The following is a 56,705-nucleotide window of genomic DNA, read 5'->3' as shown; positions in this document are numbered from 1 at the left end:
CCAACGGTATTCTTCGTATCACAACAATAATTTTCAGGACAATGATGATCTTCATGATGAGACAGTTGGGGATAATGTTTGTGCAAAACTTGAGTTTGGTATGAAGGGCACTCATTTCAATAATGATGGTGATGATGGAGGAGCCGGTCCTTCGAATATTCCGTCGTTTCAGCATGAAAATGAGTGTGAAGACAATACTCCTGTGAATAACAGAGACAATAGACCTATTCCTCCTATGGTTCGATCGAGAAGGAGAATTGATCCCCTTACAAGTCTTGCTCCAACTTTGCCTTCGAACATGGTTGCTCTAAGCTTTGTTAGCAGTTGTGACTCAGATGATATCAGTATGGGTAAGCTATTTGCTGATAAGAATGGGTTTATATTACAACTACGCAAGGTTGCCTTTAGGGATAAGTTTGATTTCAAGATTGCACGGTCTACAACGACACGTTTTGAGGCGCACTGTTGTTCGGAATCATGTAAATGGCGTATTCGAGCAACTAGAAGTTCGAACGAGCAAAATATTCCTTGGGTGGTATGGAGAATTGATAATGTACACACTTGTCATAATGAGGTATTGGTTGATGGACGTCATCAAGTAAGGAGCCGGGTTGTCGGTCATATTATCGCAGAAAAATATATTCAAGACAAGAGAATTTATACTCCGAATGACATAAGAGCAGATATGCAACAGGAATACGGTGTTCAGTTAACATACCAGCAGGCATATCGAGCGAGAGAAGTTGGTCTTGAAATAGTTCGAGGCAACCCTGCGGAGTCATACAACTTGCTCCTTAAATACTCTCACGTACCAACTATAGCGAATGAGGGTACAGTCACTCACCTCAAGCAGGATGGAGATGGTAATTTCTTGTACTATTTTGTAGCACTCAGATCTTCCATCAAGGGTTTTATGCAGTATATTCGGCCTGTCATTGCTGTAGATGGTACTTATCTCAAGGGGCTATATCGTGGAAGCATGTTCGTGGCAACATGTTCGTGGCAACATGTCTTGATGGTAACAATCAATTGTATCCGTTAACCATTGGGATCATGGATTCATAAAACAATGATGCTTGGGAATGGTTTATGATGAAGTTACACGGAGTGATTGGCGATAAACCTGAGTTGGTAATTATCTCTGATCGATGCACTACCATTAGGAGAGCCGTTCGTAAAGTATTTCACAATGCAACTCATGGCGTTTGTTTTTACCACGTGAAAGGTAACATTAAGTCACAGTTTAGAATGTCCAAAGCTCTTTGGGATGAATTTGAGCCTGCCTTTATTAATGCAGCAAAAGCATATGGTCACGAGGAATTTAAGAGACAACTTGAAGGATTGTGGATGATTCACTCGGGTGCGGCTGATTACTTAGAAAATAATGTCGGTACGTGTAATTGGGCAAGGTCCCAGTTTGAAGGTAGGAGGTACAGCATACTTACCACCAATATCGCAGAGAGTGTTAATTCTTTCATGAGAGAACCGAGAAAATTTCATGTTACTCATCTTGTTGATCACTTTATATAAAATTTTATTTTATTTTATTTAAAATATTAAAATGTGAGCATTCAAATTATATAAAATTAAGTGCGCAAATTAGAATAAAAATTCAAATTTCAATATTCAAATTACTACAACGGTTTACAATACAATATCGTCATTAAATATGTCAACCGCAATTTTCTTTCTAAAGTACTCGACATGACTAGCGTTAAACTCTAATCTAAGTCCGAACATTAAATACATCGTAACTATCAATACAAAAACACCGCAATCGCCAGTTCCGGGCTCTTGTTGTGGCGCGCTCTTAACTGCGATAACTTTCCAAGGCTCGGCACTCCGCAACTCAGGTCGGATGTTGTAGAACCCAACATATTCCAATCATCGAGGGAAGATAACTTCAAGTGGCTTGAATTTCAACTTGTATCTTTTGTCGTCGCGAAATGTGAGTAATGAGTCATAAATCCAGACTTTATTTTTACGAAAGTCTACTCGTGATAGTACCCAATACTCGTCGTCCAAGTTAACATTGATGAGTAACTGTATATAAAAATTGAAAAACATGTTCGTTATATATGAAATTAAAAAACAAAAAACAAAATGCGACAACTTGTATATTAAATGCAATAAAATACATACCATATCGACATCCGTCATTGATTTAGGCATTGTGTGCTATCGCCCACAAAGATAGCAATTCAAGAGGTCGTCGCATACTAATGAATCGACCGCACAATCCCCATTGTTTCATAACTGATTCAAGAGCACCTAATACATAGATAACCAAGAAAACTTAAAGGGGCGATAATTAAAAAAAACAGAAATGGTATTTATAAGTTTTGTCGGCACGTTATCCAAAAAAATGTGTCAGTATGTGTGACACATTGAACTAAGGCATTCGAATACTGTCGTTGTTTCTCGCTAATCAAGCGAAAATACTCATGGATATGTTGTAGAGGAACAGAAACATTACGATTTAAAAGAAAAATTTTATACACAAATCCACAATACTCAAAGAACTTCGAAAATATAATTACATCATCGCCTAGCCATCCCATCGAAGTTAAACCCAAAAGTATTTAAAAGAATAACCCCGGGTGTTGGACTCTCCGATCCACTGTCATATCACCAGCGAACTATCGATCAAACTCAGCAAACACACTAGAATCCTCCAATCCTCTTAGTGGATTTATATTCACACTCGTACTCATGTAAATCGCATGGCCCATGATTTGGGGTCGAGGTAAAGGCCGGACATTCTTTCCTCGCCTGATTGGAGGAATCATGTAAAGATTGTTATAAACATACGACGGTACGTACGCGCGGCCGAACTTACTAATGCCCGGAGGCACCTCAGTGAACACCTGCATGCTCTCTTCACTAACATTCTCGTAGAAATTATACAATGACGTGAGCGTAGATAAATTTTGATTGCCCACGTCAGTATACACTCCATAGTCATCTGGGGCCTGTCCATTCGCCAAGATAAACATATTAAACAACTATCAAATTAAAAGTTAAACGAACATAATTATTAAATTTAAATTTGCTCACCGCATATGAGCGTCCAGTGGGAGAATCCTTATTTGGACGTTTAGAAAATGTGTCGATAAAGCAAACCACAGTTTCTTTAAAATCTTTTAATCCTGACTTCAATTCATACACGTTGCGATCAATCTAATCCAGCCGTCGTCGCATGTAATCATTAAACTGCTTTGTCCTCGACTATTACAAAAGAAAATAACTAAAACTTTAGAATAACAGTAAAACAATAATGATTTATAAAGGAAGAATATTGTATATTATTTATAACTTCAGAATCATGTGCGTCATCAGAGTTGTCTGTCTACTCCTGGTGGTCATCAACAGCCACCTCATCCTCAGAAGTGTCATGACACTGCTCTGGTGTTGGGTTTGGTATGTCGTCATGCTCGTCATGTTCGTCTGATTGCCTTGAAACCAACGGCATTGCGTTGATTGAGGGTTGGTGTTGTATAAAGTATCATTTAAAATTAGTAATTAAAAAGTCAAAAATTTCGATTAAAAAATTTATAGTACTTAGAGGAAACCGACCTTATGAATCTAGTCTGGAATGCTTGACATGTAATCCTTCACACTGAGCCAATATTTTCTGCTACTCTCCTTTGAATTTGGCTCAAGGGTTTGTAAAACGTCCCCCTGCCATAAATTCAATTGAAAATTTTAAGTAAGTATACATAACTTAAATTTAGTAAAGTTAAAAAAATAACTAATACATATTACTTACAAGACGAGACCCGTCGTTGAAGAACGAATAAACCTCAGCAAAGTTGATTCTCGAAGACGCCATGGGCTTCCATTGCACGATGCGGGGAATCTTGTTCTTCGTTTTCACAACTCATGTTGACGACAAACCTCCGATCGCTTCGTAAATCCAAGCCTGCAACAACCAAAGTGAAAAACCTATTAAAACTTCTATCAAATATTTAATACTATAAAACTTATTAATAAATAAAAAAATAACACACCTGAACCCCGGACGTAAAGCCGTAAAGATTGTACTTTTCAATGTTATGATCTGGGTTTTTCAACCGAGTTGTTTTAAATTTCTCGTCTTTCTCGATCAATGCATCGTCAAGACTCTCGTATATCATTTCCTACGACACAAGACCCCATGGACGGTTTCGAAAGTACTGTATATCATCAACTTCGTTAAGCCAATCGAAATTAATTTGACAGTGATTTTTTCTTGCATTTAGTACTATGTCCGCAAAATAAAAGAGCACAATCTTTAATGCATCCATATCGTCCATTTCCTTGAATTTCAACTTCTTAAATAATGCATCGAATTCCTTAACATTGATCCTGCGATGCACACCACCAAAATACGTATTCCGTAGCCTATGCATTGTTTTGTTATTTCTTAGTTCGGTATCAACACCATATGAAAGTTCAGTAACCAGACACCATTCTACAATTGACAAGTGAATCAAATACTCACCAATTTGAAACTATAACTGATCCTCACGGCTATCTTCTTCATGGGCCACTTGCCTCAGTGAAAGATTGTGCAAAATTACCCCACTAAATGGAAAACTTCGACACTCCTAAAAATGCCCAAATATATCCTTCTTGAACAAATTCAACTGCCGCTTTGTTAATTTTTCCTCGATGGCTTTTACGACCGAAGATAACTTACACATGCTCGAAATTTGACCAGAAAAGTGATCGGCATAACGAAAATACATCCTGCCTACTTCGATATCCGATGATTCTGATTTCGCCATGTATCTGTAATATTTATAACATTATTACATTGCATTTACAAAAAATAAATAAATTGACTTGACGAAAAAAAAATAAGCATTGTAATTTGGTGCGACAGGCTGCCTGTCGCACCCATTTGGTGTGACAGCAGGGCATGCGCTGCTGCCCAAACCAAATCCACAAATCATTTCCCAAAAGCAATACTCCCAAATCAACATACTCCCAAAACAACCACCACCACCACCACCACCGTTATTCTCAAACTACAACCATTATTATTCTAAAATTTCATTTTAAATTAATGAAAATAAGTAAAATGGCTAACCTAGGTTTTGTTGAAGGCTGTAGAAGGTAGATCGGACGCCGATGAGGGATGGAGCCGCCGCCGACGAGGGCTGATGTTGCCGTCGATCATGGGAGTTTGTTCGGTTTGGGAGAGATGGGTGAAAGAGAGTGTTGGGGGAGAGATGAGATAGAGGGGTAGTTTGGTCTCAAAGGTTCTTTTATGGCTAATGTTGATAGAAATTTGTTTGGGGGGTTAAGATGAAAAAAACCAAAACTTTTATGGTTATTGGTGTAAATTTTCCATTTATGTTTGATTTTTAGACATTTGAATCTGAATAACAAAAAAATGAATTTATGTGACTTTAATTGAATAAAAAAAGGTATGAATAAGAAGTAAATATTATATTTAAAAAAATTCTATAAAATGTATTTATTTCTTAAACTATAAAATGTGATCTCTTTTTTTTTATTTATAAGTATATAAATACCAAATAACTATGCTTAAGATATTTTTTATTTATAAAAATAAACAATATACCACTTATATTTAAATATTAAAAAAAATGAATACGTTATTCAGATAGTCCATTGAGACTTCAAAAAAATTCAAACCCATTCAAATTTTTGACAAAAAAACAAACACTAGTTTAATCTCCCCTTTTACCCTCGTGATTAGGTTCCATTCTAGTTTGCTTATATGGTAATATAATTAATGATGATAACATTTACTACAGACAATAATTTCTGAATTGAAAATATAATTTGCTACCAATAAAAAAAAAAACTACCCTCTTTACGGGTCACTTTAGTGAAATCATTCATGCATTAATTCTAATTCGGTCCCAATGATTTCATCTCCCAAAACACAATCGCAATATATTAATGTGAAAAAATCCTTTTCATCCCTAAGATTTCATACAATAAATTTTTTCATCCATTCTTTTTAAACAATAGTTCAAAACATCCTTCCGCTAACTCACTATTGGTTTAATACCGTTAACTAGCAATTCATTGAGGGCAAAATATGATTTTTCATTAAAGTGATACAAATTATATTAAAATAATGATTTTACACAATTAAATAACATTACAAAATATGCAAAATTCACTAATTTTTTCTTAAATGAAATCAACGATTAAATAATTTGATGTAGCCACTGAATAATCATCATAAGCAACAAACCGTAATTAATACAATATCTTTAAATCATTGGAAGAAAAACTCAAAAATACAACCAATTTTTATATATTTGCATGTGTTGAATATTTTCTTGATCTTTAACTAGTTTTTATTTTGACCTTTACCACCACTATTCTTTGACTGTTATTGTCTCCCCAAGTCCGCTCATAGTGCAATTAAAGAATAACTTATATAAATATGAAAATTGTAAATATTTTTTGTACTTAGATATGGGTTTATAGGGATTTCATGCCACCAAAATAGAGAGAAGTGCAAAACAATTATTTAAAAATAAATTTTTTTTATCTTTTCATTATTTTCTGTTTAGTGGGATTAGATAAAAATCACTTTTAGTTATATGTCAACTTTTTTTTTGTAATTTTCTCTTTATTAAAAAATTCTTTTTTGCCCTCAATGAATTATTAACAAACAACATTTAAGTAATAGTGAGTTAATGAAAATGATATTTTAGAGTTTAAAAAGTGCAGATAAAATGAGCTATTACATGGAAACCTATGGATAAGAAGAGTTTTTTTCCATATATTAATTGCCATTAAGCACGTAAGCTGCTTTTGAACCGCGTATATAAATTAAGTAATCTACAAACTAGCAATTGAAATTTTGTTTGAACCCCCTTTAAAAGAAACAATTTTGAAACTACTGAATGCTTTTTACTTTATTTGTTTCTTTGAGCTTAATAGCCCTTTCTAATCATTTTCTCAACGAACTATCAAAAACAAAAGCTCTCTTTAGTTTTTATTACTTTAAGGGAAATCAAATCAACTTTGATTATCATTTTTCATATAGAACATACATATATATCAGCTAAAAATAATCTATCTAATTAATTTAGATATAAAAAGTATGATAATAGATAATAGAAATTAAAAGTACGTCAACTTAATTACTTGAATAATTAACGTGCGTTATACCCATGCAACTTTTAAAGTAACCTTATAGTTAAAAACTAAATCAATTCAATTTCAGGCAGCAGACATGGGGTCCCCTCTCCCTGAAGGTTGGTTCAAAGTTAATGTTGATGCGTCTATAAAAATCAAAGATCAAGTTGCAGGTTTGGGTGTAGTTGTTGCAGACTCAAATGGCAATATGGTTCCGGCCATGGGCGGACCCAATTAAGGTCTAGGAGGGGCTTCATTTTTTATATATTAAAAGACTTATAGTTCAATAGTAAGAGTGTTATTTAATGGTTTCAAAACTTTGGTTCAAATCCCATTAGCCACATTATATTTTTTTTTAAATATTTTGTGGAAATTACTTCGAAAAATGATATTTTCACGCATTTAAAAAAATAACTTATTACTATTATTATTTAGAATTTTTTAAAAAAGTAATAAAATTTGAGTTTATAAGACTTAAAATGTATTCAAGTGAACATTAAAAAAATCTAAGTTAAATAAAATTTTTTTAAACTAAGCCCCCCCTCATTTTAGTTTCTGGGTCCGCCACTGGTTCCGACCGCAGTTCAGAAAGAAGTATTTCAACACAGTGTTGCATTCATGGACGCTGAAGCTGTAAAATTGGGAATTCATATTGCTCAAAGTGCAGGCTGTTCTCCATTAATTTTGGAATCTGACTCACAGGAAGTGGTTGGACTAATTCAGAACAAGAAAGGCAGTAAGACAGAAATTTTCTGGACTGTCTCAACAATTCAAGACAATTTAGCTGGGATGAGTCAGTCAAGAATACAGCATGTCCGAAGAGAATGTAATACTATAGCTCATGCGTTGGCCGTTGGCAAAAGAAGCTCTTGTATATTTGATCATCAAGTTCTCTGGCAGGGATCTTTCCCGCCCCATATCATGTCACTCTTTTCACTTTAATCCTATGAAAGCTATATTTTCTCATAAAAAAAAAATCAACTCAATTTCAAAGCTAGGCCTATAAATAAAGAAACATTATTTAAGATTGGCTCTAGTTATCTTACATGATGACGTAAGAAACATGACTCTTTCACAGCCGTTTGATGAAAATCCAACGGTTGTGGAAATAATATAATTTAATTACATTATATTCCCACGACCGTTGGCTTTTCATCAAACGGCTGTGTAAAAATCATGTTTCTTACATTATCATGTAAGATAACAAGTTCCTTTAAGATTTCGTAGAAACTTTATAAAATTTCATTGATGTACACATACATGTATTGCGCAATAATGTAAATAATTAATAAGGTTTTTATATGTAATAACTTTAGTTAATTTGTTTGAGGTTCCTTTTTATAAGGGTTGAAGCAATATGTATATGTGGTCAAAAAAAGTTCCCATATGTTTAGGTCAAGTGAGCCACTAGGCATGCAACTCTTTCTTCGACTCAACCACCTCTACTTAACGGCCATGCGAGCCCATATATTCGAGGAACTTTAATCAAATGGTGAGATAGTTTTCTATTAAAGCAAGCTTCCAATTAACGTTATTGTTAGGTCATTATTATTTTATGAACTTAATTAATCAGCGTTAGTTCCAATCATTGATATAACTTCAATAAGACAAATCACTTTTTAATTCACAATAACTTCAATATGATATCTTATTCAGATTCATCATTGTTATTATGTCATTAATTATCACTGGCTCATACAACTCGCATTTAATAAATTAAACACCAATATTTTCAGCTTTATTATTCTAAATTTAATGTTAACACATATATTGTCCCCTACTATTTGCTAATTAATTTATTACTAGCTAGGGTTGTAAGTTGTAACTGCTCCTCTGCTCAACACGTACAAGAAAATAAAAACTCAGTGACGACTGACGAGTGAAGACTGCTATTAAATAAAATAAATAAATAAATTTAGTACACAGCATATAAAAAAGCTTTATTTCTTCATTAAAATTTGGAACCAAGACAGATTAAACACTTGATGATAATATGAAGCAATATGGTAATTACAAACTTATTTAGAAGAGCAATAACTTTAATATTTTTTTGGTAAACAACGATATTTAGCTTAATGATAATATAATATGGTCTTCAAGGCAATCCACCTCCAAATCCACCACCAGCTCCGCCACCAAAACCACCACCGGCACCGCCACCTAGTCCACCACCACCTCCAAATCCTCCTCCTCCACCACCTCCAGCTCCACCACCACCACCAGCACCACCTCCAAATCCAGCTCCACCACCGAAGCCAGCTCCTCCACCTGCTCCTCCTCCGGCACCACCGCCGCCGCCAAAGCCTCCACCACCTCCTCCTCCAAGTCCAGCACCCCCACCAAGCCCACCTCCAGCACCAGCTCCACCACCTAGCCCACCTCCAGCACCTCCACCTAAGCCACCTCCACCTCCTAGTCCGCCGCCTCCGCCTCCACCAAGGCCACCGCCAAAATGATGGTGAATGAAGTTCTTTTGATCATCAAAAGAACCCTTTTCGTTCAGAAGCTTCCTAGCATTGATGGAGCACACAAGAGCACCGAGAAGCAGCACAACAAGAAACTTATTACTCATCGTCGTCATGATAATGCAGTAGCTGTAACTGATTAACTTGAAAGATGAGTTTGATGAGAAGTGGGAGCTCAAAGCAGGGATTATATAGGGATTTGAAGCATGAGAATGTACGGTTGAGCTCTTAAATTTGTTCATCTTCTCATCTAAAAACCGTGTTGAGGCAGTTAATGCGCACAACTGTCACTTTTGACAAGAAAAAGGGAAACCCTAGGCCCTAGCTAGCCATGCCCCACCCCTGACCAATACAAAATCAATTTTTTCCGTTATCATTTATGATTAAAGAGTAGACTTTTGGATCTGGATTTTGCATGGATTTTGCCCTTTCTTTTGCATGGATTTGTGCCGATTCAGTGGAATTAGCTAGCGTTATTTGCTTATTATAACATGCACGCTCTTGCAATAATTATCTAAATTGCATGGATTTTCTTATAAAATAAATAAAGCTGGTTTAATTGTGAACTTTAAAATTTAAAATTCAATCTTGACCATTTATTTTACTAGGAGAGACTAGGAGAGAAAAAATACTAGGAGAGAATCATTATCCATATTTGACAAGTACTTGGCGTGAGGCCAGCAAGTTTGGTTAATGATTAAAATCCCTTGAGTTGAAACAATAAGATTTAAGACTTGAAAATGAAACTCCACTCATATATAGGAGTGATGAAAGAGATTTAATTACCAATCGCGATAGGCTTAAAAAAATATATTGAGAAATTGGAGATATATGGTGTAGTGGGAATTCCCCATTATATGAAATTATAATAAAATATCACTCCAGCTGGGTTTGACGAAAGCGATCGAGATCAAGATTATCAAGTTGGACTTCACCTTTCTCAGTTATTATTAAAAGTCCACCTTTCCATTAATGCACCGACGACTACTTCGACATTTATTTTTTTTCGTTCAAAACTTCACATTTAATCAACTTCTCCATTACCAATCAAACAATCAATTGTTGATACCTTTTGTGCTTAGATATGATTTTATTTATGGATTATTAATTAAGTTATAAATTTAAACATTTCAGGGCGATACTCGTGCCCTTGAAACTGAAGCACAGGACGAGAGTAGTCTCTCAAACCAGAGCCAAGCTAGAAAATTGATATTATTTTTAATTTGTCATTTGTTTCATTTTATTTAATTCCCGCACCAATTCTACCTCTTTCTAATGTCCAATATATGCGAGTATTTAATGTGGTGTCGGCATGGTGTTGGCCATTGTTGCTAATATTAGGTAAACACGTACCATTAAAGGTAGAATGATCAGTAGAATTTCTTTGAACGTTGAATAATTATGAACAAGGTAGTTCAAGTTACCAGAACTAGGGCCACTTCATAAAGTTCATGGTCTCAGTTCCACATTATTTTTTGCTTCTAGGTAGAATAATTAATATGGGAGGACGACGACGTAAAAAGGGGCCGGGGGATTTTAGGAAAAAATAGGATAAAATGATTATTTTGAGGCCAATTTTGAGTAAGATGAATATTATTGGACAAATATACTTATATATATGATTCGGAATCTCTTCCGTGATGTCTTCACAATAAATTATAAAACGCTCAAATTGGTGTTCAAATGAATGAGAAATTGGATCTCAAAAGCACACATTTGTTTTAAAAAAAATGAATGAAAAAAAATGGCAGATTGGACATTGGAAAAATAACTAAAGGTTTTATATGTACTAACACATCTGATCGATGGTAAGTATTGTAAAGACAAAGACTTTCTCTACACGAATATTATCCAAATTTGAACCAATAAGTCCTAGTTTGGTTTTGCCATTTTCATTTTATAATGCATTGCTGAATTAATTAGAAGGTGTAACAACTGCTGTTACAGTTGGGTTTGCCATTTTCTTTTTATAATGCACTGTGGAATAAATATGAGAGTGTATCAGCTTTGCCAATTGAAGTTGTAATTTTCATTTTATAATGCATTGCTGAATTAATTAGAAGGTGCAACGATTGCTGTTACAGTTGGCTTTGCCATTTTCTTTTTATGATGCACTGTGAAATTAAATCTGAGAGTGTAAGACCTGAATCAATTAAAAGTTGTAATAGCTGCTGTTATGGAAATTGAACAAGCATAACAATAAGAATTAAAAAGTTGTTATGAGAATGAACATGGCTGGTTTTCAAGGGGAAATACAACTTAAAGAGCTGTTACAAATGATTAAATGTTGCAAATTGCAGCCGTTACATATTTAAATTTAAAAAAATTAAATTACAATTTTAAATTCTTGAATTAGTGCATATTTTCCAATTTCATTTGGAAAACACATCAAAACCGAAGTGATTTTATAATCTTCCCTCTCAAGCAAATACTCTTTAGTTTTAAGTTTCAATGTGATAGAATTCAAACATTTGTTTGAAGTTCCCTTAAATACAAGGTTGTGCTGCCAATACTATTCGGATCCGTTGAATCCAGGGAGACAAATGCTAATATAATTCAAGCATTATTGTAAAGGTAGCGAATATGTTTTAAACACACTATATCTTTATAGACCTTGATTTTTTGTTGAGTTATTTGTTATATATCTTCACTATTTCAATTTATAAAGGGAAAATATCTACCGTACACCTGTTTTTTTTAACTTTTTTAAAAATACACAATTCTTTTTTTTTTTGCTGGAATCCACCTAAAGTTATATTTTGTTTCACTTTTCCACTTCCGTTTGGAATCCGTTAAGAAAACTAACGGAAACTTAAAAAAATTATAATTTCACCCTAAAAATGCCAAAAATAATCAAATTTAATGATGAATATCATTATTGGTACGTTAATGAAGTACAAAAAAAAATCTTAACTACTAGAGATTATAACTCAATGAATAATAAAACTCTACTTATCTTAAATTCAATTGATGGTTTGCGAGATTTGACTATTTTTAATACTACTGTTATAATTTAGCATTTTAATTATAGATATATTTAAAAAAAAACCCTGATGGTTGTGGAATTAATTTCTTTATTGACCGATGGGAAAAATAATTAGATTTACTCTGATTATTTTTGGCACATTTTAAGGTGAAATTGTAATTTTTGTTTTGGAGGGTAAAATGGTCATTTTTTAAAGTTTCCGTTAGTTTTCTTAATGGATTCTAAACGGAAGTGGAAAAGTGAAACAAAATGTAATTTTATATGGATTCCAGCAAAAAAAAAAAAAGAATTGTGTATTTTTGAAAAAGTTAAAAAAAATACGTGAACAGTGGATATTTTCCCATTTATAAACTTGTGATAAGTGTATAAGAAACTCACTAGTAAACTTGTGTGTTGTAGAAAGGTTCTGTCAAAAAGACTATATACATTGCATATGGAGTTTAGATTTTAAGTGGGAGCATTTTTTACTATTCTTTTTTTTTTTTTTTGAGAATCTAATTAGTACTATTAAGCATACAGAGTGTGATGTTTTATATCACTTACTAACTGTGATAATTTTTCAACAAAAAATAAATAAATCAAGATATGAAAAGGGAGAAAGAGAGTACTACGATTATGAAAATTAATAAGCATTCTCTTATTGAAAGTTTGTGAAGAATGTTTTTAGTACATTACATGATTATTTATGTAAAAATCTCAAAGGATAAGCTATTCAGTGATGTTTGTAAGTTGTAACGTTATGTAAATGTAAAATTGACTATTTTATTTAGATTAGGAAAAAAAAAGGAAAGAAAATGTGTGTGGACATATATGGCGACTTCGATGCATGCTGTCAAACATAATCTCTACATTCTCCATATTAATCACCCATAAAGAAGTACTTAATGGCTGAACGAATTATAAACTTAAATGTTAATTTAATTGACATTTAAAAAAAAAGACCAAACTTCATCGATGTATGTACCCCAAATGAATTTCTTACACTATGGAAGGAGAAATGGAAGCGGCAGCCGCAGGCTGATTGCTATATGTATGTGTACAAGTCTTAAGGTCAAAAAACAATATAGTAGTAAATCTGGATTCTCTAACATAAAAATTAAACATGATTCATATATATGGTAGTATATATCAAATAATAAGTTAAAAAGAAAAAAAAAGGTTCGAATAGTAATATTGAACTATAGTATTAAATATATCGTACGCGTAACGTTGGAAGCCAGCAAAAGATTAAGTGCTCAATCTCCATCACACTAACATTAGAGAAAAAATATATATAAAAAAAAAGGACTGATTATACATGATTAATTATGTTTAGGATATAAAAATGAATTTTTTTTAAAAAAAATTAAGTAATAATTTGAAGAAGAATGCGTGATAAGGATTACAAATATTTTGTTTAAAAAACATAAGCACATGCGACTTTTAAGGACGGTTCAAAAATGCTACCCCACACTCAGAAGTCCCCATCGAACAATCAGGCCGTTGAAGTGTAGAATCACTCAGTCAGTCAGTCGCAGTCACAGTGACTGCACACCATATGCCCCTGCTTGAAAAATTGCTAACTATATCTTTATTATTTATGATTTCAACAAACCTAAGGGACCCAGATGTTAATACTCCATTTCCCATTTGAGTAAAAAAAAAAAAAGGTCAATCGCTCAGCTACAAACACTATCCTCAATCGTAAGCTGAACTCTGCTTCTACGTGGTTGGACCCTGTAACTTTTCAAAGTATGAGTCTCTCAACAAGCTACTCCTCTTTATTATCCATAAATTCACAACTCGAACACAACCAGAAATTGAAGACAAATCATAAGTTGCGTTGGCGCCGAAGCACTAGCAGTCAACATACTACGACAATTTTTCTGAATAATCAACGATGCGCCTCGTTAAAAACCAATGCCATCGCGGATTCACTGATTCTTGGCGCCACCTCTCCAGCAAAGTCGGGTGACATAAGGGAGTTTCTCATAACGAGGTTGGTTTCTTTCTTTCTGTTTTCAAAATTCTAGAAAGCATTTTAATCTTAGAAAACGTTTTGATAAAAATATTTTGGTGCAATTATACAGTGCGGGACTTTTCTTTTTGTACTGGATATCAAATTTTGTCGTCCCAAATCTTCTCACCAAGTATTTCCAATTCGATAAGGTAAATGAAGACCAAGAGCAAAAGCCAGGTGATAAACGATCGTGAGGAATTGAGGCTGTTGTAGCGCCTCTAGAAGAACCAACATCTAACCGAGGCAAGGGCAGCCCACGCGCTCTCTTATCGACTTTTTATCATTATTATTGTTTATTGGCCAATTTTGGCATTTAATTTGTGCACGTTGTATTATTACACAACCATGTTATTTTCACTGAGAATGTTGCTTGTAGTTCGTGACATATAAAGGCTATCAATTTTTCTCCATTCCTTCTGATTTCCAAAAAAAGATAAAATAAAGGCAACAATAATAAAAAATAAAATAAAATAAAATACAAGATTCCCTTTTCTAGTCATTTCATAAATAATTTACAGTTGTATGCAAAGCCACTCTCCTTCCTTAACCCAAAGGAGACAAAGATAAAATAATTATTCTTTGAAAAATGGGGATACAATTAAACAATCGTCCAATCATTTTCTTCATGAGAAGAAGGTTTTGCAGATGGGGATGATCTATCGGACTCCGGAGATAACTTGGAAAATTGTGAGGACTTGCCATCACTTTCATTATGACGATAAGGTTTCTCTTTCTCAGCTGGGGATGACCTATCTGGCTTCGGAGATAACTTAGAAAATAGTGACGACTTGCCATCAAAGAAACTGGAAAAAGGTTGGCGAGTTGAATTCACTTCTATATTCTTTGGGTCTCTAGGAGTAGGAGGTGGTTTTCTCAATTTATCCTTACTACCAAAGTTGAGACTAAGCCTCCTAAACCGACTTTTCAGATCATCTCCTGTGGTAGTGTTTGTGTCGTCAGCATGATTATTCAGGACTTCCTCCGGATGAGATAGCATGGTCTCCACCGTTTCATATACCTAGAACAGAATTTAACATGGAACTTAATGATAACATTTTTCATGTCTTTCCGGTTAAAAGTTAGCAATGATCTATACAAACATCAGGGAACAATCCATTGAAGACAAGAATGAAATTTAAGTAACAGAATTAACCAAATTGGACATTCTATATTCGCAAATCCATTTCCAAAAAATATTAGAAGAAAGAGATGAATGTCTGCTGGTATAATTCATTCTACTGATCCGGGGAAACTTTGGATGTGTCAAGCCTTAAATTATTCCACTGTAATAAATGAATTTTAGATAAAATCATAATTATCACAATAGTCAACATAGAGTTTACAATTCTGGTTAATTCTATGCTAGTGAAGCTTCATGTATAGCAAAATATAAATATGCAATCAACTAAAGTGTAACAGAACAAACCTGGAAAATATCATCAACCTTCTCAGTCCAGGTGCTTCCTTGACAAGTGGCAACAATGTAGTCTTTGCACTCATAAAAAAGCTTGGACAAACCATCATTAGATGAGAGTCTGTCCTCAGCTAACACAAATCCCAAACCAAGCTGAAAAGTCAAAACATAGGACATCATTAGCTGCGTAAAAGAATGATTGCTGATTGATTCATAGTTGGCAATCTGTACATAAATCAGTGACCATGGAATAAAACTTCTTGTTATACTATAAGGTTACTTACTAAAGACAGGAACAATTGTTTAAAAAGATCAGAAGGTGAGATATCCTGTAAGGCATTCAGGATACCCTCCCTGCAAAATCAACGGACTAGATATTCATATCATAGACATAGTCAAACATATAATTTGACAGTCACAGTGTCAATGAAAACAATTTATTCTTACACTGCCAAGTCCTCATCAAAGAGAGGGGCTTGTTTAACAGCTGGTACTGGTTTGGATGTTTCCCACAGTTCACGCCACAAATTACCTAACATCAATGCATCATAATTTATTAGAACATATACAATATTTTTATCAAAAATGGATAATCAGTTATAACATATCATTCTACAATTACTTGCAATTGTGTTTCATGTTAGTGTACCAAATGAATCACAAATACAGTTAAAAGCACTGTTGGCATGTGTTGATATTATTACTAGCTAAACAAAAAGTACAAAAAATATTAACTATAAAAATCTCTTCCCAAGATCTGCCACCTCTATTTAACATTTTCCTTCAGCAAACAAGAAGAGTAACGACATTTACTTAGCAGTGGAAAATGGGACAAACTGACAAAGGGGATACCTTCCTTTTGCATTCGACGACTTAGTTGCCCTTTCATTGATGAAGAGTCACTTCCATCAGAGGACTCTTTTGCCTCATCACTCTGATCAGTTTCAGTCCAATCAGGCGGCGAATGCCATCTCACAAAATCTTCTAAACTACAACCAGGATTTGCAGCCTAATACAATCATAGAAAACCTGGTTACACTACGTGTAAGGAACCCCCCCTGATAGTATCAATTTTTACTTGACAATCCAAAAAATAGACACCTTCAAATTACATTATTACCTTGAAAGCCTGCATGTCAGACAGGAGTTGAGAACACCCAGCACCAACACTGCCCATTAAAAATTAATAAAATAATAACATGATCCTACAGTAGTCAAGTAAAAACATTTAATAAATCCTAGTTTTTAATTCATTCAGGAAAGCCTAAGACTTGTGGAGGGGGATAAAATCTTAGCATAATTGACAAGGTCAAACTGAATCAATGTATATACTAACCTCCCCGTTCGAAGCACTAACTCCTCTGTTTCTTTGATTAGATCTTCTGTGAGCAAAGGCCCTTCCTACTTACATACACAGGCACATAGATCAAAACAATAGAACTTGGTTTTGAAGAGAGAGTAAATTTAGTCCATGTTATTAGCCAAACCTGAGAAATGGGGGAGTATACAGGTTCACCAGTCTCCAACATTATTAAATCAGTTGGCTGGTAAGCTCCTAGTCGGATAACAAGTTCTCCAGTGCAAACTCTAGCGTACAAGACAGGGGTTTCAGGCATTGTATCCATACAAGGAGATGAATCCTCAACATTCGAACTGCACTGCCTCATAACAGATTCCAAGGATTCAGTAGCAATAGTATGGCGCCTTTTCCTTGAAAGACAGCAATTGATAACCTGCAATTGTTGGTATAAGAGACAGGAGTTCAGATCTGGAGTCTCATCTAGAGGAATGCCAGGAATATGTTGCTCTTCGGACCAAAGTCTTCTTAGCTGCATGTATACAAATTCCACAGATTATTTGTCAGCAAAAGTTTAAAAATAAAACGCAACATTATATCCACATTCAATGTGTAAATTTGGTGAGTTTGCAGAATATTGTACGCATGATAAAATTAACTCAAAAATAATTGCAGACCAATAACTTATTTTAAAACTTTTGCCAATTCTAACACCAAAGGATCTCTGCTTTCTAATCTTATGCAAAAGAAATATCATGCAGTTAAACAAAAAGCAACTTTTTAAAAAACAGATTTCATGTGATTTCAAAGGAAGTATAAAGTTTGAAACAATAAAAGGTATCACGCCATTGAACAAGCAATAAGATTGTAGTATGACTGATGCTTTCCTTCCATTCATCTAGTTCAAGAATTGGAACTCTGTCAAGCACTTACCTCAGCAACAACTTTGCACCAGAACAATGCCATTTTTCGCAGGTTTTTAAAGCTTCCAATAACTTCAGATAACTTAACAATAAAGCTTTCAGGAGGCGCACCATGAATTTCTCTAGGCAAATTTGTCATGTTAGCAACTGCCTCTGAGTCCATGCAAATCTTCCTTCTGAGAAAGTTTCCCTCTGAGAACATCTTGCAGATATTACAATGGAAATGAAAAATCACCCCAGGATAATGCAAAAGATTATAGATGAAGTTTTTATCTCTTTTTTTTTTCCCAACACAATGATACTATCGAGGTCACCTAATGTACTGATCTACCTGCATCGAACAGTGAATGCATCAAAGACAGCACTTTCTCATTATCCCCCAATTCAGAAGCAAGTTTATCTTCTTTGTCACGAAGAACCAATGACTTCACTGCAGAAAGGCTCAAGCTTGCCCTCTCCATTATAGGTGAAGAACTTCCAGATGATGCCAAAATATCTTTTATTGACTTAAGCTTTTTTCCAGTCCTGTACAAGTAATTCCAACATGTATTCAGGAGGTTAAGATCACCAGGCGGGTGGTGAAAAATGATAACTTACCAGTGATTCAGACGTTAGAATACCTATTATTCTAGAAGATTACACTTCATTAGCATATTCAAGAAGATACTTCAGACTTAAAGTGGAACAGCATGCATTATAACGAAAAAAATAAAAAATAAAAAAATAATCTACTAAGACGAAATCAGAATACGGCAACTCCAGAAAAGAAATAAAGAATCGACAAAAAATACAAAAAATCATACACAAGACTAAAGTATTAGCATAAAAAATTAACAAATTTCAACAGCAAGAACTCACTCAACAGCTACAGCTAGTTGCTTCAATACCGATGCCGAAGGAATGCTATTTACATCAGTGGCTTTTAAACGTTCTAGCAAGAAACCCACATCTGACACCTATAAAACAACAATAGCCTCACCCATCAAAATGAAAAGGGGAAAAAAAGAGTAATAGGACACTTCCATGTAGTATCAAATAATTTCCACCCAAGTAATGGGGTGTCATTCATGAATTGGATAGTCAATTTTGTAACTTATAAAATTAATTAGTAGTCTACTGCACCATCAAATGTATGGATGCTACTTCACTTGAGATGGACAAGGTTTGGACACTACTTGCAAAGTGTACTACTATTCCAAAAACAGAAAGAAAAAGGCACAATGAATTGAACATTGTGAAAGTTTCTTGCCTTTGCTTCAAGATCATTTTTCATGTTCAGTATGTACATATTATCATCATAAAATGGAGCCGCCATGGTTGAATTTTCAACTTTCTCGGTTTCTTCTACCCCTTTCCTTCCTATTCTTATGTTCTTAAATCTATCTTGCCAATCTTGTTTTGTTCCTATACACGCAGGTCTCCACTTTGGCAGCGGATGCCTCACTTCCTGTTGATCCTGTACCATAAGGTTTAAACACAATCCAATAACAACAAAATCAAGAAAAAAATAATAATTTCACCTTTATAAAGTTCGAGTTAACATTTTTTTACCATCTACAAATAAATAATAAATAAACTTATCCATACAAACAGATGTAGCATGATATGATTGGAAGAACAACAACCGGCCACCAAAAAACAAAAAAAAGAGAGAGAATTCAACATTTCCAATCTTATTTAAATACAATGAGTTTTTTCTCCTTTCAACTTCCAATCTCTTTCATTTTCCAATCATATCAAGCCGCAATGAAAATTTATTGCATGTGAATTATAAATTTATATCTCGTTTTCTATACAAAATTAATAATAAAATTTTAACATATGATCAATGCCAGCTGCTTCATCTTCATAATAATAATAATAATAATCCCATTTTCTTTTCTCAACAACCAAACAGAAAACAATCACAGCTAAGTTCCAAATTTTATTCACAACAGAAATTTAAATTAAATCAACAAGCTATCAAATATGCATACCGTTGAATCTTCGTCATTTTCTAAACTCGACGATTGCTTATCAGAATCTTCTCGATCAAGCCAAAGACGCACAAGAAAAAAAATCAAGTAAAAGCAAATTTTTAATGATATAAATAAGCAATAATATAAACTAAAGAAAAAAGGAAATTGAGTAGCGGAGGGTGAAATTGTAAATAAGAAGAAAAATTGGGGGCACCTCGGTCAGATTTGAAATCGGTGAAGACGCGCTCCGCTTTTGCCGCAGCAGAATTGAAGGCAGTTCTGGCTTTGGAGACAAAGGAGGGGGGCTCCATAACGTGCGCCGGGAAGGCGTAGGTTAATCAATGAGCGGATTTTGGCGTGGGATGCGCAACGAAAATGATGGCATTTTTGCGGGAATAATATAGTTTGGTTTGTGATTATTAGGGAGGATGATGTCGACGACTGGGAGCAGGAAAACAAATATAATGTTAATTTTAATACAAATTGAATTATATTATTTTTAACCTCCAATAAAATAAATCCAATAAGATATTATTTGTATTTTTTTAAGGTATCTGTATAATATAGCGTAAATACACCGTCGTTTGACGGTCAGCTTTTTCAAACTACATATTTTCCCGGCCCAAGTTGCTAATATTTAAATGTTACAAATTAATAAAACCTTTCGTAATTGATTTGATGGACCTTTCAACATTAAATCAATTCTTTTAATATAGTAGCATCGATTTGATCTTTTCAAAATTTAATTAAATTAATAAACTCTTTCAGTAAAATAGCATTCGTTATATATTTACCATCTAATAAATGAGTTATCTAATTTTAATAGTAATTATAATAATAATTTCAATTATAATTAAAAATAATTATAATTATAACAAATAACAAGATAATAAACATTGACCAAAGAAATACACATTGTACCACAAATATATTAGACTTAAAATTCACAAACCTCATTTTTTTTCTTCATATTTGTCATATATGAAATTGAAATAGGCTATATTTCCATTGATGTGGTTATTTTGTTTACGATCCGAATATACTGTTATGAGTTATCAAAATGTTATTGGTAAATTATTTTCCTTAGTAACATTATCGTCTATTACAATAATAATAATAATAGCAGCAGTAGTAGTAACAACAACAATAATATTATTTTAATCGACAAACAAGTATCATATGATTTGTCGTTTATCGTTTTGTATCCAAATGATGTGTCATTCATGAAAATATAAGGATGAAGTTGTTGAGTGTTAGAAAATGCATATTTATAAAGGAGAAAACCGTCATTTTACATTTCAAGTCTTACTAACAACCCTTACTTTTATGTATTTAACCTTCTTGTGATTTAATTACATGTGTTTTATTTTAATTAAGTATTTTATGTATTTTAGGGGCATTATAGTCATTTCACAATAAAGGAGAAATCAGACGGCAAAACGGACATCACTTTTGAACTCAGGACGGTCAAAAACCTTAGGAGGAGCATAAAAGGAAAAATGGCACTATTCACATGTACGGTACTATTCACGCGTACGGTACTGTCTACGTTACTGTTCACGACACTGTTCACATAGACGGATGATGACGTGGCATTGACCGATGATGTGGCATTGACTGATGAGGTGTCACGATCCTGTTGGACTAAAATTCTTATGTACTGTTGATGGTGACGTGGCAGCATATTAGTGGACGAAAAATCTCGCGTACGGTGCATGCATCATACAGGATTATTTTCAACCAAACCGCGTTACTGTTCAAAGTCGGGTCAAACCGTGTTACTGTTCATCCGCGTGGTCAAACCGTGGACTGTTGACTGATGACGTGGCGCAATCCTGAGCGTCCAAACTGTTTTTAATCCGATGGCCATGATTTACTCCATGTATCTATAAAAAGGGGGCCTCCCCCCCTAATTTGATATCTCTAAATCCATTTTTGGGATCCATTTTCTGTAATTCCTTCTCCATCTTGTATTTTCTTCGTATTTTAATAAATTTCCATTTTGCCCCTAGTTCAATTATGAGTGGCTAATTTTCTTTCAAGCTTGGGTTGAAGGTGAAGTCTCAACATGTGTCATGGGCTTAATTTGGTAAATTTACTTTCTCTTCCCCTCTAATTTTTGTGGATGTTTTGACTTCTCGTCGACAAATAATACTAATCTTGTCTAGATACCGCCTTGGTTACACCGGCTCTCTAGTATAAGGTTATTATTATTTGGCACGATAAGCCCTTAGCACCATATTGATTAGAGCGTGGTTCATGAGGTGTGGATTCCCCCCTCATGATTTAATTGGCATTAATACGGATTATTTAGCCCATGATGCATGTTGATACGGATCCAGATACCCAAGTACGTCAATTTAATAGATTTTCTCTTCAATTTATTCTCGTCATTTCAATTCCAATTTCAGAATTTATTATCGCCATTTTAATTTAAGTTTTAGCATATTCCAAATCATTTCCACCAAAAAATCCAACCACTCATTTACAAAATTAATTCTATATACAATTAAAATCCACCTCCTCGTGGGATCGACACTCGTCACCATTAGTCTATACTACAATAGATTCGTGCGCTTGCGAGTACATTAAAATTTGCACAACAAGTTTTTGGCGCCGTTGCCGGGGAGGTAAGTAATTTTAATTCATAGAATTAATTTTTGTGAATAATTTCTTTTATTTGTTTTCTTGTATTTTTTTTATTATTAAAAAAAAAGAAAAAAAAAAAGTGAATCTACATTTAAAGGTTAGTATTTCTTTTCTTTTTCTCTTCTTTAAAATTTTGTAATTTAATTTTTCATTTATTTTTCTTTGTAATTTTTTTTTGTTTATCTTATTAATTTAATTTTTAGTTAATTTCTTTCACGTATTTATTTTTGTGTATTTTTATAGAAAGGTTGTAATAGCGCAATAAGGTTAGTATCGTAATTTCTCCCTCTTCTTTATTTTTATTTGTTTTGTTCCCATCTTTATTTTTTGTTTTGTTTGCATCTTTATTTTTATTTTATTTATTTTGCATGCATGGTCGTAGGTCATTATTACCTAATCTTGAACCTATAGACCTTGAATTAGAAAAAACACTTCGCACACACAAACACGTTAAAAATAAAATGGATTTACAAGCACCACAGGAGAGGCCATTTAAGGACTATTTTAGTCCCTTAGCTAATTTGAGCACGTCATGCATAAGATACCCAAATGTAGCTGCTAGGAGTTTTGAATTAAAACCTAGTGTGTTAAATTGTCTCCCTACATTTTATGGCCTAGAAAATGAGGATCCATATAATCATTTGAATGATTTTCATGCCATTTGTCAAACATTCAAATATGAGAATTTTTCAGATGATGATGTTAAACTTAGACTATTCCCATTTTCTTTAAAGGATAGAGCTCGTTCATGGTTAAATACGTTGCCTGCTAATAGCATTTCATCATGGGAACAAATGGTAACTAAATTTTTGAATAAATATTTCCCAGTGCATAAAACCAATGCTATTCGCAGGGAAATCTCAGAGTTTACTCAGAGAGAGGACGAGCAGTTTTTCGAGACATGGGAGCGATTCAATGGGCTACTCTTGAAGTGTCCACATCATGGGTATGAGAAATGGCACCAATGCCAATACTTTTTGGAGGGATTACTACCAAATGTGCAAGAATGGCTAATGGCAACAAGTGGAGGAGAGCTAATGTCAAAAAGTGCGTCAGAAATTTGGGAATTCTTCCAACGACAAGCAGATAATTCCCAACAACGGAGTCGATCACTCAGGACTACTAGAAGAATTAAAGGAGTGAATGAGGTTCAAATTGGCGAATCAAGTTCAGAAATTAAAGAAGTCAAAGCGATAATTGAAGGTCTCTCTCGACAAATAGCATCACTATCGACTGCTAAATCAACAGAGCCACATGACCATGACTCATACTCAGATCAAGCCAATGCCATAGGTGTAATGAGAAAGCCATCAAATTACAACCCATACTCCAACACATATAACCCTGGATGGAGAGACCACCCCAATTTTTCATGGTCTCAAGGATTCCAACAGAATGGACCAATAGCTCCAGCTCCACCAATTCCACAAAATCCTCAAGCCTCTCAGCCACCATTTAGACCATACAATCAGAACCAGAACCACTCTCAACCTAGACCATGGGAGGATGCATTCCAGAATTTTAGGAATGTTACTCACTCCACGATTGAGCAACAGAACCGCACCATTGATGGACTACGAAATGAGTTGAGAGCAGGCTTCAACTCACAAGCTCAATCTGTTTCAAGCCTCGAGAAGATGGTGGGACAACTTGCTTCTTCAGTTCAAACCTTGGCAATGACCGTTGAGAAAGGTAAGTTTCCAAGTCAACCAGTGCCTAATCCTAAAGGAGTACATGAAGCAAGTACCAGTTCACCACAACAGCATGGAGAGGTCAAAGCAGTAATGACCTTGCGAAAAGGAAAAGAAGTCGACAACAAGGTGGAGATGCCAGTGACAAAAGAAAATCAAATTGTACCTGTGAATGTTGATGACTCATCACCGGAGGAGAAAGAAGAAACCAACCCACGAGAATACGTTCCGAAAGCTCCATTTCCTCAAAGGTTAGCGAAAGGAAAAAAAGGAAAATCCACAGGTGAGATTCTTGAAATCTTCAAACAGGTAAGTGTTAACATCCCTTTGCTAGATGCTATAAAACAAGTTCCATCTTATGCCAAGTTTCTTAAAGACCTTTGTACTAAAAAGAGAAATATGCATGTTCAAAAGAAGGCATTTTTAACAGAAAACGTTAGTTCTATACTCCAACATAAAATTCCTTTAAAATGCAAAGACCCAGGCTCCCCCACTATCTCATGTAGTATAGGGAACCACACAATTGAGAATGCTTTGTTGGATTTAGGAGCTAGTGTAAATCTTCTGCCTTACTCTGTATTCATGAAACTTGGACTGGGAGAATTACACCCAACTCCAGTGGTGTTACAACTTGCAGATCGGTCCACAAAAATACCTCGTGGTATTGTGGAGGACGTGCTTATCCAGGTAGACAAGTTTTATTTTCCTGTTGATTTCATTGTAATTGACACTCAACCAATACAGGATTCAAGGAAGCACATCCCCATTATTCTAGGCCGACCTTTCTTGGCAACTGCGGATGCTCACATTCAATGCAGGACTGGAAATATGCAATTGTCTTTCGGCAACATGACTATGGAACTGAACATCTTCAACATTGCCAAACAACCTCACAGTGCAGATGATGGAATTGTTGATGTGGATTTAATAGAAACAATAGTTGATAATACTTTTCTTTCAAACCTTAGTGATGATCCTTTACAGACATGCTTAACTCACTTTGGTTTGGATTTTGATATTGACAGATCGGTTGATGAGGTCAACGCCCTGCTTGACTCAACACCATCCATGGACACTAATAAATGGAAATCAAGAGTTGAGCAACTAGCACCATCAGAGAAGCAACTCATTCCATCATCAGAATCACCACCGAAACTCGAGCTCAAACCATTGCCCAACACTTTGGAATATGCGTTTTTGGGAGAAGAAAGTACTCTACCGGTAATCATCTCAGCATCCCTCAATGACGAACAAAAAGGTAAGTTGTTGGATGTTTTGAAAGAGCACAAAGGGGCATTAGGATGGACCATAGCAGACATTAAAGGTATAAACCCAGTAGACTGCATGCATTACATTCACCTTGATGAAAATGCGAAAACTACTAGGGAGATGCAACGTCGGTTAAATCCTAACATGAAAGAAGTTGTTAGAACTGAGGTCCTTAAGCTATTAGATGCAGGTATCATTTACCCAATTTCTGATAGTTCATGGGTCAGTCCTGTACAAGTTGTCCCTAAAAAGTCAGGAGTCACAGTAGTTACCAATGCTGATAATGAATTGATACCCACTAGAGTGACTACAGGATGGCGTGTATGTATTGATTATAGGAAGTTGAATTCTGTCACACGTAAAGACCATTTTCCCTTACCATTTATTGATCAAATGCTTGATAGATTAGCAGGCCATGAATTTTATTGCTTTCTAGATGGCTACTCAGGATATAATCAGATTCCCATAGCACCAAAAGATCAGGAGAAAACTACTTTCACTTGCCCTTTTGGCACATTTGCATATAGGAGAATGCCATTTGGATTATGTAATGCACCTGCTACATTTCAACGATGCATGTTGAGCATTTTTTCTGATATGGTTGAACGATTCCTTGAAGTCTTTATGGATGACTTTTCTGTCTTTGGTGACTCGTTTGATCAATGTTTACATCATCTAACACTAGTTCTGCAGAGATGTATCGAGAAGAACTTGGTCTTAAATTGGGAGAAATGCCATTTTATGGTAAAACAAGGTATTGTTCTCGGTCACATCATTTCGAGCAAAGGTATTGAGGTTGACAAAGCCAAGGTGGATCTCATTTCTAATCTTCCTCCACCCAAAACAGTCAGAGAAGTAAGATCTTTCCTTGGGCATGCTGGTTTCTATAGACGTTTCATTAAAGATTTTAGCAAAGTTTCTAGACCCTTATGCAATTTACTTGCTAAGGATGTACCTTTTATCTTTAATGATTCATGTCTTATGGCGTTTGAAAAATTAAAACAGTTGTTGACATCATCACCCATCATTCAGGCCCCAAACTGGAACTTACCATTTGAGCTCATGTGTGATGCATCTGATTATGCAGTAGGAGCAGTATTAGGACAAAGAGTTGATCGAATTCCCCATGTTATTTACTATGCTAGTATGACATTAAATGATGCACAGTTGAACTATTCAACTACTGAAAAAGAAATGCTAGCAGTAGTGTTTGCATTAGAAAAATTTCGATCTTATCTCATTGGTTGTAAAATAATTGTGTTCACAGATCATGCTGCTCTTAAATATCTTCTCACAAAGAAAGATGCAAAAGCTAGACTAATTCGTTGGGTGTTACTTTTGCAGGAATTTGACTTGGAATTCAAAGATAAGAAAGGGTCAGAAAATGTTGTGGCGGACCACCTCTCTCGTCTCCATTTTGACACAATTACAGAATCATTACCATTGAATGAGTCATTTCCAGATGAACAATTAATGAATGTGGAAGTATTACCTTGGTATGCTGATATAGTTAATTATCTTGTTACAGGTAAACTTCCAGAGCATTGGACCAAGCAAGACAAGATCAAATTCTTTGCGGAAATAAAGAATTTCTTTTGGGATGACCCATATTTGTTCAAGTATTGTGCAGACCAAATTGTTAGACGATGTGTCCCAGAAAGTGAAATTCAGAATATCCTTTCATTCTGCCATGAACAAGCTTGTGGAGGCCATTTCAGTGCTAAGAAAACAGCGACTAAAGTTTTACAATGTGGTTTCTATTGGCCATCTATATTTCGAGACGCTTACACTTTCTGTTCTTCATGTGATAGGTGTCAACGAATGGGAAGCATTACACGAAGGAACATGATGCCACTAAATCCAATTTTAGTGGTTGAGATTTTTGATGTATGGGGTATCGACTTCATGGGACCCTTTCCCCCGTCTTTTGGCCATCAATACATATTGGTTGCTGTTGACTACGTATCAAAATGGGTAGAAGCAATTCCATGTAGGACCAATGATCACAAGGTGGTGATAGCATTTTTGAAGAGCAACATTGTTTCACGCTTTGGATTCCCTCGAGCAATAATCAGTGATGGTGGTGCCCACTTTTGTAACAAAGCATTCAAAGCACTTTTGACAAAGTATTCAATCACACACAAAGTGGCGACCCCGTATCATCCGCAAACCAGTGGCCAAGTTGAGATCTCCAATCGAGAAATAAAGCACATATTAGAAAAGACGGTGAGGCCGGACAGAAAAGATTGGTCATTAAGACTTGATGATGCCTTATGGGCATATAGAACGGCTTTCAAGACCCCGATTGGGATGTCACCCTACAGGCTAGTGTATGGAAAAGCTTGCCACCTACCTGTGGAACTCGAGCATCGTGCGTATTGGGCCATCAAGAAATTCAATTTTGACATGCAGCAAGCCAACTCAGAAAGAAGATTACAACTGGCAGAACTTGAAGAAATTCGCAATGATGCATACGAAAATGCCAAGATTTACAAGCAACGAATGAAAGTCTTCCATGACAAGCACGTTATGAGAAAATCGTTCACTCCAGGTCAGAAAGTGCTTTTATTCAATTCTCGCTTGCACCTATTCCCAGGTAAGTTACGCTCTCGTTGGTCTGGCCCATTTATTGTTCATACTGTTTTTCCACATGGGGCAATTGAAATTAAAGACCCAAAGAACGGTGTCACGTTTAAAGTTAATGGTCAAAGATTAAAGCCATATCTAGAGTACCAACCACATGAAGAAGACACCGAAATAAATTTGAGTGACCCACCAAATTTGAATTGATTTTTATTCTTTTCGTTGATTTGATTTTTCTTTCTTTCTTTTTATTATTATTCTTTTGCTAATTGAAATTGTTTTTGCATAAGTGTGTTTATTTTACCATTAAGTTTTCTCTTATCATTGTTAATCATGAGTCTCATACTTAGACCGTTCCTCCTGAACATTCTTAAACCACTTCAACGTGTCAAAACTCATCTCAAAAGGCAGATTCAATTTTGTAAAACACAACGCATTTGGGCTCTACAACCACCAGAATTAGTAGCCTATGTTGAGGGTTTAGAAAGCCAACTCAGAGACATTGAGAGAAGTGTTTACGACATCCAGTTGGAGCTTGAGGTAAATTCAATAAGAGGACGATTTTAATCTTCTTTGTGTGTTTTAATTTGTTTTTCTGTTTATGTGCTTTAGTTTGTTACCCCGGTGAAGTGGCGGATAACGGTACTCCGTGACAATCAAGTCGGTTACTTCAGTTTCCCATAATAACTGATATTCTGAGGCGAAGGTATGGACAGAAACGAGATTCTAGCGAAGCTTCACAAGCGATTCCCTTCACTTCCTCAGAATGCCCTCCTTACGATCTATAAAGCTCGGTCCGAACGCATGCGATTACTCATGAGGAATAACATACCTGCTGACATCTGTTGGTTAATCGAGGCTAAAGTACGATCGGCAGGTGAGTTACCTCTAAAATTTATTGCATACATGCCTGGTTGTGGTAAAGGAAATTATGCAAGAAAACAACGAGCTCGAAGAATTTCTGTTGCTTGTCATAAGTGTGCCAGAATGAGTTGCAATAAAAACCCATGTTCTTTAGGAATGGTGTCTGATAACAGGGAAGATAAGATTCAATTCATTAGGGATGGCTTGAATAAGGAGTCATTGGATGATATCCTTTTGTCTCTTGAAACGCATCCCAGTGGATATGTGCAAGGAGCGATTCTCCAGTTATGGCCATTATTCCAGAAAGAGCATGCACGATATAGTCTCGGGAATCTGACTATAAACGACCCTGTTTGCCAGTTTATAAGAAAACTGGATAGGAAGCCTATCCTCGACCCATAGAGGGCGTTCAAGCCGTTTCTGGACGTAAAACCAGAGGAAGATGTGAGCCACAGTCGCAACTACCTGTAAATATCCTTTTACTTTATTGTTATTTTATTTCACTATTGTCTTATTGTTTGCATTATTGTCTTTAATAATTTTATTACTGTTTGCTTTTTCCTTTTTACTGTTTTCTTTTTGACTTGCGAGCCACGTGCTTTACGCGTTATTTGACACTGACATATTACCTCATACACAACCATGACCCACTATCACTAAGACTCTTAAATGTGATTTCTTTTTTGTCAAGCACTCACAAATTGTTTTTGAGAAGTATCACAATGTCAGCTACTCCCAATAGACAATTCAAGAACATTTGTGTGCTTTCTGGATTTACATATGGCAAACATAAAGAGTTCGTTGAGGCAGCCATAGATCTTGGTCGAAGCATAGCAGCGAGAAATTTACATTTGGTGTATGGAGGAGGTAACCGAGGGTTATCAAAAATGGTCTCCGAAGCAGCTTTTATCAGAGGAAGTCAAGTGTTAGGCATCATCCCAAGAGTCTTAAAACCATTGGGCAGTTCGTCTGACTCATCAACTGGAGAAGAGTTAGTCGTCTCAGGTATGCAAGAAAGAATAACTGAAATGCTTAATCATGCTGATGCTTTTATTTTCCTTCCAGGAGATCTTGCAACACTAGAGGCACTTATCACGCTAGCATCTTGGGCCCATCTGCACATCCACCAAAAACCCATCGGTTTGTTAAATGTCAATAACTTTTATGATGGCTTTATCGCATTTCTTAACCATGCAATAAAAAACTATTTCATTCCCGCTAATGTGAAAAAACTCTTTATTTGTGCTCACACTGTTAATGAGCTACTTGATCTGTTACAAGCGTATAAACCGGAGCCAGACCCCTGGACCTTTGTGTTGGAGCGCCCAAATAATGATGGTAACAGTAGTAGCAGTAAGAAGTACAAATTAGATTTAACTCTCCGCCTGTAAATATTTTCTTCTGTGTTGCACCACCCAGGTGATGTCTTCTAAACTCTACTTCTTTCATTTCAAACATTGAGGACAATGTTTCGTTCTGGTTGGGGGGAGGGAATAGTCGACAATTATGAAATTTTGGTTAAGTTTTTACTAATTTTTTGTTGTAGAAACTAACTGTTGCTAACTTTTTGTGTTGAAGATGGCTGAATATGGAGTGTAGTGACTCTAGAAACGCATCTTCATCGTTTAAAAAAAAATTAAAAAAAAAAACTTAAAAAAAAATTAAGACATTTTCTTTTTTCTTTATTATGTGTTTATGTTTATTTTTCTTCTTTTTAATTTATCCTCTATAAAAATGCATTTTCCAACTTTTGAGTCGAAGATGGCTGAATATGGAGTGTAGTTCCTCTAGAAACGCATCTTCTTTAAAAAAAAATAAAAAAATCATTTTCTTTTCTATCATTTTTGTAACTTTTCTAAATTAATTTTTCTACATCATTTTCACATTTCTGCATGCATATTTTTCTTTTTTTTTTATGTTTAGAATAGGTTGGGGGGTAGAATGTTGTTTAAAAAAAAAAAAATTTTGATTTGTTTTAACATTGGGTGACATGATTAATTTAAATTTTAGTATTTGTATTATCTTTGGTCTTAAGTGATGTTACATTATGTTTGCTACTCTACATGTTGATGTTGGAGACATATATGAGTTGCTTGAAGGAATGAACATGTCATAATAAGTACCAAGTGAGTTTTTGAGCCTATCATTTTTCTTGGAGAGTAACCCTTTTGCCCATTCTTTATACAGCTTAGCAATTTATTATTTTATACACGATCTCTAAATTACTTTTGAGTTAACCCTTAAAAAAAAAAATTGTAAAATAAAAAAAAGAGAAAAAAGAAAAAGAAAAAAGAGTGTGTTGCTACATTTGGAGGCCCATCTAACTAGTAGATATGGAAGATTATTTAGAGCCCTAAAAGACGATGGAGAGGCCATCTTTGATCCGTTTGAGCCTTTCAAGCCATCCCTTTTATTAAATATCCATAGTTAACCCTTTTGAGCCTTTAAAAAAAAAAAAACATTTTCTTTGTCAACTTATCATCTTGACCCACTCCGATTTGGAGTATTACCCGATGTCTTATAAGTTCCATCACCTATTTATGTTTGAGAAAATGTAAATAATTATTTTGTTCAGTGAAGTTATGCCAAATAAAAGCAAAAAAAAAAAAAAACAAAAACAAAAACAAAAACAAAAGTTGTTGTTTCAAAAGAATAAAAATAGGTGAAATCCACCTTGCAACTTCCAAAAAAAAAAAAAAATAATAATAATAATAATTCTCTGCATTTTTCTCAAACATACACTTTGTTTTCCTTATTTCCCTTCTTTGTTAACCATGTCCCTAGCCTACGTTACGTCCTAATAAAAGTCCTTCTTGATTTTAGGGAACTATAGTCCGAAGTAGAAGCTAGTTATATGGGCTAAAAAGATGTAGTGATGCATAATTAAAAAAAAAAAAAAAAAAAAAGATAAATAAAGTGGGCTGACTAACATTTTATTTGACTTGAGATCGTATTATTTCTAAGCTGAGGGCATATTTATTTCATCTTGGTGAGAGCATGTGATATCACTTCTTTATTATTTTCTCTCTCAATTACCATTCATTGGAGTGACTATTTTTATTGGGATTAATTTATTTGTGAGAGTGTCACTACTTCCAGTGAGATTTTGGGGTTTGACATGTCATTCTTGAGAGTAGCTAAAACAAAGTCTACTGGGCTAATTCATGTGGATGGTTGATGTGGGTGTGATGTTGCTTTAGACTGGAGATAATGCTTATACTTTTATTTGATTGCTATCATTAATCTGATGGAATAAATACGAGTGTTTCTATTAAAAAAATATATATATATTTTGAATTTGAATTTTGTTTTCGCTTTATTTGCTAGGGACTAGCAATAAGCTGGTTGGGGGGTGTGTTGAGTGTTAGAAAATGCATATTTATAAAGGAGAAAACCGTCATTTTACATTTCAAGTCTTACTAACAACCCTTACTTTTATGTATTTAACCTTCTTGTGATTTAATTACATGTGTTTTATTTTAATTAAGTATTTTATGTATTTTAGGGGCATTATAGTCATTTCACAATAAAGGAGAAATCAGACGGCAAAACGGACATCACTTTTGAACTCAGGACGGTCAAAAACCTTAGGAGGAGCATAAAAGGAAAAATGGCACTATTCACATGTACGGTACTATTCACGCGTACGGTACTGTCTACGTTACTGTTCACGACACTGTTCACATAGACGGATGATGACGTGGCATTGACCGATGATGTGGCATTGACTGATGAGGTGTCACGATCCTGTTGGACTAAAATTCTTATGTACTGTTGATGGTGACGTGGCAGCATATTAGTGGACGAAAAATCTCGCGTACGGTGCATGCATCATACAGGATTATTTTCAACCAAACCGCGTTACTGTTCAAAGTCGGGTCAAACCGTGTTACTGTTCATCCGCGTGGTCAAACCGTGGACTGTTGACTGATGACGTGGCGCAATCCTGAGCGTCCAAACTGTTTTTAATCCGATGGCCATGATTTACTCCATGTATCTATAAAAAGGGGGCCTCCCCCCCTAATTTGATATCTCTAAATCCATTTTTGGGATCCATTTTCTGTAATTCCTTCTCCATCTTGTATTTTCTTCGTATTTTAATAAATTTCCATTTTGCCCCTAGTTCAATTATGAGTGACTAATTTTCTTTCAAGCTTGGGTTGAAGGTGAAGTCTCAACATGTGTCATGGGCTTAATTTGGTAAATTTACTTTCTCTTCCCCTCTAATTTTTGTGGATGTTTTGACTTCTCGTCGACAAATAATACTAATCTTGTCTAGATACCGCCTTGGTTACACCGGCTCTCTAGTATAAGGTTATTATTATTTGGCACGATAAGCCCTTAGCACCATATTGATTAGAGCGTGGTTCATGAGGTGTGGATTCCCCCCTCATGATTTAATTGGCATTAATACGGATTATTTAGCCCATGATGCATGTTGATACGGATCCAGATACCCAAGTACGTCAATTTAATAGATTTTCTCTTCAATTTATTCTCGTCATTTCAATTCCAATTTCAGAATTTATTATCGCCATTTTAATTTAAGTTTTAGCATATTCCAAATCATTTCCACCAAAAAATCCAACCACTCATTTACAAAATTAATTCTATATACAATTAAAATCCACCTCCTCGTGGGATCGACACTCGTCACCATTAGTCTATACTACAATAGATTCGTGCGCTTGCGAGTACATTAAAATTTGCACAACAGAAGTCACGTTGACCTACGTTAATAGTACGCGCCAACGCTACTATTTACGCATCGTCGTTTGTGTTTTAATGACCAACAACTTGTCATTACATTAAGAAGTGGTGAGACATAATGTATGGTTGGTTTCTTAAGGAATGGGGCATCATTCGAAACATTGAATTCCAAACAATTGAAGTAAAAGCAAGGGATTGTTTGTTTTTAACGGTTACGTGGAATAATAATCATCACAATCGTAATTGAAAAAAAAAACTGAAATACAAGTGATCATAACATTTGAGTTTCAATTTTAGTTCCTACTATTGTATTCACCCATCTATTACATGTTAAAACTACTCATCTACCATCTAATAGATTGGTTACATAATTTTAATGATAATGATAAAAATTAAAAGAATAAGAATAACAACAGCAACAATCGTAGTAAAAACGATACTTATAGTGACAATAACAACAACAACAACAACAACAACAACAATAAATATTTAGATCGGCACACTAGTATTAGGTGATCCGGTGTTTATTGATTTGAAAAGAAACAACTTTTTGTGAGGAAGCAGATAGTCTGAATGACGAGTCGTCTAAGTTGTTCTTGCAACCGACATGCAAAAATAGTAGGCAGCGCTTATGTTTGCCTCAAACCATTTGAGGGGAAACGACATGCCGGTGCGCCCTTAGGAAATTGTACGACATGTCATCCCCTAGATTCATGATCGAATGATGCATCATCCAATGTTTGGTATTCCAAATGATTCAGTGTTGTTTTTGTAAGCGGTCGTTTATTTTTTAACGGTTACGTGTAATAATAATCATTAAAATTGTAATTGTCAAAAAAAAAAAAATGCAAGTGATCATAACATCTTAATTATGATTTCAGTCTCAATTACTGTGGATCACTTATCTGTAGATGACGAACTTTATAATTCATAAAACTATTTATCTACCATCCGATTGATGGGTTATCCAATTTAAATAGTAATTATATTATTAATTCCATTTATAACTACAACTATTACTGCCAATTAAAACTATGATTAAGATTGTAATAAAATAACAAGGTAATAAACTTCAGCCATCGAAATACACCATTGCAACATAATACTATGGACTTGAAATCCACACATTTCATTTTTTTTTTCACACTTGTTGTATATGAAATTGGGATGATGATGATGATAGTAGTAGTAGTAGTAGTAATAATAATAATAATAATCATCATTATCATATTTATTATTATTATTATTATTGTAATAGTAACATTATTATAATTGTTAAGTACTATTATTTTTATCAATTAAATTTTAATAATAATAATAAAAATAAAAGGACAAAAATGAGAGTTTTAAAATTTGAGTTAGGATAATATGGTTACTTCAATAAATGAGATTGTCATTCGCACCTCCTTATGAGAATGCAAACTCTAACAATCATTTTTAATTTTATATGAGACCCACTAATTTAATTCTTATTTTACCCCTCATTTAAGTAAGGGAAATTTGCGTAATTAACCTAAAAACTTTTGAATTTTTTGAAATTAACCCTCTAACTTTTTTCTATCACAATTAGCCAAAAACAAGTTTTTTGGACACGTTTACCCTTGCCACTTAACTCATCAATACTGTCAACGAACAAAAATCTTAAAAGCTGGCAATTTTCGATCAAGCAAGTAAATTAATGGCAAAGGTAATGGCGAGTCGACATGATGATGGTAATGGCTACTTCCGACAAGGATAACGGTGGCGCCTTTAACTTTGAGTTAATTCGGTGAGTTTATGTAATTCTTGAATGGGTTTATTGTTTTAGTATTAATTGTAGATGATTATAGGTTAAATCTTATTCAACGTTAGTTTCTTAACACTAGGATTGAATTGGAAATGAAAATTGACAAAATGTTCTTGAAATTGTTAAATATGGCACTACTAGTGTATGTTGAAATGCCTCAAAGAATATATTTTGTTGTTTAGGTTTAATTTTGCTTTATTTTACTTGAATGAATATCTAAGAGTGTGGGCAACCAGCAACGGTACTGGGGTTGAATGTGAGCAATGATATTGTGTAGAGGGTGTTTATGTGCAGTGTTGTGGTTGTTTGTGTGCGATAGACCTATCGCTCTTAACACAGCTTCTGTCGCACTTGCATTTGCCTGTCGCACGTAAACAAAACTTCTGTTTTGTGGTCGTGTTTAGTGCGACTGGCGCTTGTCGCACTTGTATTTGGTGTGACTGACACATGTCGCACTTAAGCTCAGCTTTTATTTTGGGGTTATATTTTGTGCGACAGGTGCCCAAAATTACAGAAGTTGTGTTTATGTGTAACGCAATTTTTTTTTTTGACTATGTTAATATTTGTGTCCGTATATTTCATTATTATTTTAAAAAAAGTGAATTAAAATTAAAAAAAAAACTAAGCAGCAAGCATATTTTGGCAATGGTGATGCAAGTTATAATGACTTTGCTAATTCCTTTTAAGTACTCAGGTTTGGATACAGGAAATTTGGGCTACCACTATAACCACAAGAAATTTTCCAAGATACATCAAAGACCACTGCAATGGTGTAGGCGTTCAATCTCCAGCTCATGATGAAATATTTGAAGCAGATTATGAATGATAGGTTTTATTCGCCAATCTCTTAAGATGATATTGTAAAAATTGTTATTGCTTCCTGGTGTATTTAATGAATACTTCTTTCGCAACAATAAAATCAGATACAAATTATAAATAATACACTAGTTTCAATTGAAATTCTCAATAGCAAGTCTCGAGCTATAGTGTCGATCCATGGCTTCCATATTTTTCATCTGAAATTAACATTAGTGTCTCATGGATCCTTGGCTTCCAAACATGCAAGTAATTTCTCACAACTCTAGCTTAATGAGACTTTATACCAAGATCAATCTCCATCGTTACCCCACGCTACTCAATCCCACATAAACAACATCGAACAACACTCCAATATAATAATTAACTTCCCCATAAAAACAAAAAAAACTTGAACATAAAGTGATTAAATTATTAGTGCTTATGGCACATAAGACCACATGCATTACCATGAAAAGCAACAATATTTAATCAAATAATTATTCCCTGCTGAAACAATTTGAACGCAATAAACATGCCACAAATACAATCGACAACATACTTAATTATAAATTTTCTACATCCAATTTGCTTTGCCAACTTGCAATCTCTTATGTCAAAGCTGACTTCCTCCTCTAACTGAAACTAGGCTGCTTGTGTAATTTTTAACATCTCCACGACATCTTTGATTGTGAGGATCTTTAAATTATTGAAAACAAGGATTGTAACAGCACCACATCCATCATCCTCGGCGTCTATAATAGGCTCATCATTTTTCCAAAACACCATTGGCCTATACCCTGAGTTGATCCAAATTTTGCTATCTTTTTCCATATTCCATTAACTCTAAAGTCATCCATGAGCCATATCTTAAACAAACCAAAAGTGTCATCATCTTCCGTTCTATTTGTAACAAAAACACAACAAAATTGGTTAATAACATTAAAAAAAAACACTTACTGTGTTTATGTGCGACAGATGCCTGTGGCATAAAACACATAAGCTATGTTTTGTGCGATAAGTGCCTGTCGCACCAATGTTTGGCGTGACAAACACCTTTTGCACATAAACACACAAAGCACTATACCATTCCCTACATTCAAGCCATAATACCAGTTGCCAACATTCTTGGATATTCATTCAAGTAAAATAATAGCAAAATTAAGCCTAAACAACAAAATATATTCTTTGAGGCATTTCAACAAACACTAGTAGTACCACATTTTCAAGAACATTTTGTCAATTTTCATTTCCAATTCAATCCTAGTGTTAAGAAACTAACGTTGAATAAGATTTAACCTATAATCATCTACAATTAATATTAAAACAATAAACCCATTCAAGAATTACATAAACTTACCGAATTAACTCAAAGTTAAAGGCGCCACCGTTATCCTTGTCGGAAGTAGCCATTGCCATCATCATGTCGACTCGCCATTGCCTTTGCCATTGATTTACTTGCTTGATCAAAAATTGCCAGTTTTTTAGAATTTTGTTGGTTGACAGTATTGATGAGTGCAGTGGCAAGGGTAAACGTGTCCAAAAAATTTATTGTTGGCTAATTGTGATAGAAAAAAGTTAGAGGGTTAATTTTAAAAAATTCAAAAGTTTTTAGGTTAATTATATAAATTTCCCTTTAAGTAAATAAGTACATCATTTATTCTTATTATAATTCCTAATGAGTGAACAGTAAATGATTATAAGTGATGTTGCCATCTCCTTACTACCTAGTTAGCTTAGTAGCTAGGAATTCTCAGTATTTTATCATCATTATTATTAACATATTTAATTTCTTTCTACTGAATTTTCAGTACTCATAATTTGAGAGTGAAAGTGTCAATTTTTTTTTTAATACAACAGCGACAGAAAATTTAAATTAAAAATGACTTTACAACAAGTTTTTGTCACTGAAATTTGCATAAATGGACTTCACTGTTACTCGCTGCAGGCCACGGAGAAATTTTTCTGTTTTTTTTTTTTCTAAAAAGTTCTTAAAAACGGGAGAGTCAATGAGTAAATGCCACGTGTATCCAACATTTGAATCGGAACTATTGACGGCATATGTATAAAACGAGACGATGTGATTCAAATTCTCTCACTTGCAAATCGCGCCAAAATCACTCACACTCTTTACACGCATTCGAGTACAGTAGACGATGATGGACGAGGAAATGGACGAGACTGAAGCCGTATCTCAGGTCTACTTTTCTCCACCTCTTCTTTCATCTTCGCAACTTTCTTGGTTCGCGAGAAAACGTAGGAAAGCGAAAGAAAATAAAATCTTGAATCGATTGAGTTTTTTCAGTTTTAGAATTTCAAAACCACCTCTCAAATAAGTTGAATACAGTAAATTAGGCTCAATTTTTCAGCTGATTTTCTAATGCCGACATTTTCTTGTCCTCTGTTTGGATTCCGAGAAAACGTGGCAAGACGACAGTTTTTTTTTTCTTTTGAATCCAGTTTTTGTTTCTCCTAGGTTGTCTCAGAGCATTTTTTTTTTTTTTAATTTCTCACCAACCAAAGAGAGCATGAAAATTTTATCGATACATAGGGCTGAATGATGCGTTCCAGCTAATCACAAAGGCTAAATAAGAAAATTGTAGAGCTTTTTGTTTATTTGAACCCGATGTACATGTCTATTCATGCTTTAGGTTGTATAGTTGAAAATGTTTGTGAAGCTTCCATTTCTTGTGGCATGAAATTAGAGATGATGACATTTTATATTCTTTCTCATATATTTGTTTATGAAAACGGCATCCAAGTCCAGTCAATTTCAATTGTGTAGATGAATTCTGTGCTGCCAAAAATTGCAGCCTTTTGAGTAACTAGTACAAAAGAGCTATTGAATTAACCTCAAAAAACATTGGCAAACTCAAGCTAAAGCAGTAAAGCCATTACATTAGTCACTCAATATAGCAAAATCATAGAAATATATGGTAGATCTCAGTAGCTATAAAGATGGCATGCGCTCTAGTGTTGAGCTCAGGGGCGGAGGCCATATAAGACTAGAGGGTGCCATGACCCCTGCAGAATTTTAAAAATTTTTAGGGTTTATAAATAAAATATGAAAAGTTAGTGTAAAATGTTCATATTAACCTCTGCACAATTAGTATATAAAGTTAATATATTAGATAATATTGTAATTTTACTATTAAGCCAACTAATGATAGCATTAAAATAATAAGAAACAAATCAGCTAAACCCACTAAATCACTAACGTATAATAACATAAAAATTGATTGTTTAAATTTGGCCAATAGAATTTTCCCCTGAACTGTGCCCCAGATTGAGCTCAACCTAAGAGTTCAAACACCAAGTACAAGAAAATTTTAACATCTGTCAATTTGCAAAGTTTATATTGGACAGAGCCTTATGGTAGTGGATAAAGGTGTAACTGTTCGAAAATTGTAATTATAGTTTTAAGGTAGATATATATCCTGAATATATATTGCTCAGTACCATCTTGTGTAGTTTATCTATTTATTTGCTCCCGAATGCAGGTCTATATGGCGTGCATTCTACATGGTCATCGGTGAGTGTTGTCTGACTTTACAATTTTTTGCCGATTATGCTTACAAAATCCTTGGTACATCTCAAAAGAGAAACAAAAAGTTTCTATTATAAGAATTTGGCTGTAAAGTGTTTGAAGACTAGTGTTCTATAGCTCGTCATAAACAATACTTTTTATGTTCACAAATACCAATGCATTGAGAGTAGCAAGGCATGAACTTTTGTAGATTTGAGAGAGCAAGATTCTGGTTGTGAAAAAGAAAAGTGAAAAATGAAATTGGCATTGACTAAAAAATGCAGGGATTGGTATGATGGTTGCAGAAGTAAATGTGTCATAAGGTGTTACTCTTGTGTATGGACCAAGTCTGTGCTTTGTATTGAAGAGACTGACATGAATAAATTCTTTAAACTTCCTATCCAGAGTTGGAGTTTCTTATTATGATTCCAGTATACGCCAGCTTCATGTGCTGGAAGTTTGGGAAGATAGTAACTCAGATTTTCCCCTCATTGATATAGGTATGGGTTTAATGTCTCTATTTTAGTAACTCAGATTTCCTATGAAACACTAACTCAATTATTTCCTTTATTATGTGTATTTAGCTATCTTATTATTTTCTTTTTGGCTGCACAACTGATTCAGTAAAGTATCAAGCTCAGCCGCAGATAATTTACACAAGCACTAAAAGTGAAGAATCCTTTTTGTCTGCTTTGAAACGAAGTGGTATGCTATCATTAGTTATGACTTATGAATTATCTACTTGTGTGTCCTTCCTACTCTTCATCTTGATGCAGATGGGACTACCGAGGCCCCCACTGTGAAGCTTGTTAAAAGTTCAATATTCAGCTATGAACAAGCTTGGCACAGGTATTAAAGGGACAATAAAATATATAATAAAACTTTTGTTTCATGTGATTTGGAGTTGAAAAAAAGCTCTGGAGCTTGACTAATTATAGCTTTTGTAAGGATGTTCAAAACTCTTGATATTCTTTATTTTTATTAGTGAGTTGATACTGTGGTGAGATGGTTGAGGACACTAAATGTATCATTTTTCCTATAACATTCTTAAGTCAAAATATAGGATATGATGCTTCTCTTGTTGATGATTATTTTTTTTCCCTGCCCCTTCTTTTTCTCTTCTTTGGATTATAGATTGATATACCTTCGAGTCACAGGCATGGATGATGGGTTAAGTATCAAGGAGAGAATTTGCTATGTAAGTCTCAAAACCATAAATTTCACCTCTGTTATAGTAATTTATAGCTTATGCCTGTTTGAGATAAACATTCTTCAGCAGTTTGGGAGAGGTCACTCAAGCTGCTTAACCATGGTCCAGTCATTATGTCTACCTATTCTGTTCTTAGTATATGTTATTGCCTTTGGGTTTACAGATTTTTGCAAAAACCATAGAATTTCATATTCACATGACAGCAACAAGTTCAATTTGTCATGTTGTTGCAGGATTAAATCCTTTGCTTGTTTTCAGTAATGAAATTTCTGAAAGAAAATTTGATGCTTGTTTTCAGTAATAAAATTTCTAAAAGAATATTTGATTTTTCCTTTTAATTTGCCACTCTGTTTGAAACCAATTGAGGTTCATTTTACTGGGTTTATGAATTTGTTCAATAATATGATTATTGTGTTTCATTTTTCCCTTCTTTTGTTTCGTGGTGTTAGCAAACCTAGAACTGAATTCTGCAAAATCATAATGATGTCTTGCATCTTATCTCTTTGATCTACTGTAGCTGAATTCTATGATGGACATGGGAAGTGAGGTCCAAGTCCGTGCAAGTGGTGGCCTTCTCGCTGTGTTAGAGAATGAAAGGATCGTAGATACCCTAGAACAAAAGGAGAGTGGGAACGCATCAATTACAATTGATTCTGTGATAGAGGTTTCATTGTATCCTTTCAATATTTAACCAAATTGGGTTTTCGAGTTTCAAATGTATCGGTTCAGACTCTGGAACTCCGTGTATCCTTAACAACTGCAAACAGAAACAAGTTTCTTAAACTTGATGCGACAGCTCATGAAGCATTGCAGATTTTCCAAACAGACAAGCATCCAAGCCATATGGGAATTGGTAGAGCAAAAGAAGGGTAAATTCTTTACAATTCTGAAACTGTTACTTGCTTCCAAAACATCTACTGATTTCTCAATGTGCAGGTTCTCCGTGTTTGGAATGATGAATAAGGTTGTAAAAGCTACCTTATTTTCTGTTTTGATGTATCTCTTTGCATATTGAACAAATTTATTTGTCTTTTGTTCAGTGTGTGACACCAATGGGCAGACGTCTTTTGAGGTAATTAAAGTTGCAAAATTTTGTGATTATTCTGCTTCCAGCATTTCCTGTAATCCCATTCTGATAAATTGTTTCCACATTCCAGAAACTGGTTCCTGAGGCCTATACTGGATCTTGAAAATTTGAACAGTCGTCTCAATGCTGTATCCTTAAACTTTAATCACACAGACTATTTAACTTTGTTTTTATCTAAACAAAAGCAAGAAAGACTTCTTTTGCTTTGTCTGGCATGAAACTCATTTGTGGTCTGATGCCACTAGGATGTGGGGATGGGTTTCAGATGATTTGGAAAAAGACCTGGAGTCCTTAAGGAATCATACACTAATTCCATAACTGATGAAATGATTATACATTAAACATATCATATTTTAAATTAACTTTCCAAATTTTCGAACTTTATATTCTTATTATGATATTACTAAAGTTTAGTATTTAACGAGGTTAAGATATCATTCTTTCTATGTTCTGAAGAATTGATGGCTTCTTTACATGAAACGTTGAAGTATGTGAAGGACATTCCCCATATACTCAAGGTACCATAAATCCTGTATGTCATGTTTCCTTCTGTCCTTGGACATTATGCAGCATTTTCCTTCCAAAATCAAAATTTCCATATTTTTATAGCGATAGTTAATGCAGGAGTTAATCAGTTGTTGGAACTAAAACCGGTTTATACCCAAACAAAGTGTGGGTACTCATTGGTCATTGCTGATTTTTTTCCCTACATTCTTAGTTTTATACTCTTGGGGCCAAGTGCATATAAATAGCAGTGGAGATTCATTTGTGGAATTGGAATCTATCTTGTGTATTGCTGTTATGGAAAGTGCTAGTCCAATATTCAGTTGGGATTAATAATCATATTAATTACTCTCTCTATGTCCCATGGAGTAAAATGACGTTTGATTGTTGCCATGTCTTTATTGCACCATTCATGTTATTCTGATTTTTGAAAATCAAATAATTTGTTTATATAGAAATTCAATTCCCCAAGCTTCATCTATACTGCTAGTGATTGGACAGCTTTTTTGAAGGTAAGCTTGTATCCACTTGTAATTCATGCTTATTCCTTTCTCATAATAGATATTTGTTTGGTCACTCATCTGGCCAGCTGAATGCTAAGGATGCTGTGTAAGTATTAACTTAAATCCTTTATTACCAACGATATGCATATGCTATACATGACGGATTTCCAGGACATATCAACATAAATGAATGGTTTCTGCAATAGCTACTGTTCCTAAAATTCAAGGATCAAACATATTGTAAAATTATGACTATTTTTTTTTTCTTACTTTTTTGTCTACCTAAATATTTGAACAGAAGAAACCCTTGTAATATTTCCTTCTTCCAAATGATAAAAGTTTAGAAAGATAGAGATTAATTATTCCATTGCTGTGGTAGAATCATTTTGCCATTTAATTGTACATCAGCAAATGAGTTACAGATGAAGCAAGAAGAAAATTTGGGTGAGGAACAGAGTATAACAGTTCTATTATTACACTTGTAGAGCATTTGTTCACTATTGCATGTGAACAAGATATTTGAAGTGGGCATTTCAGAAAGTCTTCGAGAGCAATTGAGGCTCTTAAATTTTGACATTGTCGAGAAGGTATTAGACAATATCCTAAATGATAGTTTTCACTGAGTCATATTTTATTATTTATTCTACAGATTTCTTGATGTACTTCAATGTAGAAGTTTTGGTTCACAGTTGTTCAATGTGTGCAGGCTGCTTCATGCATTACAACAGAGCTCGCATATGTCTATGAATTGGTATATCCATGTATCCTTCTTCTTAATTTGTCACTATTAATTACTTCTTAAAAACTTCAATTGGCTTATACGCTTACCTGGCTATAATTTTTCTCTACATTTTCAAGTTTTCATCGTTTTGGAAATTACATATCCTATTTGCAAATTAATGCAAGGCTCCGTATCAACCATTAATTTCCTGATATGGTGTGAAAATATATACTGCCTCCTTCTCTGGAGCCCTTTTGTTTCTCTCTATCTTAAATAAAAGTTAAATTGTAGCCTGAAGTTAAGAATTTTTTCAAATTTTCCAATATTCTACATCATTTCTTTTCCATTTAAATAATTAACTCATGTCATCAACGTTTGCCAAGGGAAAAAAAAAATTCTTTCATTTAACATAGTTAACTTTTGTAATTTCATTTGTTTTATAGATTATATTCTTAAGATTGACAAAGCATTATGTAGGTGATTGGCATTATTGATGTTAATAGAAGCAAAGAGAAAGGGTATGGGACATTAGTGAAGGAGGGTTTCTGTGATGAGGTTAGACATTGACAGTGACTATTTCTCCCTCTTCTATGAATATTTGATGTTCAAATCTAGTTTAGTCATTAATTTTGTTCCATCTTGTATTGTTCTTTCATTAACTTCTAGAAAATCCGGCATTCATTTTTCTTTAGTCTTGGCTAAAGCCTGAAATTTTGGTTGCATACTGTTAATGACATTTCTTTGATTGTCATTTAGTTGGATGAGCTAAGGCAAATATATGAGGAACTGCCAGAGTTTTTGGAAGAGGTACTTGCTGAATGGATCCCTGTGGATCTAATCTAAATCTGCATCTAGTTATGTTTTGATTTTAGCAATTCCTTTCAGGTGGCATCCTTGGAGCTTGTACAACTTCCTCATTTGTGTAAAGAAATGTTTGTTCCTTGTATCGTTTACATACATCAAATAGGTTTGTCATTACTGCCAATATATATGCAACTTAACATTCATGAGAATCTTAATTTCTGCGGCAAGACACATTGGTCATGTAGTGGTTGATATATTTCTTTGGCTAAATGGAGTTGAAGAAATTCTTTTTCTTGACACATATTTACATATAATATCTGTATAGAGTAACTTCAATTTATTTTGTTCCCATTTTCTTTCTATTTATTTTGCTTCACTTTCCTGTTGCAGGATACTTGATGTGTATTTTTGAAGAAAAACTCGATGACACCACTCTAGAGCAACTTCAAGGTTTTGAGTTTGCTGTAAGTTGATGCTTGTATTGTGTTTAAATGGATTATTTCTATGATGACTGCGTTTGTGCAAGAGCTTAACATAATATACTGTCAAATATAGTTCTCCGATATGGATGGGGAGACAAAAAGATTGTTTTATCATACCCCAAAAACACGAGAATTGGACAATCTTCTTGGAGACATTTATCATAAAATTCTGGGTAAGTATTGTAGAATTTTCATCTCTAATGTATTTTTCATGTTTGGATTTTGTCTATTGTTTGAAACTAGAATGTCTGGTATGCGAGAAGTGTTCGGAAGAGTACAGTTTATACCAAATTTGGTAGCGCAATAAAAAGGATATGACCTAGCCATGTCAAATTTATAGTGAATATAATCCTTATCAATGTCTGTCATTCTTCATGACTACAGATATGGAGCGGGCAATTACTAGAGACTTGGTGTCACATATATGTCTATTCTCAGATCATCTACTTAAGGCTGTGAATTTTGCAGCAGAACTTGATTGGTAAAACCAATTGTATTCTAGCTTTCTCTATCTTTCTCCCCCCCCCAGCCCCTCTTCTGTTCCTCATTCTTCTAATGATTTTTTGTAATTTTGTCTTTCCCACTCTTCCAAGGATAATGATTTCTGACTATTTTATGTCCGTATTGATATTTAGCTTTTTGTCGCTGGCACTAGTTGCCCATCAAAACAATTACATGAGACCCATTTTGACTTTAGAGCCATTGCTTGATATACAAAATGGAAGGTGAGAATTGACTAGTTTATTTTCAATGCATTTTATTGCCAGAATTACTTCAAAAGCTATTTGGCTTTTATTCAAGCTGTAAGGGAAAGGGCTGGGGTGGGTTTGAGTAGTCTTAGTTTCAAATCTTGCCATGCAAAAAATTTAAGATTCAACAATGAGAGAATAACCGGCAGCCTATACTAATTTGCAGGCATGTTTTGCAAGAAATGACCGTAGATACGTTCATTCCCAATGATACAAGGATTGATAATGATGGTAACTGAAATATGAATTCAGTTGCAGCATATTGGTAAAAAAAGCCATTCTTGTTCTGTCATGCCCATTATTTGCATTTAATTCAAGCTCCCATTTTTTTCAGGAAGGATTAATATCATTACGGGTCCTAATTATTCAGGAAAAAGTATCTACATAAAGCAGGTTCCTAAATATAATTTTTACTGCCGCCTATGTACAAAGAGCATTCATTCATTGGCTTATTATTCTGTGTTTCAGATAGAAACACCTGCTTGAATAAACCATCTTGCATTTTAATGCCTATGCATATATATGAACGATTTTTGTTAGTGTAGTCCTCATATGTGTATGTTTTCTGAAAGAGTTTTCTCTTTCCTTAACAGGTAGCTTTGATCGTATTCCTTAGCCACATAGGAAGTTTTGTACCTGCTGATGCTGCCACTGTTGGATTGACTGATAGGTGCTGACATCTTTCTTGGAGATTACCATCATATTTCACACAACCATAGTTCTTTTCTAATAGGATACTCACACAACCATAATTCTATTCTAATAGGATATTCTGTGCAATGGGTAGCAAGCATATGACTGCAGAGCAATCATCATTTATGATTGACCTACATCAAGTAGGGATGATGCTGAGGTATTCCAGAAGAGGATAGTTAGGAGAATTTCATTCTACATTATGAGTCATTTACGTCATCTGCATCTTATGATCCTTGTTATATGGACTCTGTTCATGCTTTTAATGGAACTTGTTTTAGCTGCTAAATCAACAGTAGAAAGTGCAAGTAACTCAAGTGCTTACTCTGGAATATATAATAATTTTTATGGAGATGGAAGCTTCTTTAATTCATGAATCTTTTGGAACTCATTCCTATCAGTCACTGTTGATAAATTGTACAGGCAGGCAACTTCACAGTCTTTATGTCTGTTGGATGAATTTGGTAAAGGTACCCTTACAGAAGGTTAGTCTTGCATTTGATTTGAAATTTCTTGTACATTGCTCTTGCAATATGGCAGATATGATTCTTTGCATTAATCTCCTCTATGTTCATCTCAGATGGCATTGGCCTTCTTGGTGGAACCATAAATTATTTTGTCACGTGTGATGTACCCCCGAAGGTTTGACTTCTTCCTTCCTGCAAAAATTGACATTATGGGTGACTTTTGATGGATGAAGCTGAATTGGTTTGCAGGTGCTGGTGTGTACTCACTTGACTGAGTTACTAAATGAAGGTTGCTTACCAAAGGTATGCCTTGCAAGGTTTCTGCCTAAGTTATTGTCATTTCACAGTTCTAAAATTGAGATGACAAAAATTTTATGATTATTTTCAGTCGCAGAGGCTCAAATTCTACACCATGAGTGTACTAAGGCCTGAAAACAACTCCACAGATGTTGAAGACATCGTATTTCTATATCGGTATATATATATATATTTTTTGAACACTGGTTGGCATGGGTTGATAATCCAAAAAAAAAAATTCCATATCTGATATTTACAGCGAATATCTAACTGTGGTTTCTGAATGTCTTCAAGCATTTCATGTTGCCATTTGTTCCTTCGCTTCCATAGTATGAATTGTAGAATTTACAATTCTTGGCTCAAACCATTCCATTGTGTGTTCTAGCCTTAGGCATCACTTTAGGTACCGTAAACAAAGGAATGGAGCCATAATGCATATATTTTGTTCTTTGCAGGTTAGTTCCTGGGCATGCCCTCCTTAGCTACGGTGAGTGTGGTAATATTTGTGCAGGTTGGGTTCTATGTTGGAATTTACTTGAACTCACATTTGTAAGTTTATATCCCACAGGACTGCATTGCGCTCTGCTCGCAGGTACATTTGAGATAATCTAAAAGACATTGAAGGAAACTGTCTTAAATCTCTTCTGGTCACTGGCTATGCAGCAATGCATGCAGAAGTACTTCTGAATTGTGGATCTATCAGCTATCATCTTTTTTGTCTATTTCTATGTTTATTGCGCTGCAAGAGTACTTTTTGGGTGAATCCGTCTGTTTCATTTGGTCTCTCTTGTCTAGATTTGTGTGCATGATTAACAAGCAACAAATCTGACTCAGTGTTAATGAACCCAAATACCGTACCCAGGCTACAGATGCTGTAAATGACCTTACATCTATGACTTTCTTTTAATTAGCAGCCCCTATTGTTAACAAAGGTCCAGAAACACAATTGCTTCTCTGTTTCAGTGATCTAAGACCTTTACTATTTGGAAAATTTTGATGTTCGGATACATGTTTTTTTGCTCAGGACCAAACTGTCCTTAAGTTTTTTAACAGAAATAACCTTATTCATGTAGGTGTGCCCGCAGAAGTGATTAAGAGAGCGGCATATGTTTTGGAGGCTGCTCAAAATAATAAGCATGTTGAGCGCTGGAGCCATGAGAATATATCAGCTCAAGATCAGCAATACAAGGTTTTATCTTCAGAACCTTGATCTGGAAAAGCAATACAGCGGAACTTCCGCTCTCTTTATTCTCATATATATATATAATTTGTCATTTTTTGAATTAATTGCAGAATGCAGTTGAGAAGATGTTGGCATTTGATGTCCTTAAGGGTGATCTCAGACTCTTCTTTCAAGATTTGCTCCCTTCAAAATTGTAACAGCAGAAGGTATCATTTGCCTTTTAATATATTTTATCTAAAGATGAAATCTAGTTTAAGAATCTGTTCCACTTCATTCTCTAGCATCTCTACTCTTGTCTGTAAAATCATGCCTATATTGTCCTTTTTTTCAATGCTTAGTTGAATGACTTCATTATACACTCTTAACGGACCTCTAAAGGATACTCTGTGCGACATTTTGTTCAATAGTCCAATCTGAAAATTCTGAAATACGAAAATTGCACCTTAATTTGAAGAAGTTGTTCTAGTACAACACATATTTGACTGTTTGCTTTCTGTGATAATGACAACATAAAACCTATGTAGTCTGTTAAGTTAATCGTTTTTGTCTTCACAACTTCTCTGGTATACAGCATTGTTATATCTTTGCATTTGCAATCTTCTGATTTTGTAATCTTTTCTCTGAATAATTTTATATTCATTTTGATTTGGGATTGGCATTTTGCAGGAACAACACGATCATTTTCTTTTCAAATGTCTTCTGTTTACATTACTGAGCTTAAGCAGCTATTAGGTTCCTCAAATTGATCGGAAAAGTGTACTGTGATGGACCATCAAAAATAGTATCCACAAAAATGCGAGCAGTTGCCTGAGTTGGATGGTACAAATCCCAGAAGACATGATTACTTCTGTTGGAGCAGACAGATGATATGGGGATGCATGGGACCTTGGCCTTCAGTCTACCAAGCCCACAACAAGCTGATTTAACCTCGGTAAAACCTGAAATGACAATGAAAATTTTGCTCATTACAAACAAATAAAACCCATTTCGAGTCTTGAGACTGTGTCAGTATAGAAAGTGCTTTAGGGAAAAAAAAAAACATATTTTCTTATAATCTAGAATAGTTTACCCTGTGGAGTTGGGTTCTGGATGATGCTTTGCATGACGCTGTAAGTGTCGAAGTATGTGTAAGTCATGCCATTGAGTTCAGATTTGAGTTCCTGCAACATTGACTTCAGTGCTTCGTTGTACATAACAGACCAGTGACTTGCCTCTTCATTGCATTCTTCTGTTTGACTCTTGATCCTTTGTGCTGGAATACATCCAATTACCCCCAGCCCAACACACACAAATTTACGTGCACCATAACCATATAATCTCTGCAAAAAAGGGTTGAGAAAAACCCTCAGAATATGAAAAATGTAATGTATAGGCATATAGCATGGTAACATATGGTAAGGTCATTAAGATGATATCACTGCCAATTAGTTACCTTAAGCTGTCCTTTGAGGGTAGCAGCCATGAGATTGACGAACTGCTCCGGCGTGCTCTTCTTCCGAAGATCAGACTTTCCAGAATAGTCAAAGATATCATTGCTTCCAACCACAATGGCAAAGAGAGATTTAGACAAGTGTTCCTGTGCAGCAGAGGGTCCCATCTGTTGCACCAAATCTTTATGCACAGTACCATAGTAGTCCACTTGTTTTGTCAAAGTAATTGATTGAGCCTGATAAAATATAACACAGCATCAGAGACTTTCAGCTTGCGGGGATAGCTCAGTTGGGAGAGCGTCAGACTGAAGATCTGAAGGTCGCGTGTTCGATCCACGCTCACCGCATACGACCTTCTTTTTTGATTTTACGCCCCTCCAAATTAAGTTTTGGGCCTAAAGCCCTCACCATACTATTGTTACCAGTTTGTTATGTTGACTGTGAGGCCTATTTTATTATTGGACTTTTATCTTTTGAATCAGCATTAAATATTGGGGCCTAACTGAGTTGTCTTGTCTGGACCACAAGTGGTGGACAATTTCGAATAGGTCAATTTTGAAACATAATGAAATGATTTAAAGGGTTATTATCATTGTTATTAATGGTTTGACTTACAAGAGATTGATCAGAGCTATTGAAGATTCCAGCACCTCCAGAGGCAAAGCTAACGCCAGTTAGAAATGATGCCTTGTTCTTGTTTGACTTGACGGCAAGATATGGTGGTGAAGATGGTAATCCCACTTTCTCGGCTGACATAAAAAGAAAAAAAAAAGGTTTATTAAAACACGCATCAACACAATGTTAAACCTTATGTTATAATATATACATTTGCAACTCCATTATAGACTCTTATAAACAATATCACACTTGTTTGAGCATACCTGTTACATATATGGTACGAAAAAAAAAATAATATCCCTATATTTCGTATTAATTTCCAATTTTTATCATGTAAAATATCAGAATCAAATTTGTTTAAAGCGCCCACTATTTTTCATTTGTTTATCTTTTTTACATATTTTCTCTCAATGTTCTATCCCTTTCAGTTTAAGCCCCCTCACTAAAAAAATTATGTTGGATCTGGCACTGGGTGTGATCCAATTATTTTCAAAAGAGCTTGTTATGTTAATATGGAAGGTTTAGATGTAACCTGATGCCAACAATATATATGTGCATGGACATGATGATAATAATTAAATGCTTTAAAAATTATTAGCTTTTTTTAAGTAGCGTTTTACTAGATAGGTTAAATACTATAAAAAGAAGAGCTAGCGTGGGATACACGTTTTAGTAGTAAAAGAGTATATGGTGTAAAAACTTTAAATTAATTAATAGAGCATGCAATTGAGGCATAAAGATAAAGGTATATATAAAATTGGGAATCTTATGAATGATATTTTGAAGTATGCACATGAGCATCATATTTTCGATAACTATCTTTTTGATTAATTGTTTCAGATGCCAGTCACCCATCAGCATCCAGCCATATATCCACTATGTGATAGGAATATATATTCGAAATATTAGCCACACCCACTTGGTGATAATTTGATGCAAGACTATTTTTAATCATTCAAATTACATATATCTTTCAGGAGATGTCACGCATATTGATAGATATTGATGCTCGTATATATAGAAAATGAAATTTTGGAGACAAATATACAGGAAACGACAATTATGATGCATGATAATTAAACTAGATAGCTAGAGAATAGAGGCCCATGAAAGGTGATTTAATGCATTACTACTAGTTATGCAACCAACAAAATATATGATAGCAAGCCAGCTTGAAAAAAACCTTTAAACTTTTTTCTGGCCACATAAATTAATTAAAAGTATAATATAACTTTACCAATAAAATCAGCAGCATTCTTTCCGTTACTGAACCTTCCGGTGGGTTTCTTCGTCGGAAAATCGATTCCGTTGTGAGGAAAATCTGCTTTGGCTATCGAAATCGGAAGATAGTTGTTGTTGCCAACATCAACTAATGAGTCTCCGAACACGAACACGGCGGGAACCATTTGAGCCTCGGAAGAATTGAAGCTCAAGTAGAAGACTGCAAGAATAAAGAACAAGAAAAATTTCAAGAAAACATTGGAGGCCATTTTATTGAGCTCGCGCTTCAGAGTTTTTTTTTTTTTTTGGCTATTTGCTGCTTGCTATATGGGAGTTTAGCAAAGGAGGGTTTGATTATATAGACGTTGATAAGTTGATAAAGGCAAAAAAAAAAAAAAAAATTCGAAGTGTGAAATGGGAAAAGTTGAATAACAGGCTTTACGGGGCAGAAAAAGATTTATCATCACATTTGACCCACTAAATGGCATTTTCATTTGAGACCGCGGTTTTGATCTTTTTCTGATTCGTTTTTTTATTGAGATCTTAACTAATTTTCAGTATATAAGGTTAATTTATCCCTTTGGTTAATTAATTATTGCTTGTGGAATCCAAATTTAGTTGTTAATAACTCTTTTAATTAAGTTTTGTACAGAAGTTATTATGCAGAACGTAGTACGAGTGCATTAACTGCGCATCACAAGCCTTCTCATGATCAAAGTACATATACATCCTGTGATTGATCAACTAAAAGTGGGTTCACTACTTGTATTGTGTTGATATCTATTATTGAACCGAATTTTGTCCTCAATTAATTTGGTCTCTTTTCAATATTTTGGATTGATCTGAATCATATTTACATATGAGAAATAGATTATTTCGTACAAGTTTTGTGTATGTATATATCTCTGTGTAGAGAAAACGAAAATGTCATACAAGAGCACATGCCGACATCCCATCGATTTCATAAGACTTGTCAACGCTTGTGTTGTACTGGAATCGATTTTTTGTTAAGCCACACAACTCATGACATTTTGTTTAACTATTAAATAGAATAATAATAAAAAAAAACCTTTCATAATCATAAATTGGTTGAAAGGCAAAACTGGATAACTGTCTTTGATCACTATTTCATTGCATATTCACAAATCGAGTAGTAACACACTGATGAAGTTGATATATTAAAAAAATAAAAAATAAACTAAAACGTTAAAATAATGGCTAATTTATTTAATGTTTAAATGCATAGTGATAGGGGTGGTCGCGCATCGAATTTTGTGGATTGAACATCAATGCATATCCAATCCATGATTTTGTGAATTGTAAATTTTCAATTCAATCCAATCCACGGATTGACAAATTCAATCCAAATCCTATCTATATGTCCGCGGATCAGATGCAGATTTGATCCGATTCATCATTTTGTGGATTGGTCTGCAGATTGAAAATTTTTGATTCTATTTATTCTACAAAATAATTAAATAAAAAATCTAATATAAAAATAATTTTACTACTGATCAAATTCAAAATTGAATAAGATTTAAATAAATTAATTGTTTAAATAAAGTTAGAAACTTAGAATAATACATTCAAAGTTTCAAAATATAGCACAATAAAAAAAATCTCATTTGTTTAAATCAATATATGAAACTTAACTAAAATTATATAATTTAACTAAAATTAATTGTTTAGAAAACTATATTTATTTATTTATTTATTTAATTATTCAATTATGTTTATTATATATTATTATCGGATAATATATGTATAGTGTTAATGTAACTATATTTTAACTTATTTATTTATTAGTAAGTAGTAATGCCTCATTTACAAGTTTTATTTTTTTACAGATTCGCAGATTTTTACATATTTACAAAAGTAAATTCATATCCAATCCACCGATTTTGAATTTTAAAATTTTCAATCCAATTCAATCAACAAATCCACAAATAGCATTTTTACGGATCAGATTGTTGCAGATCAGATGAATTGAACAAATTAGATTGAATTCTGAACACCTCTACGCAGTGGTGGTACCCGCTCCGTTCTAGATTGAAGTGATATTGATTATAGATGATGGAGAAAAAATTAAATTAAATTAATGAGAAAAAGTAATAGATATCAATTTCATGGACAAAGGCAAGGTAATATTCTAGATGGAAGGAAAGACACACAATAAAGTCTCTCTCTTTGATGGGGGATCCCTGAAAAGACAAGTCTCAATGAAAGAGCAAAATGTTTCAGTTGATTCTGGGCCTCTGGGGTGGCGGTCCCAGCTTTGGCCAGCTCATTAGAATCCCGAACCAAGTCACCGACCCATTTTGAGTCCACTTCATAAATCATAATGATGATAAAACTTTGGTAATTGTTTATAATTTCGGATGTTGAAACTCGATCCAATCAGGCACACTTCGAATCTCTTGTAGATAAAGCCGATAAAATAGCCATAAGAGTGATGTTTGATAATCATAAGGATGATATTTTTGTTATAAACAATAAAAACGTAAAAAAAATCATTAAAAAAAAAACTTAAAGAAAGTAATAATATTACAGAAACTAATATATGGAATTAATGAAGACAATAGTTTGAATTTTTTTTATATGATTAAGAATCAACTATAAATATATGTCGAATTCAGTAGAATTTTACCAAGTTTCAACCTCAAAATAATTTAGTCCATATTCACAGGTGTTGTCACTAATTTTCATTCACGATAAACACATGTGAGAGGTCTAGAAATCCATATCAACAACTCAAAACTTACAATCCAGCCACTTAATATAAAGGCACCAAGTAGGATTTTTAGTACGAAATGACTTATTATTATTATTATAAGAGAATAGAAAAAAAAAAAAAAACCCCCATAAGAAATGAGCAGAATTTAACCTGGTGGTAATTTTCTTTCACATAGACATTGAGTTAAATTCTTTTCTAATTTTTAAACAGCTCATAAACTTTGACTTGAAAAATTGAAACTTGTATATATATATAGACACACACACACACCGTGTGAACCCAAGATTATTGGAGCTAATCGTTCCCAGCCTATAGTGACTAAATTTACAAGTTTACAACTATATACAACAACCCACTATAGCCATTGACCCAACACCGGCCGGCTAGCTGGCTCGTGCCCGCCGGCGCACCGGCATGTCGATCATTGGTGGTGGGACATGTGTACGTATATAATATGGCTAATATGGCGCACGTGCACTATCACTATTCACCACTGCAGAGTAGAAGTAATCTTTATAATGGCTCCAAATATGTGATTAGGCTTCATACAGCAAGCTGCCATTCTGTGCCTTCTCCACTTGTTGCTTGGCCTCTCTTTATCTATATTTGCAAAGCTCATCTTATGTATTTGTTGCATATGGAAATTCTAGCGACGTGAGACCCACTTTAACAAAAATAATTCAAATCCTTCCATTATTGTCAACAAAAACGCGTACGTTCTTCATTTCATTAATCCTCTAGAATGGTCTCTTCAATAAATTATTGCTAATAATTTATTCATATTTTATTATTTTTGTTTGATTCATACTCATCGTCGGTACTAGAAATTAAAAAAATAAAAACATGGTGAATACTGTCCTGGCGGTATGATCAGATGATTCCATCCAATCTTGAACAGAATTCTAAATACTTACATATTCTCTTTCAATTTCTTTTCGCAGCTACAATATTTCCTATTTTAAGCACCATAATTCAGGTGCTAGTGCAAATAAAGTAGAAACATATACAACTTTAACTAATAAGATTTGGTGATCCCATATGCAGAGGTTGTAAGATGGCCAAAACATTTGAGGTTTCCTTTTCTTAATTTCATTTTTACAAATTAATTCTTCTATTTCAAAAAAGATATATATATATATATATATATATATATATATATAATCATTGGGAATTTTTATTTTAAACTTTGAATATGAACACGTTGTGGTTTAATATTGTATCTGTTCTTACTCTATCAAACCACATGATTTAACAGCGTGTCCATATAAAAAAAAAAATCTTTCCATCATTTTTATAATTTCTGTATTTTCATTGGGAAACAATAATATCTCATTATCCTTTTCTAACTATATGGATTTCTTTTTAATTTTTTAGAAAGCAAAATGTTGAACTATTCATTCTTTTGTGAGAATAGCCATTACCACAATTAATAACGGGTAGCTGGAAACACAATTTCAGTCAATCACTTTCTCATCTCAGCAGCCACATTTTTTTGGGTCAATTGCATTATTTCCTGTAACATAAGATTGCCGTGAAAGTACATACATATATATAAAATTGCGTTTTTTTTTTTTTTAACATTTCACACAAATGTTTGTATATAATTTTCAACGAAATTACTCATTGACCGGTGTCACGGCGCACTTAAAAAATTTAAAGAAGAAAAACTTTAATAGAAAAAATTGCAGAACTCGTGGGTCCTGTGTTACATGCAAGACAAACACGTTCGATAAGATATGGTATTCTTTGGCTGTAAAATTTGAATTCTAGTTTCCTGAATTGATCTTCGTCGTGTACGCAATCTAATGGGGATCATATATTTATTGAATATCCTCAGTCCAACTTTTTATTAGATTCGGATCAGAAACAATATTTTAAGCCTTCATCTTTTAATTAAATTCTAGTCAAACCAATAGTTAAAACATTATTATATGCTTTTCAAATAATAAATTCAATATATAGGAGACTGAAGGC

At 34.2% G+C, this 56,705-nt stretch overlaps 4 protein-coding genes, 2 long non-coding RNA genes and 1 other non-coding gene across 8 annotated transcripts; 3 read left to right on the top strand and 4 right to left on the bottom strand.

Annotated features, from left to right (window-relative positions):
* Positions 1-9,043: 9,043 nt before the first annotated feature.
* Positions 9,044-9,794, bottom strand: LOC102622552 (glycine-rich protein 23). The gene has a single exon (XM_006474978.4). The coding sequence runs from the start codon at positions 9,692-9,694 to the stop codon at positions 9,209-9,211; it is 486 nt and encodes a 161-aa protein (XP_006475041.1). The 5' UTR covers positions 9,695-9,794; the 3' UTR covers positions 9,044-9,208.
* Positions 9,795-13,943: 4,149 nt separating this feature from the next.
* Positions 13,944-14,973, top strand: LOC102622847 (uncharacterized). The gene is made up of 2 exons (XR_370309.4): positions 13,944-14,542; positions 14,634-14,973. It is a non-coding gene; the product is annotated as an uncharacterized LOC102622847 (long non-coding RNA).
* A 61-nt stretch (positions 14,974-15,034) lies between these two features.
* On the bottom strand, positions 15,035-20,617 carry LOC102623057 (uncharacterized). The gene is made up of 14 exons (XM_006474979.4): positions 20,370-20,617; positions 20,174-20,220; positions 19,447-19,653; positions 19,056-19,153; positions 18,529-18,722; positions 18,208-18,389; positions 17,465-17,806; positions 17,314-17,378; positions 17,098-17,146; positions 16,830-16,986; positions 16,425-16,509; positions 16,262-16,331; positions 15,990-16,130; positions 15,035-15,581 (listed from the first exon to the last, which is right to left on the bottom strand). The coding sequence occupies exons 1-14, from the start codon at positions 20,464-20,466 to the stop codon at positions 15,162-15,164; spliced, it is 2,154 nt and encodes a 717-aa protein (XP_006475042.1). The 5' UTR covers positions 20,467-20,617; the 3' UTR covers positions 15,035-15,161.
* Positions 20,618-36,926: 16,309 nt separating this feature from the next.
* On the bottom strand, positions 36,927-38,354 carry LOC112497993 (uncharacterized). Its single transcript, XR_003065078.2, has 2 exons — positions 37,863-38,354; positions 36,927-37,405 (listed from the first exon to the last, which is right to left on the bottom strand). It is a non-coding gene; the product is annotated as an uncharacterized LOC112497993 (long non-coding RNA).
* Positions 38,355-38,523: 169 nt separating this feature from the next.
* Positions 38,524-49,540, top strand: LOC102623332 (DNA mismatch repair protein MSH5). 2 transcript variants are annotated; one of them, XM_006474980.3, is made up of 35 exons: positions 38,525-38,700; positions 40,003-40,034; positions 40,434-40,528; positions 40,653-40,733; positions 40,805-40,877; positions 41,163-41,226; positions 41,756-41,910; positions 42,006-42,107; positions 42,175-42,202; positions 42,279-42,310; positions 42,396-42,453; positions 42,757-42,843; positions 43,285-43,341; positions 43,818-43,919; positions 44,039-44,083; positions 44,531-44,608; positions 44,810-44,860; positions 44,939-45,020; positions 45,248-45,321; positions 45,413-45,512; positions 45,724-45,820; positions 45,975-46,064; positions 46,255-46,319; positions 46,423-46,481; positions 46,682-46,758; positions 46,855-46,941; positions 47,205-47,266; positions 47,362-47,423; positions 47,498-47,551; positions 47,637-47,722; positions 48,001-48,032; positions 48,114-48,137; positions 48,619-48,734; positions 48,839-48,934; positions 49,395-49,540. In XM_006474980.3, exons 1-34 carry the CDS (start codon positions 38,659-38,661, stop codon positions 48,923-48,925), a joined length of 2,436 nt encoding a protein of 811 aa, XP_006475043.1. In that variant the 5' UTR covers positions 38,525-38,658; the 3' UTR covers positions 48,926-48,934; positions 49,395-49,540. The 2 variants fall into 2 exon arrangements, with proteins under 2 accessions (XP_052290402.1, XP_006475043.1); XM_052434442.1 differs by having other exon boundaries at positions 38,524-38,700; positions 48,001-48,137.
* On the bottom strand, positions 49,145-52,362 carry LOC102623632 (GDSL esterase/lipase At5g55050). Its single transcript, XM_052434443.1, has 5 exons — positions 52,014-52,362; positions 50,774-50,907; positions 50,161-50,394; positions 49,798-50,047; positions 49,145-49,666 (listed from the first exon to the last, which is right to left on the bottom strand). The coding sequence occupies exons 1-5, from the start codon at positions 52,264-52,266 to the stop codon at positions 49,446-49,448; spliced, it is 1,092 nt and encodes a 363-aa protein (XP_052290403.1). The 5' UTR covers positions 52,267-52,362; the 3' UTR covers positions 49,145-49,445.
* Positions 50,433-50,505, top strand: TRNAF-GAA (transfer RNA phenylalanine (anticodon GAA)). The gene has a single exon. It is a non-coding gene; the product is annotated as a tRNA-Phe (tRNA).
* Positions 52,363-56,705: the final 4,343 nt, after the last annotated feature.

Source organism: Citrus sinensis, chromosome 9, assembly GCF_022201045.2.
Source record: "Citrus sinensis cultivar Valencia sweet orange chromosome 9, DVS_A1.0, whole genome shotgun sequence".
NCBI lineage: Eukaryota > Viridiplantae > Streptophyta > Magnoliopsida > Sapindales > Rutaceae > Citrus > Citrus sinensis.
This window is presented reverse-complemented; position numbering and strand designations above follow the sequence as displayed.

Excerpts from the sequence above, each read along its gene's own strand:
- LOC102622552 (XM_006474978.4), bottom strand. The coding sequence starts at position 9,694 with ATGACGACGATGAGTAATAAGTTTCTTGTTGTGCTGCTTCTCGGTGCT.
- LOC102623057 (XM_006474979.4), bottom strand. The coding sequence starts at position 20,466 with ATGGAGCCCCCCTCCTTTGTCTCCAAAGCCAGAACTGCCTTCAATTCT. Across the intron at positions 19,654-20,173 it reads AAAATGACGAAGATTCAACG|GATCAACAGGAAGTGAGGCA; the intron begins GTATGCATATTT and ends CTTATGGTACAG. Across the intron at positions 19,154-19,446 it reads AAAATGATCTTGAAGCAAAG|GTGTCAGATGTGGGTTTCTT; the intron begins GCAAGAAACTTT and ends GTTGTTTTATAG.
- LOC102623332 (XM_052434442.1), top strand. The coding sequence starts at position 38,659 with ATGATGGACGAGGAAATGGACGAGACTGAAGCCGTATCTCAG. Across the intron at positions 42,203-42,278 it reads TGTTTGGAATGATGAATAAG|TGTGTGACACCAATGGGCAG; the intron begins GTTGTAAAAGCT and ends TCTTTTGTTCAG. Across the intron at positions 44,609-44,809 it reads AGGAGGGTTTCTGTGATGAG|TTGGATGAGCTAAGGCAAAT; the intron begins GTTAGACATTGA and ends ATTGTCATTTAG.
- LOC102623632 (XM_052434443.1), bottom strand. The coding sequence starts at position 52,266 with ATGGCCTCCAATGTTTTCTTGAAATTTTTCTTGTTCTTTATTCTTGCA. Across the intron at positions 50,908-52,013 it reads GAATGCTGCTGATTTTATTG|CCGAGAAAGTGGGATTACCA; the intron begins GTAAAGTTATAT and ends TTTTTATGTCAG. Across the intron at positions 50,395-50,773 it reads ATAGCTCTGATCAATCTCTT|GCTCAATCAATTACTTTGAC; the intron begins GTAAGTCAAACC and ends ATATTTTATCAG.